Genomic DNA, 51,923 nt, shown 5'->3' with positions numbered 1-51,923 from the left:
CAGAATTGTTAACCCAATAAAAACAAACATAGAGCAGTTTTCCGAATTAAAAAATAAAATTGAAAATTCAGATTAAATAAATAAAAAAAATCATGTACAAATATATTTACTTTTTTATATAAAGTCCAAATAATTCACTTATTTTGGTTTTTTTTTGTAGCATAAAAAGACCGAAAAGCTATAGCAAAAAATAGTAAATTGATTTGCCTATTTTAAAATCTTAATTAATAGGCAATTTAATATTAAAAAAAAAAATAGGAAAAAAAGTTCTAAATCTTTAAAAAATGTATAGGTTGGGAATTATTAAATTCACGTCATTTTTAATTAAAAGTAATTTTTTTAAATTTTATTTAATTTAATTTAAAAAAAAATTAACTATTAACCCACTAAAAACTAACGCCGAAAAGCTCCTTACAGGGCATCTACGATTCGCATAACCCACTGCCTACACAGATGACGTTTGTTAACGAGGTTTCTAAATATTTACGGTTTTCATTTTAATCATAATATCTACATACATGGTCTTTCCGTTTTGTTGTTTATCCCAGTTACGTTGAAAAGGAGAAAACACGCTGTGCTGGCTGGTGACAAGACACCGCCGGTATCAGTCATCAGTCATCAACTCAAAATAATGACCATTATATCTCAGTCATATTCCAAGTACAAACGCTTAACAATGGTGGGCGAGGCGGGAGGGCTCTCTGGGTGTAGGCGAGAAGCTTTTATTTTTCAACAATTTGCAAGTGCAACAAATGGGTTTCAGCTTATAACAATTACACAAAAAAACAAGCTACAATTACGAGTAACAATTCTAGCAAAAATATACACTTTTAGTGAGTGAGAAACTTACATCGTTTTGGGGTTTTTTTTTTGTTCTGTGGGGGAGGGCTATTATTAGTAAATAGTGTATATATAGTTATACATATAGTTAGATATTCGAATGTCTTTCAAGCGCACACTGGGACGAGATTCACATAGTGTTGTGGGGTCCGGTTTCCCCCTTGGATTTCCCATTGCAAACATCACAATTGAAGGCTGAGTGTTGGTTGGGGGAGGGGACAAGAATACTATATATAAAATACGGAATAGGGAATATAGAATATAGAATGGGGGACCTGCTCTGCTCTGGAGAATGGTACGTTACGGCTTAAATTAACAATTTTTTTTTTTTGTCCAATTAGCGCCCTGGAATATCGATCTTGGGCCAAGCGCAAGCACAAACATTCATTCCAAGGCCAAAGCTGGGGGTACAGTTGGTTACAAAGAGGGAGAGGGTTGCTTTAAAAAGGGGTATTCAGGGTTGGAACGTTCCTATTCCCGTTCCCGTTCTCTTTAGTGGCCAGCCAAGCCCCGCTTAACCAGGGAAGTCACTGCCAGCAGCAGCGGCAGCAGCAGCATGCTGCTACCACGCAGTTTTTCCTGACCACTGGTCACCTGGTTCGATTTGACCGAAGCCTGCACTGGAGCTGCCACATCGGGGGCCTGTTGAACCTGCTGGGAGCCCGGCTGTACGGGTGCCATGGGCGCCAGGGGGGCTGGACCCTCGCCAGCTGGTGCCGCTGGTGGCGGCGGTGCCGGATAGCAGGCAATCTTCTCCACCTCCACCATTTTGGTGCTGTCATTGGGATCCGTTTCGTTGATCTTGGTGGGCACGCAAATGATGCCGCCCGCTGGTGGAGGAGCAGCTGCAGCCGCATCCGTTCCGGTTGTGTTTGAGGCCTCCGGATTGAAGGGAGCCATGGGTGCAGGGTGGGCCTCTTGTGTTCCGTTCATTGGTGGAGCTGGCGGAGCAGCAGGTGCTGCTCCAGGAGCCGCTGCCACTCCTGCTGCATTGATCACTGTAGTGCCATCGGTGGCATTCACCGGTACTCCATTGTTGATGATAATAATACGATCCTGGCCAGCTGCGGCGGGCGCTGCAGCGGCAGGTGAAGAACTGCTGCCACCGGAGGGTGTGAGAGCGTGGCCAAGCAGGGCGCCGCCCAAACCACCAGCCAGGAGGCCAGTTCCTATAAAGCAAAAATATTCAAATATTAAGTTTAGGGGGGAGAAATCAATAGAAATTTCCAGAAAAACTCACCGAAGCCCAGGCCGGAGGAGGACTGCTGCGGCGGCGCCGAGTAGTAGGTGGCGCCCGGTGGCAAAGCAGAGCCCGCCTGATAGTAGGTGGCACCCGGCGGTGGAGCAGCAGCGGCCGGATGATAGCCACCAGCCATGGGAACATGTCCAGCCGAGGGATAATAGGTAGCACCAGCGGGCAGGTTTGAGGGATAACCGCCTCCATGTCCGCCCGCTGCGGGATAGTACGTAGCACCGGCTGGTACACCCGAATACTGATTGCCATGATTCTGGGTGGCGGCACCATAACTTGGAGGAGCGGCGCCATAATTGGGAGCATGATAGGCAGGCGGCGCTTCGTGCATATTGGGTCTAGCACCGCCGACGGGATTGGATGCGGAGTAAGCAGGCGGCGGTCCCTGGGGGACATTCCAGCCCGGCTGCGGAGCCGAACCGGTGCCAGCTCCAGCTCCCGCTGCCGCTGGACGATTGGGTTGCGAGTTGTAGTTCGGATAGCTGAGCTTGGCGACATCGGCATGCGAATTGCCACCGGCGGCATGGCCGTTGGTGTTGTAGCTGGGCTGCGTCACATGGCCATAGTTGGAGGAGGAGGACCCCGACGAGGAGGAGGAGGTCTTGCGGTTGCCGTTGCCCTGGTTACGACGGGCATCCACAACATCGCCGCCATGCGTCAGCAGCAAGGCGAACACCGTCCAGGTGACGAAGGCAAGTCCCCGGCTTCTGCCACTGGTGGCCATCATCATCATCATGGGATCCTAAGGCCGTATATTACTCAGACTGGAATATGAAATATAAAAAGCGAACGCAAACAGCGCAAAAACGTTGAGCGTCAATCAGCGATCAAATCAACTGACGTGCATGCTAATTGCACAAACCCGTTTTGCGATGCGCGGCTTTTGTTGCTTTCGCTGCTGGTTCGGTTTTCGGTTTTAATTGTTGTTGCTGCTAGCCGTTAGCCCCGCGAGCGTTCGTTGCGTTTAAAAGTTTCGATCGTTAATATTTTTGCCAGTCGGGTTGATAATTTATCAAAATATCGAAATCGCGATTTTTATCTGATATTTGTTGATATTTTCTCCTTGGTCACTCTGAATTTCAAGGTAAAATGTCAAAACAAAGTTTTACATGCTTGGGGTCGAATTCTCATGTAGAATGTAAAATTTAAGTATCAAAATATCAGTATATTTTGCAGAGATATTTTAAATATCATCCTAAAAAATCCACACCTGATAATCGAACCACATGTGATATCGAATAATGTTGCAGCTAGAAACCCGGAGCCATAGCCGCCAGCTTCCGTCTGGCTCTTTTTTGAATTTAAAAACTTCCCACCTCAATTTAAAATACGGTTATTTTTTTGTATACACATTTATTGCAAGTTGGTTTGTTATATTGTAATTTACGTGTATGCCTCGCCACCTGTAACTACCACAACAATGTACGCATATTCCATTTTGCTTAGTTTATGTTTTATGTACGTGAAACGCTCTCTGGTTAAAAAATGTTGTCTGTGTGCGTGAGTGTGAGTGTGTAAATACGATCTGCTGGCAGTCCCACTCGCTCCACCGCCTGGACAGTTGCTTAGTTTTAACTAGATTTACTTAGTTAGAATGAGTTTCTGCCTTAGCGGAGTTTGTAATGCATTAAAAATTGATTCGATTTCGTTTTCGATTCGATTTACTCGCTATGCCTTCTTCTCGTTACTTTGCTAACAAAATGCACTCGTTATATGTGTGTGCGTGTGAGTGTGGCTGTGTGGGCTCGGACCGTGTGACCTTGTGGTTGTCTGAGTGTGTGTTTTGGAGATGTCCGCCCGCATTTATTCGTACTCATAACTTAATAACATTAATAATATTTGAAAAAAAAACATTTCTTGTATACATAAACCATTTTTTTTTGCTTTTAGTATCATTTGTCGTGATTACGCTTATTTTTTGGGTTTAGTTTTAAATTACTAACTACTTATATAATGTAATGTTAACTTGTTTTACTTGTTTTAATTTGTCCGTAAAGGTTTTGTTTTCTCATTCCACCTGTCCTTCTCTCCTCTTCCTTTCTCCTCATGTTCTCGACTCCTTCGGCCTCCCGCTTTCTGTCATTTAGGGTGTTTTTTTTTTTTTTTTTTTTGTTTTGTTTTAATTCTAACTGCAAAATTCTCTTTGCCAGTATTCGTTTTAGTTTGTTTTTCTTTTTTGTTAGTACTCGTATAATAAATCTGAACAATTTGTCTTAAAAAATATATACATATACGTAATAATTAACATTTCGCTATGTTCTCCGCCGTGCAATCCATCCGTAACTTGTGTATAAAATATTTTCATTTTCCACTACAAAAAATCACTCTTTTGCAAATAAAACTCAAAAAGTTCCTTTGTTTTCTTTCTTGATTTGCTGTTAACATTGTTTTTGTTGTTTGTTTGTTGTTGTTGTATTTGTTTCGTCCGTCTCATCCGTTGGGTCGTCGAGTGTGGGAGGCGTATAGTTTGGTAGTGGTAGTGTTAGCAGTGTTGTTGTAGTTGTAGTTGTGTTGCTGCTGTCCTGCTCGCTCGCCCGCTCTCTCCCGTTGCCGCTGCCGTTTTGAACGGAAACGGAAATCAGAAGAGTGGAAACAGAACAGAACAGACCGGAACCCATAACGCTTTAAATGAACAGAGATATGGCGTTAACGAAAAAAAAGTCTCAAAGAAGCGCGCACACACACACACATCGTGTGTGTGTATGTGTTTTGTTGTGTAAAATTGCATTTAGTTTTGCTTGTGTTTGTAGTTGGCACACCGACTTAAGATTGTTAGTTAAATTTCCTTTCCTTTTACAATTATACGCTTTGCTTTGGTTTTCGTTTTCATTATAATCTCGTTTTCGTATTCGTTTTCTGAGTATAGTAATCCTCGCTAAACACTTAGAAGACACACACACATAAACAAATGCCAACACAAACGGTTATATTCCTCTCCTCATCCTTCTCTACTATTCCTCCTACTCCTCCTACTCCTCCTACTTCTCCTCAACTCTCCCACCAACTCCAACACTCTGGTTTAGTTCTCATCATTATTTACTTTGGTTTTTGTTATGTAGTTTATGCGTTTAATTGTTTGTTTTAACCTTTGTACATATTTAATTCGATTTCGATTTCGAGTTTACTTTAGTTTCTGTGTGATTTAAGCACGTTTTGCTCGCCACAACAACAATGCAATGCACATTTATAAATATTCTGTTTTATCTCCCTTCCCAATTGAGGCGAGTGGTTTCTTTGTGTGCGTGCGTGTGATTCTCGAGAGAGGCTGTGCTGGGTGAGAGAGAGAGAGACAGAGAGAGAGAAAGTGAGTGTGTTTTGCATTAACCGTTAGGCCACATGCAAGAGAGTGTTCATTTATTTTGGCTTTTGGCTGGGGTTACGGGCGAAGGCGGTGCGGGGTGGCGCGCCCCCCCACCCACTCTCTCTCTCTCTATTTCTCTCTACGGCGAGCAGGCGGCAATGAAAGTGAGTGGAAACAAATGGAAAGCTGGCAAAAATAAACGCATCTCTAGCTAAGCGGGGAAAAAAGGAGCAACTAAAACGGAAGCCTCGAAGGTCGTGTGATTATCTCTCCTAGCGAGAAGAAAATGTATAGCTATAGTGTTCTTATTCTCCCTTCTGTTTACTTCTTTTGTTTTTAGTTGTTGTTAGTTTTTTAGATTTTAGTTTTTAATTATTAGTTTTTATTTAATTATTTTTTTATATATTTTTTTTATATGTTTTTTGTGTTGGCGGCACATAAGCAATTTCCTTATCAAAATCAGAAAAAATATAAGTACATACATACACACATGTATATTCATATGTAAATATTTTTGTTGTTGTTTTCCTTTCGTTTTTTTTCGTTTGTTCTTTAAATGTATATGTATATGTATGTATATGTAGGTGTATATGCAATAACATTTATATCGTCGTAATCATATAGCAAGGTAAATACATATAAATCTGTTAATGTGTATATTTTATAATGGGCGTGGCAGCCTGCGCGTCCCTCGTTTGGGTATGATTTTTTTTGTTTTTGTTTTGTTTTTTTTTCGTAAATATTACTATCCAAAAAAAGACAACAAACAAAACAACGATTACAAACAATCAAACGGATTACATACACATACAGCATCCTCCTGCTTTTCATTTCCGGTTGGGACTGATTATACTCTTCGTTTCGTTCCTCTTTTCTCCTCTCGCTTTTCCTTTTCTTGTTAACGTTTAACAGTTCAATCGCCAAAAGTGTAACGGTTGATCTCTCGCTTCTCTCTATCTCGATCCCTAGGCTCTCGCTCTCGATCTGCTTTAAAACTTATTTTATGAATTACTCGTACGGCGGCTGCTTGGGTTGTTCCTTTCTCCATTTTAAGTTAAGTTTAGGTGTTTACTGTTGTTACTGTTTTACATTTAGTTTAACTTTATACAATCTTTGGGTTTCATGGCTGCGGTTTCTCGTCGACGTTTTTCGTGTGAGGCGCTTTGGGTTCTCTCTCTATCTCTCTTTGTCGCTAACTCGCTCTCCTGCTAACTCGCTAACTTGCTAACTCGCCCTCTCGCTAACTCGCTATCTTGTATCCATTTCTCTTACTTTTCGAAAGCTTTCAGTTTACATTTTATTTGAAACGTTGATTTTGATTAGACGCACTCGTCCTAGGATGGGTCCTGCAGTTCGTTCCACTTCCACTTCACAGCACCGTCTCCATTTCGGCGATTTCCGTCTTGTACGACCTGCGATCCGGGAACGAGAACGTGAAACGGAAACGGAAACGGGTGCCCCCAGGCGTTAGTGGGCTTAATTCGGGATCTGGGCTCTATACTACTTAACACCAAGCAAGCTTCACGGTTATACAAGTACAATATATAGTATGTGTGTGCGTGTGCATATAGATAGGGTGGCAGAGTGGTGCAGTGGCTCACAGGACATGCGTTCTGGGCTATGCTAATTAGCCTGCCAGCCAATGAAAAATGTGACAAATTGTAATCAGCCGAGGCCGGGATGCGGGATGTGCTTTGGTGCGGGAGAAGAGGCAAATGTGTGTGCTTTAAGGAGGTGGGGGAGGGGAACCCCTAATGGGAACAGGAACAACATTAAAGAGGAGACTCGGTCGGGACGTGGCCAAGACCTGGGCATCATCAATCAATCAGAGTCCAACGGGGCGAACAGCACTCTAGGGTTCGCATGTAAATAAATTAGTGCCAAAAAGTAAATGCGAAAAGCGTATCATTGGGGGAGGGGGAGGATCCTTCCTTAGTTTTCTCTCTCACAACAAAGGGTTTTCCCGGGGTTTCCCCTTGGGTATCATTGCTGTCCCTCGTATCCATCATCATCCATTTATCAGTCAACTTTTCGGCTTCAGTTTCGGACGCGGCAAACTTTTTGAAGTGCTTTTCAGGTTTTTCCACGTGTGGGAAAACCTCCGAACAATATGAGGCGGCTGCCGGTTTTCCCCCTCTTCAACTTAATTTCCACAATTCCGAAACGCTGCAAAGTTTTACCTGCATGTGCTTTGGCCTTCACTTGTGGCCATCCATAATGATGAGCATATAGCGGAAGGTACATCTGGGCAGACATGCCTTTGTGGCCCCGGGGGGAGTGGGTTGGGGGAAAACAAGGAAATCGAACCTCGGGAATCCGTAACTCCATCGGAGCTTGGCACGCCATAATGCACACAAAAGGGGGGGCGTGGACACAAGTACGCAGAACGGACATTGGCAGGAACAAAGGACATGGGCATGCACACGGAGAAGGACAAGGCAGCCGCAGAGCAACCACAGAGCCTCAGTGCTCAGTCCCCCCCCCAAACAGGCGCCTCCCTTGGCTCGGGGTGTGTTTACTTGCCAGTAATTAATGCAAATGTCGCCAGGTGTGTGAGAGCCGGCTGGTAGCACCTTGATAAGCGCCAGGACGAGCACAAGGACAATGATAGGAAGGCCTTTAGAGTTTGAACTTTTAATTAATTAATAATTAATTAATTTATTTAATTTAATTTTCATTTTAATTACAAAATGATCGTAGCTCTGGGAAGTGGAGCTTGGAAAACAGAATTTTCCACAATCGATGTATCCGATTTTTTGAACCGTTTTTTCCTCATTGTTGAGGAAAATTTGAGGTGGAATTGCAAGGAATTGGGAAACTGCAGACAGGATGTTTCTACCTCTCTACCTCTGCCTCTGCCTCTCCTCCCTCTCTATCTCCCTCCAGCTAATCAGAATTAAGCCCATTCAAAAACCGTTTTAAAAAAACTAAGAGCCATTATATTTTCTGGCCCGGATTTATAATCCTAAAAGCCACAGGAATGGCAGGCGCCTGGCCAAAGGACGATGCATAGATAGAGGGAGGTGCACACGAGTGAGTGATTGACTAGGTGACCCGGCCAGAGGAGGGAGGTAGCCACCATCCACTACCGGTGATGGTGTAAGCGATAATGCGGATGCCGGCTGCTACTGGCTACCCTGATCTGTTAATTGCTGGTCAGAAGGGGGTGCAGAGAGCAAGTAGTCCTGTGTGTGTGTGGAGGGTCGTAAAGCGTTCCCACATCCGATTACCGGGGGCGAACCACACCCGGTCATCCAGAAGCCCCGAACCCATTGTAAGCAACGATATGCAAATGGAAGGACCTACGCACAAAGCTCCTCCCTGACTGAATGACAACAGGAACTGTCGGAAATTGTGCTATAACTAAGACTATAACCAGGGACTGTGTCCCTGTCGAATCAGGAACCGAGATAAAGTAATTTAATAAAGTCATTTCCATATATTTATATTAGGGCCGAGGCCCCGAAGGATGTGGCAGCAGCTGCCCGACATCATTAGCGTGGCCAGCAAGGACCTCCAACTACCGTGTAGCCGGGCAAAAAACAACACAGAAGGGAGGATGCAGGAGAAAGCTGGAAATGTTATTTCAAGCAATTGCTTAATTTAATTACGCAGGGAATATGTACAGGACTCGTGCAGGCGGAGGACAGGAGGGGGTAACAATTCCACAGCATGCACAAAGAAAACTTACCACCTGTATAGATCTTGGGCGCTGGCGGCGAGACTCAGGTTGCCCAGCAAAGGCGGCCGCTCCTTGAGATGATGATGGTTCAGCAGGTCCGAGGAGGAGGCCAGCCTGGAGAGAGACGAAAGACACATCCAAAAATTAATTGTGGCTTCCATGAAGCGACGATTGCCACTGAAAGACCCACCTCAATTGCGGCGCCTTGATCCCATGCTTGTCCATCACCTTTTCCAACTGCCGCACCCTCAGCCTTGACATGTCCAGCTCGTGCTTCACCTTCCACAAGTGCGTGTCGCAAATGGGATCGTTGCAGCGATGCTTCTTCAGGATCTCGGTGGCCTCGTACACCGCTCCGCGGAAGGTCAGCGACTTGCCCATCGACAGCGATATCAAAGCGCAACAATGGCCGCCATCCTTCTTGGCCAAACGCTTTCGTATGTACTTGAAGTAGACATGCTCCAGGAGGAGCAGCAGGGCCGCCAGCAGGATGCCCGCCATCAGCAGGAGGAAAGCGGAGAGGAACTGCTCTAGGGCCAAAGGATCCGAGGATTTGTGCTCCTGCTTCCCGGGTCGGCAAGTGCCCGTCATCCAGTAGCGACGGAGTCGCTCCAGATCCCCATTGGCCCGGAACTCGAGCAGGCGCTTGTTGAACATCTGCACGTACTTGGAGTTGCGGCTGAAGGCGAGTCCATAGCCTGGGGGGAGGAAGGAGAAAGGTGAGGCGAAAAAAAAGGGTTTTAGAGGTTGTTGTACAGTGGGGTTTTCAGTTTAAAACTTAAAAATCAGTGAAAGATACTTTTCCGACCCTATAAATCATATACATATATTCTTGATCAGCTTCAACAGCCCAATCGTTTAGCCTTGTTTGGGGCGAAAAAAAATATTTTAGCCATTTTTTCAGAATTTCATAAAAATTATCAGAATTTGACCAGTTTTGTTAACATAGTGAAAACTAACATAACTCCTCTTTCCGAATTAAAATTAAACTATGATTTTTTTAGACTTTGAAAAATATCTAAGCGTGTTTTACATAAAGTTTGATATAAAACTCAAGTCTAAAAAATAATAAACTTTATTGTTTTTCTTATTAAAATCCATTTTTTTTTGAGCTGATACCACACAGTGCGGCTCAAACTCTAGCCTGTTGTTGTCTTCCTGGGCTGTTCTGCTGGGCACCTTGAGGCTGGCACTGGCACACCTAAACCCCCAACCCCCCAAGTGTTTCTGTGCTGCCAAAAGTTTCATAATCTGCCGTTTGATAAGTTTTAAACTCGTTTTCATACAGTTCACACTTGGCCAAATGCTTTGTGAGTTTAATAATAACTTTTAATGACAAACTAAATTGTTTAAGGAACAAGGAAAAGGTTGTTTCTCAGAACCTACCGGTCATGGCATACCAGCTGCCGACGGTCATGAGGCGGCAGTCCTCGTCCTGGGCCACCAGATAATCCAGAACAGTGCCATCGTAGATGAAGGAGTCCAGATTGCCATTGAGCACGGCGGCCACTCCATCGGCCACACTGGTCTTGTTGTACCTGAGAGATGAGAGGAACAGGTGATGATGAAGAGAGTTTAAAGTACGGATTAGTGGCCACTACTCACTGTCGCATGTAGTTGTGCATGACATTGAAGTACTTGTGGATGGTGGAGTCCGTGTGGCTGTAGGGGATGGTGCCGAACTTGAAGGAGGGCTTGTGGGAGAAGGGATGCACCAGGCGGCTGTCATTGAGGCCGCTGAACTCGTGGAACTCCTCCCTGAAAGCAGGGTAAGAAGGGCTAAAGAGGAGCTACCAGGGTACGTTTTCCATCTCCCACCTGGTTATCATGAACGCGGCCAGGTTGGCAGTGTAGATGGCCAAAAAGACCACGGCAAAGAGGGCCCAAACGTTGGTCATAAACCGCGAGGTGAAGCCGCGCGGCGAGTCCACATGGACGGCGGCCTGGAAGAGGACGGCCCACACCAGCCAGTAGGTGCGGAACAGGGAGAACCGATACGGTGTGACGTTGGTGTTCTGGAGATACAGCTTCATGTCATAGCCACTGGGCGAAAGCCATTCGAACAGGAAGATCATAAAGGTGGCTGCCTGGATGGCCACAATGCCCACCTATAACCAGGATTATGGAGAGAGAGAACGGACTTACCCAGTGAGAGAACTCTGGTGGAGAGCAGAGAGAAAGAGCAAGAGCAACTTGACCCACTTACCAGCATCCAGGAGGCGGTATCAAAGGGCTCCAGGAAGGCGGTGGGTGAGATAATACCCGTCCTCTTGGCCACCACAATGGCTATGCCAGTCTCCATAAAGGGCTCTGAGAAATCCACAACCGCCTCGCGTTCCGTGTTAATCATCAGCGAGGTGAGCACCATGTCCGTTTTGCGATTAACCAAATCGGCGATCAGGCCGTTCCACTTGCCATTCTCGAGGGTACCCCATTTACCATCTTCGACCCGCACCAGCTCATAGGTGAAGCCCAGCTCCTCGGCGAACTTCTCCAGCAGATCGATGCAGAAGCCGCTGCAGCATTGGTAAAAGGACTCGTTGCGGTGTGCCTGGCCCACATCAATATCGGCGGCCATCTCATGGTCAGCGGCCACGCGGCACAACACGCCGCGATCCATCAGGCACTTGCCACTCACCGGATCCGCGGGCGACAGATTGATATAGGGTGCCTCTTCGAGGAATGTTATCTTCAAATGGAACTTTTCCGGCACGCCCTGGGGCGGGGCATGCGAGTTGCCGGGCCAGGCAATGTCGCGAATGTCCAGCTTTTGGGTCTCCCAAGATTTCCACACTCCAATCTGGGCCAGATTGGAGGAGGAGGATTATGGAGATTCGAGATTCGAATGGTGGTGTGAGTACAAAGCCGTGCAAGATCAGAGATTGTTGCATGAGGAGAGTGGAGAAAGGAGAGAGGAGAGTGGAGATTGTGAGCGATTTGGAGGAAGAGTGAGCAGAAGAAGAAAAGTAGAAGCATGCAGGGATAAGGCGGCGGAGTACTTACCTCCTCCCACACAAGATTCTTGTTGTTGGCACTCGGCCGGAGATTCATGATCTTGAGCTCAGCGGAGCGAAGATCCCCATCGGCCGTGAACTCTATGTTGGGCTTGTTCAGGTCACCCTCGATGGACACATTGCGCAAGTACTTAAAGAAGCTACAAAAAAAGACATTAAAAAAGGGAAAAGGAAAGAGCAGGCGTTCCAGGTTAGTTAATGAAACTCCTCCAAGAAGCTAAAACTACTCTCTTTCCCCTTCCTAAACTTACATTTCACCATTATCCCAGCGACCGCGACCCTCGTCCTCGCAGGACAACGACTGGGTGGTCAGGCGTCTATCCCTATTGGCCGGATCCGTCAGATAAGCCTCCACGCCATAGCTATAGATCTTGATGGCATTCGAAATCTCATTCATCAAGGCCGCACTCGAGGTGTCAAAGTGTACGCCCAGCATTCCCACCGGAAATTGAGAGTGGGCATCCTTCTTCTCGATCACCGACTGACTCACCACCCACACGTAGTTCTCCCCCGTTAGCTTCATCTCCTCGGCGGCTCTTAGGATGGTAATGGCCTCCGTCTGGGTGGCATAGAGCAGCATTACCCGCGCCTCGCTATTCACCAGCTCCATCAGATCGCTCGTCCGCGTGACCACTATCGAGTTGAGAATGGTGAACTTGAAGTGCTCCTGCATCTCGGCCACACGCTCTCGCACAGCCTGGACAAAGTCATCGTGACCCGCTATCTGGGAGGTGACCACCGAAAACTGATGCCACTTGTAGCGCTCCAAAATGCTCAACATGGCGGCGCTTTGGTGCTCAATGCTCGGCGCCAGCTGGAGCTGCAGCGTTGACTGGGATGCGCGACGTTCTAGCCCAGAGTTGTCGGCATTCCAGGAGATCACCGGTATGCCCAGGTAACCGGCCAGCTGGAGGAAGTACTGGGCAGAGGCGGTGCTATGGCCAAACTGTTCGTTGTTCATCATGTACAGGATGGCGGAGACATTGACGCGCAGGAATTCCTTGCACAAGGTGCTCAAGATGGCTACACAAGGAGAGGGGGAGGGGTAAAAGAAGGGTATTCAAAAATAATACATTTTCTTTTATATTATATTAATTATTTGTTAAAAATTAAATTAAAATAAATTAAAAATTAAAAAAGCGAAGAAAAAATGTAAAAAAGGACGAAAAAGTGCCGTTCGTTTTTGTTTATTTTTGTTTCTGTGGCTTAAGTGAAAATAGTGCCAGTGATGCGAGCATTATATAAATAATATTAAATAATATTAAGCTTGCTTAAATAATTTATACTTCAAGTTAAATCTGTCCTTGATTGGTTAAGGAAGCCAATTGAGAGAGAGATATAGGAGCATCTAGTATTTTAGGTTTCCTTTTATAATAATCTAACCCCTCCCTTAAATACCGTTTACTTTGACTTCATTTGCATGCCAAACCCTCTGACACCTCTCTCCTGGAAGTCAGAGACCCCCCAGAGGTACTGCTCCTGCTTCCACTCCATCCTACCATCGGATTGCCAACCCCCATTGGCCATCGTTAAGTCCCAATCTCAGCTCGTGCGTGTCTTGTGTACAGATGTGTGGCAATTAATGGCAGATTAGCCACCTTCCGAACTTATTTTACGATTTAGGTAAAACTCAGCCTCCTCTGGGAGTAGGAAAACCTTCACCGCGGAGCCCTACTCGCTAATTGACCTACTTCTGGTGGGTCCTCCTGGCAGGTAAATAATTCACGTGCAATTTCAGGGCAGGAGCAGGTGGTGCTGGGTGCAGTTGGATGTCATGACTACTGGCAATCGATGACAGCATTGTTCTCCCAGTGACCAGAAGATAATTTGGTAAGTTTTGCCTTGCTTGGAGATAGGGAATCGATGACAAGACATTGTCAAGTCAGAGGAACGTGCTGGGTGGGGCGGGGTGGTTCGTGCTGTCAATGCTTTGGCAAAATGTGAAATCTCATCAAAAAGTTTAATTAACTTTTTCATCACTTTACTTCTGCTCTCTGCATTCCACGGAGAGATGAGATGGAGGAGGAGCTAGAGCCAGGCTAGGGTCTTGGGTCCTGCTAATTTTCACCCCCTACTAACGCCTGCATTCAATTACCCATTTCCATTCCCATTTCCATGTCCTAGCCGCAGAGATCTATAGGCCCAGGAAGCACAAGCCTCCGGATGATGGATCGATGGATAACTCTATGGAGGATGGACGAAGCCCGATAGGAATGTGGGTGGGTTGGGGAAAGCAACCTTTTGTTCCCATTTAACCGAGGATAGAATCTCACTTAACGAAATTAGGACTCGTCTCTCTCTCTCTCCCTCTCTGAAAATTTAATTTAATTTTGGGAATGGAAACATTTTTGATTAGAAATTTAATTGCGTGCATTAAGCACAGTGTAATTGCATTATCAAGTGTCGGGGTGCCAGCTTCCTATCGTCCCTGGTATTGGGATTGGTACAAGGACTGGGATTAACCAACGTTCCGAAAAAGTGCGTAATGTGGCAGGTAATGTGAGAGAGAATTCATCAAGGTAGGGAAGGGTCTACGTTCCCAAAGGACTCCCGGAAGTGAGGAGGCAGCAGCTTCTCGGGCTTTTTGTAATGTGCAAATTGAATTTTGACACACAGGCCTGCCTTCCCCAGCTTCTGGCTGAGAATTTAACTGCCAAAAAGGACTAAAAGCAGGAAAAGCAGCTTGTTATTGTTGTGCCACTCAGGAGTAGCAAGTTCTTAGGGAAAGGGAGCAGGAGCCAGAGTCAGCTAACAGCTGTCAGCTGTGACTTGGCTCCGCCTTTGAGTTCTGAGTCCCGAGTCCTGAGCCTTGAGTCTTGAGTCCCTTCGCATTCGTCCTCGCTCCCTGACAGGCAGCAGCCTCAGCCGGAGCTTGCCTCTGTCAACTTATTATAACATCCATTAATTTCATTTAAGCATCATTCAATTGCCTTCGTTTTTATCGCAAGTTATCACAAGTTGCCAACAATGCAAGTGATAGAGTGCAGGGTGATGATGGAAGTCCACCTCTCCTTTGTGTGTCCTGGGGGGTTGCAAACTTTTTACATTACGCGCCAGGCAGGCAGGCAAGCGGAAAAAGCGCTGACTGGGTGGCAAGGGTAAGGGATAGGGTAAAGGGGAGAGGCAAGGAGCACTACTAGCACGACAGGAGATGGAGACACACGACACACACTCTGAGTGCAGGTCTGGAAAGCCCTTAGTAGGGGAGTCACTACCCACTAGAAGCATAAAGCACAATTAGGAGTCACAGCTGCTGTCCCAGCAACATTCGATAATTCACTGGATGCGGGCTAGGAGCAGAAACACCAGGACACCCGCATTGCACGGTCACAATCAATCGATTTGGAGGGAAAAGTTCGCACACAATTAAACATTTGCCACGATAATTCCGGCCGATTAAGCAATCCTCATGCTCTGGCTACTGCTCTGCCTGCTTCCTAATTGTAACATTGGATTCCCAACCATATACATCCTGTCCATCCATATCCATATCTCCCAAAAGGACAATGCCACCTGGCAAGTTTTGTTTTTGTGGGTCAAAGATTGAACGATTTACCAGTATAAAGCTCATGTATTTCTGTTAAACATAAACAGACGACTCGATCTAGCAAACTAAAGTTAATAAACATTCTCAAAAGATTAATTTCCCGAGCAGGATATAAGGGAAAGTCTGAAAATTCATAGAAAAATGTATTACAAATTAATATAGAAAATATAAAACTGAAAAAAAGTCGACTATTTTTGAGGCTGCCTTCCTTTGCATCCTTGGCATTCGCATGCCAAAGCTCAAAGCCCAAAAACACGCTCACACACGACGCACAGGATCTGACAGGGGCGTGGCAAATGCCAATAAAAAGGAAATGCCATGTGTATGCCCAGGATAGAAGCAAAAGCAAGGGGAGTAGGGAAATGCGAGAAAGGAGCTGGAACCGGGAGCAGAAAGCAGCGATACAGGAGCTGAGAACTAAAGGAAGCTAAGGAAGCTAAACTAAAACCCAAGGAGACTGGGCGCATATTTTATAACTTGACGTCACTGGGAACCCCACCCTAGCCCCCACCCACATCCACACAGAGTCCTGCTCTCCCACTTACATGAGAGCAGCCGAAATCCGCATGACGACAAAATGACAGGAGCTGGGTGGCAGAGGCAGAGTGGGTGTGGCCGGGACAACGACGACGCCCAAAAAACATCTTATCGAATATCAAAGTGTTGCCAGATGATTTTTCGCTGTCCCGGGTACCCTCCCCTCCCCTCCACCATGTGTGTCCTGGCCAAGGTAGTGGGAACTATGCCAGCTTAGCTGTCAGCACTTGAGGGGCTTCCTCCTTTCGGAGCTTCTCCTGCCGCGTTGTCAAAATTCCAACGCTGTTGTTAGCATCGAATTAAAACTGATTCATTCGAGCAGCGGAGGAAGGAAGGGTTGGGTTGGGTTGGGTTGAGGAGTGTCCTTCTCCTCAAGGACATCATGGCAACGTCACACAGCTTGCCAAGGAAGGTGAAACTTTGGTGCAAAGTGATGCGGCAAAGTAGTTCCTTCCCTCCAGCCACACCTCCGTGAGGGTTTCGGCTTTCAACCCGACAACCTGAGAGCCTTGAAGAGAAGCTTCCACAGCTCCTGCTCCTGAAAGTTTCCCTAGAATTGAACTCAACAGAAAGAGAGTGAGAGAGTGTGGCATAGAGAGTGCCCACAACCGCAACCACTTGGCCAGTTGGGGCCATTAGGCGTGGTTTTGTCTCCGTTTGTAACCGTCTCCATGTAGCGCTGGGTCCATCATTATCAACCAAGCGTGTATAATCAGGCAATTCAGCTTCCATTTTGTACCAGCCAGGATCCTCCTCCTCCGGAGTTCTCCTGCTCCTGCTTGTCAGCTCTGTCACCGCAGGCATGTGTGTGTGCGATGTCAACAGACTTAAGCGCAGTTCATAGTTTGTAACCCGAAACCGAAGCGACGACACTGCTCTCTTCTCCGGCAATTCCCAGATCAACCGCATATGGCCCCAAGGCAGCTCTGGTTCCTGCTTCTCCTCCTAGTCCCCGTGTCCCCTTGTCCCCTTGTCCCCTTGTCCCTTGTTCAAGGGCAAAAGTCTACCCACCCCCAGAGGCTGCATGTGGCACAAGGCAAAGGGACGAGAAAACTAAGCCTGAGGGCCATTCTTGACCTGGCAGTGACTCCAAGGCGGCGCCAATTAGTGGGCTTTGGACTTGGGTTTGATTTGGGCCAGGGACTAGGGGTTAGGTTAGGGTATCCTTAAAAAATGAAAACGAATCTGGTAGAAACACAGAATAAGCCTCACTTCGGGAGCAAGTAAGTCATCTTCCTCGGGGAGGGAGGCCAGAGTCCTGCTTTCAAGCCATTGTCCTGCCAGAGGCCAGCCTGGGCCTCCTTTTTCCTTTCATTTTTTTTTATATATATTTTTTTTTTGTTCTTTTTTCTTGGACAACCATTTGTTTGGGGCTTGTTCTCACACACACACACACACATATACAATGCCAGTGGCTACGCACGTCCGGCTGGGAGGGAAATTAAGGATGCAGAAGAAAGGACGAGTAGGCAGCGAGGAGCCTTCAGAGAATCAATTTACGGCCAATGGCAGCTGCGGCTGAATATTTGCACGTTGCCAATAAATAGGGACCAGCCAGGCAGAGTCTATGGGAGAGGAGAGAGAGGAAAGAAGGCTCCTAGAAGAGGTCAGGACAGAGGAGAAGAGGAGCCACTCCTCCTGCTTCTCTCAGCTGCACTATAACATCATTATGAGGCTACTGGACACACAGGAGGCGGGTGTAAAAAAAGCTTGCAGTTACCAACAGGAGAGGATGGGACGGAACAGGACAGGAACAGGCTTTAACAGCTTATTAATGCGAGATAGCGTCCGGTGGTGGCTGCAGCAGGAGCACCTGGTAGCCGCATGTAGACAAGGTGCAAACAAGGTTAACGCCAACGACAAGGACCACACCGGATGTTAATCGCGGGTTCAATGGCTAATAATAAAGGATGTGGGACATAGAGGCAATTCTTTTGCTGCTGCTGCTCCTCCTCCTGCTGCTGATGTTAATGGTGGTGACTTCGTTTGGGAGTTGGGATGACAAGAAAAATGACTTACGGCTGCCCAGGGATCCCAGTTGTCCGGCCACTGACAATGGAGTGATATATGGCTGATGTCCTTGGCTCTCGGCGAGTTCGATTCAAACTTAAAATGTCATTTAGCAAAGTGGCGGACGGGAGGGAGAGAAAGAGAGCTTGGGATCATTCAATCATTCATCCGCTCCTTGACAGTCTCTCTGCCTCCTCGCATTGCGTATACGCCACGTATGGCTCAAGTGGGCTCTCGGTATTCATATGTATATATATATATTACCAGCCAGGTTAGCAGAATAACTGCTACGGCTAATAACTGATAACTAACACCAAACCTGAACACTCAATTATCCTGCAATTAATGTAAATTAGACAGATGAGCAGATAGCAAAGGCAAGCTTTGGGTTCGGGGAAATCGGATAGTGGATAAAGGATAACATGAGCGTGACCATGTCCATGTCCATGTTCATGTCCATGTGTACATCATGGAGGGACAAGAGCAGGATAATAAGGGGGAACTCCAGTGCGGACAGGGCTGACAGCTTACCAGGGCCTCTGACAGATGACCATTAGCACATTCGTTTGCGAGTTTTTTTTACCTCGCACTCTCTTTATATTTATAAACATTTTTATTTAATAAAATTATATATATATATTCTATAATATATATTTAAAAAAATATGTTTTACAAAAGATATGTATTTTTATTTTTAATTAATTTTTTTTTTTTTTTTTTTAATTTTAAATGGTTAAATTATTTCGTTTAAATAATTGAGTTTAAAAGTTTATTTATTTATAATAGCAAGTACTTGCACTGCAAGATATAGTAAGGTCCCTGACATAAATATATTCCTGACCCCCTACTAAGTGTTATTACACGGCAATTATAGAACTCGCTTTGGGACCTGTATACCCTAAAAAACAATGGGCTTTAACCCTTGCTGATGGCTATGAAGACATTGACTTGGAGGGACTCAACTCTCGCCCCTCGTATTTGAGGTGATTGTCCGCCACTTTTACCCAACGCCAATTTCAGACCATTTTCCAACGCCGCAAATGAGCCAAACTCGATAATCAGGCCATCAAAGTTGATGGTTTTTAGGAGAAGAAAAGGGGCAAGTGGCGCACACGACCTCAGGACCTGCCAAGCCAAAGTCCTGCCTGCCTGCCTGAGTCCTGCCTCTGCCTGCCTCGGTAATCGTTTGTTGTGTCTGGGAGGTTAAAGTAATACAATTTCATATGAAATTACTTTGACACAAAATCATCAACTGCGAGAGGAGGGACTGGAGGATAAGGAGCCTGCTTGATTGTAAGGACGTTGGCTGTACTCCTCGTGAACAGATCAGAATGCAGACCGCAGAATCGAATTCAATTTCCATACCCCTGTGAATATTACACGACAAAAGAAGGGCAAACTATTGCAGCATGAATGGCCCCAGGATTGGCCAGGATCTCTTGCTTTCTCTCTCTCTGGTTCTAGTGGAAGAAATTCAAAGTTTATGGGGGGAGGGGAAAAATCAAGGCAAACACCAGCCCAGGCGCACTCATTGTTCGGCATTCGAAGAGAAATAACAATCGTCTGAACAACTGAACAGAAGTTCCCCCTAGTCCCCTATCCCTAGGCTCTATGTGTGTGGTATATATGTATATGGAAATCCATTATAAATTCCCCACAGACTGCCACTCGACAGAGACAGACAGACTTTGTTTGTTATGTGTTGTAATTTGCGTGCCTCACATCGCACACAGCCTCTTCTCTTCTCGCTCCTCAAGGTCCTGCCTCGTCCTGGCCATAATAAACATTTAAACATCATTGGAAATTCGTTTTTCGTTTGCTGTTTGCTTTATCAATTTAGCCAGCAAAAAGTGTGTGGAAATGCAACATAAAATTTCAATATGGCCCCCGGTTCAGGAGCAATCAGTCTTTGCTTTTGCAAAAATTCTGCTCCTTGCTCGCCCTTTTTATGGCTTTTTTTCGTCCTTTTTTTGCCCCAGCAAGTTTGTGCATGTTTGTGCGAAGAGAATGCAACCCTGGGCATCGTTTGAAATGCAATTTTGCACTTGTAAAACGCCATGGAGAATCAGGCAACATGAATTCGTGGAAAGGGGGTGTGGGAATGGGTACCTACAAATGGCTGAAATCACATTTGGACACTCGACAACCCTGGCTGGTGACTGTCGCTCAATCAGGGCTTAAAAGCGAGTGCTCTGAGTATGTATCTTGGCAACCCTGCCAGGCCGTTGACAACTCTGTCGTCGCTTAATTACAGTCCAGCCAGAATGGGACATTTATTTATGTCCGCCGCCTTCGCATTAAGCATTAAGCATTATTCCTTCGTTTTTCCCATTCTCATTTTCATTTTCATTTTCATTTTCGTTCTCATTCATGGCCGCCTTTATTGCGTCGTCGTGGGTGGTCCAAAGGGGGTTAAGCGCTTAAGTAGCTCAAAATGAACGGCCATTAAAGGTGCGTACGCAATTAAGAGAGCGGGAGCCGGGCAGGTGTCGCGAGTCGCGACCTCTTGACCATAGTGACCAAACAAGACCAACGAGAGTTCTCTACCAACGAGTTTCACCTATGGAATACCCGTACCCTGTAGTTGTAAGTATGTTAATTGCTTTTAATTCGAAAACGAAATAATTCACTACTTAAATATTTAAAATCTTCTTTATTTATTTATGTTATTAACGAGTAGGAACAAGCGATTAGTTTGTAGCAAGTAGGGATGAGCCACCGGCAATAACCTATTACTTATTACTGATTACTGATTGGAGATTACCGAATAGCCCTAGTATCCTTAGCTTTAAATTCAATAAATTGGTTTTAAAAATAAAAAGTGTAAGAAGCTAATTTAAAAGTAGCAAGTAGTGAGTTGCAAGTAGCGAGTAGCAAGTAGCGACTAGAGAGCAATGAGGAGCAAGTAGCGATTAGCTCTTAGCAAATAGAAAGACCATCACTCACCTGTCGGACTCGGCGTCAGCGACATCATATCAAAGTGGATATTCTTCTGCTCGAAGGAGTAGTCCTTGAGGAAGGTCAGCTTGGCACCGCGCGTCTTGGTGAGTCCGGTGACGGCATTATTAATGCTCCGCAGATACTCCCGTTTTCCGAAGTTCGTGTGCGGCGCTATGAGGCCAATGTTCAGTTGCTCTTTGTTGGCCGCAGCGCTTTTGCTCAGGCTGCCGCCACCATTGGTCAGCCGGAGGCCATGGCAGCTGTCCAGGATCAGGACACCGAGCAGGCCCAGCACAAGGAGCAGGGCATTGGCATTGAGCGTAAAGGGTGGCGGGGATTGGGGGGTGATGGAAACGGACGCGGAGGATCGTGTGTGGCTGTGGCTATTGCTATTGTGCTGTTGTTGTTGTTGCTGTTGGCTGCTGGCAGTGTTCCAAGTGATGTTCCCACTACTACTACTATGGTGGTATTGGTGGCTCCTCCTCTGCCCGGTACTGCTCCTCCGTCCGCATTTCAGCTTGACGCGACTGGGCATCATGGCTTGGTTCACGGCTCTCGGACTCTGACTCCTGCTCCTGCTCCTGCTCCTGCTTGCTCCTCCTAAAACCCTGCTGTCCTAGTGCATCTGCCTGGATGGATTATTATTGAGTGTGCGCTCTCCTTGGGTATCCTTCTGCCCTTGGTGCCGGCTCCACCTTCTGCTTCTCCCTCGCCAGGGGAATTATTGAGCTTGTATTGGTAGCTACTAAATTTAAACGTCGGGAAAAAGGCACAAAACGAGTCGTACTTGTTAGTGTTCAATGTACATACAACTGTGGGGGATACACACACACATACACACCTCACACACCTTACATCTCCTACACACCCCACTCAGTCACAGCTACTCGTGCGGCAGCGGCAACATCTGCATTGGCAACACTCGTCGTTGACGTTTTCCGCCATTTCCGTTTCCGCTACTAATTTGTTATGGCCGGAACACCATGGAACTGTGCAAGGACTACACCTCCTCCCACACCTGCCACCCTACAGGGAAGTGTATGTGCTGGCGCACTTCCTTTTGTTACTAAATGAATGGGGAGAAGGCTTTTCTCTTTCTCAAATTTACAAAATTTTTAAAAGAAAAAGCATATTAAATTGGAGGAATATGCAGACGGAAGAACTGTAGGGTCTATAAATCTTGTAAAGAAATCAAGATGTAAAGCAACGAGTAGCGGGTAATAAAAATCTAGAAGCCTTGAGCATAAAAAACTAGGAAAGACAGAAAGTAATGATATATTGCTGCTGTATCGATTTTTATACCCTTAAAGGGTATTCTAGTTTCAGTCAGAAGCTTGAAAAGCAGTGTAGGAGTCACTTCCGACCCTATAAAGCATATATATTCTTGATCAGCTTTGAAAGCCGAAGAGTTTTAGTCATGTCCGGAGGGAAACATTTTTTTTAGTTATTTTTTTAAAATTTGATAAGGGGTTAGTTACATCGTTAAAATTATTAAAATAAACTTAAATTTAAAATGCAGATTTTTTAACCCTATAAAAACGAATACAGAATTGTTTTCCGCATTGAAATTCAGGCATTTTCTAGTCTAGTTGTGAATAATTTGAAAATCGACCTCTGTTCCAGTTATAAACTTCAAGGGTATATAGGCTTCGGCTTCCCCTAAATAGCCTAGGGTATTTCTGTGTACCCCAAAATCCTGCGATTCGAATTCGGGATTCAATTTGAGCGCCACGCCGCCTGGCATTCTACATAAATTAAATGCGACATTGGTCCGCATAATCGCAGCTCCACACACACTCACTCACACAGCCACACACTCGTACTGGCAGCGGAAGGGTGTGCGCCTGCTGGCACACCCCGCAGGGAATGCGGTAATTGCTTGTGAAATTTTCACTTTGAATTTTGAATGTTTTTCGTCGGCAACAGCAGTAAAAACAGAGCCATTGAGAGCGAGCCGAGAGCGGGCGGAAACAGAAATCAGAAATCAGGAATTGGAAGCAGGACTAGGAGGGCATCGGGTATCAGGCCCAGGATATCCAGGGTGTGGCTGGAAGCAGATAGCCGACCTCCACTCCAAGCTCTCTACGCTTTTACATGCTGCCCCTCCTCCTCCCAGCCTCTTCCACCCAGCTCCTCCTTCCAGCTCCTTTATGATAGTCATCATCATTAATATCCGCACATATTGCGGCTGCTGGTAGTTTTCCTGTATCTCATCCTGTTTTTCCCCGGCATTGTTTGGTTGCCTTAGATGTGGCGACACCAAAAGAAATTAGGTGTATTTTTTGAAAAGCTAAGAAACTTAAAAAGCACAAAAGGCTAAAAGCAAATAATTTAAGAAGTCCTAAGTAAGAGCCGGTATAACTCTGGGTTTTTTTTTAATATTTTATAAATCGATGTAGCTTTTGCTTTCGATAAATTAGTCGATCAGTTTAATTTATGAAATCTATAAAACTTGCTCTCTCCCAAACTCGCTTTTCTCCTGGTGTATGGAGGCTATAGCTCTGGCTTTGGTTTTGGCTTTGGCTTTGGCTTTGGGCGTCGCCTGCTGCGGCCTCGTGTCATCATCGAATATACACAACACCCCAACCCCCACCCCCCTTCTAGAGATGGGGGGGGAGGTCCTGGGCTCCTGCGTCAGCAAAGTTGCTCTTGCTTTTGCTTTTGAGACTTCATGTTTTGTGCTTTCTCGCGCAGTTCGTGGCTCCGCAGAAAGCAGAAGCTGCTTTTTTGGGCTTATAATTTGTCGGTTGTCTGGCGACCCAATCTAGGACCCCTCTACCCTCTCAACTTCATCCACCTCTTCCCATCCCTTGGCAGCCTCCCCCTGGTCTTTGGCTTAAACTGTGTTTTGACACTTAACTGCCGCCTGTCGGCCTGTCAATAAGCATGGCAGAGCCAGCGAAGGAGTGATTACTCGTCCGTAGGAGAAAGGAGCCAAAGGCAGAGGACCTCCTGTATCCAGGAGATACAGATACCGAGTGGGAGCTAAGGCCGGAATGCTGCTGCTGCTGCTGCTGCTGCTGCTGCTCCTGCTCACATGCAATGGCCGCCAAAGACGCCGAAGGTCATGGGCTCGGGCTGGGTCTGGGTCTGGGACTAGGGCTGCTCCTGTGCTTCTTTCTCGGCTTCGTGTGCGTGTGCTTAGCCGTAAAATGTCTGCTGTGTGTGTGTGTGCTTGTGTCTACATGTGTTTCGTCCTTTTCGGGTACATGACATGGCCGGCAATAAATTGTATCTTGTATGAGAAATAACAGAGAAGAAACCAAAAAAAAAACAGCAGCCTGGGGGGGAACGGGGAGAGTTACATCGTCATTCATCGGACGTGTAATGAATTCACGGCGTATTAAACTTTTGATTGAAAATGTTTGCTGTTGTTGTTGTGGGCCTACAATGGCATTATCATCATCTCTGGTCTCCTCCTCCTATCCCAGCTCCTACTCCTGCTTCTGCTTTTGCTTGTCCTGGTGTGTTTATGACTTTTGCCGGACATCCTTGGGCTCAAGTTGTATTTACTTGGCTTTTACTTTTATTTCGGTTTTAGAGATGGTAGAAAATATCGATATATGGCTACAGAAGTCGATATATAAGTCGATGTTTAGGAGATAAATCGATATTACATTTGATATATACTATCTAAACTGATGGGAAATAATATTAATAATATATATTTCTCTGATATTTTTCATTATAATCGATAGTTTACTCTTAAATATTTCATTTTTTTTGTATTTATAAAAATGTATAAAAAAAAGTTTACGACTTTTTCAACAAGATATGAAGAGTGATATTCTTAAGGACTTATAATATCAGATCCCCTTGCTATATGCCCATCCAAAACAGTGACAGACACCAGGCACAGCCTCTCCCATTTCGCTTCAACCTCCTTTACGAGCATCCTGGCAAACCCCTTCTTTTTGACAGTTATTTACTTTTTTTTCCTTCTTCTTCTGCTACTCCTTCGCTCTCTGACCACGCCCACCAAATGCAATCTATTTATTTATTTGTTTGAGCTTCCACTTGGTCCTTTTTGTCGTGCTTTATCGGGGGAACTCAAAGGCTCCTTGTTTGGTTAGCTTTTTTGGAGGGATGCCAGGGAACGCTGTCTAATTTGACAGTGCGTCGACCGCCATCAGAGCCCAGCCCCAGTGCTGGTGTCTCGTCCTGGCTACAAACGCGACATTTCCCAGCCATTTCCCAACCATTTCCCTCATACACCGCCTTCCTTTTGGGGCGTGAAAAATTGCCGCGTGTTATCTCTGTGACACTGATGGCATTTTCTCTGCCCCTCTCTCTTTCTCTCTCTCATCCTGGTCCTGGGTTCTGGCTGGCACCTAATTCATTAGATCAGACTCGCTGCACCCGCAGCAGCCGCGAAAGCGTCCTGTTTACGGCGTGTTGTGCCGCCAAAACAACAGACAAACAAAAGTTTGCTTTGCTGCCCAAAAGTTTGGACGAATGCAAATCCCCCGAAACACACGCCGGGACACCCGACAAGGCTGCAAGAGGAACAGGACGACCGGAGGACTCGCAACAGGATTTGCAACAAGCAAGGAAGCAGCCGCAACTACAGCAGCGCCGACTGCCTCTGCTGCAGTTTGTCACTCCCACCGTGGGCAAATTGGTGGACATTTTTTTTATAAAATTGGTATAATTTTTATGTTAAATATTATTTATAATATTATAATTAAATAATATGATTTATAATATTATAAAAGATATATTTCTAATATTATAAAGTCAAGTATTATTTTTATTTTTCTAGATTTCTTGATAAAAATGTTGAAAAAAGAAATAATTTTAAACAAATTTTAATTTTTCAATTAACTAATTTATAATTTCTTAATTTCCTGTATTTTTAAATATACAATTTATTCATTTATATTTAATAATATTTACTTTTTTAATATTCATATTTTAATTATTAATAATTTCCTACGTTTTGCCCATGGTGCACTGGCCAAAAAAAAGTGTATGTTGCTTTTTGTGTTTTAGCCAAAAGTTCTAGGTCCTGGCTGAGTTGTTTCCAGCTTGTTGTGTTCTTAATTGTGGGTTTTTGTGTTGCTGTGGTGTTTTCTTCTGGGTTGTTGTTGTATTATTTGTGTTATGTTGTTGTTTTTCTTATAGTTTTGTTGTTGCAGTGTTTTGTTGTTGTACTGTTGTTTTGTTTGTTGTGTTTAATGGTTGGTTTGTGTGTTGTTGGTTTTTATGCTTTTGTTGTAGTATTGTGTTGTTGTTTGTTAATTAACCCTTTTTGAATATTTGGAAACTTGTGGTTGTAGTTTCAGGACAAAAAACAAACATAAAAAAGTTATTTCTATATTTTTAAACTTTTCCAGAAGGTGTAAAAACTTATAAAGTTGTATTGGAAATAAGCTAAAAGTCTTATCTGTTGTTGAATGTAATATATGTTGTTGAATTTTGTTGATGCTGTGATTTAATTAATTGAAAAAATACAAGATTCAAGCATGTATCAGGAGAGTCTTTTCATAAATTTTAAATGATTTTAAAATCTTTTGAAAGAATCTATGTTTCTGAGATAGATACTAAATATAAACTTTGAGTTGTGGTTCTATTTTCCACACAAATACCATATTTTGTAGCTATTCTAGCCTAAAATAGGTCTTGACATGGGCTTGGGGGGAAAACTGGAGTCGGAAGAGAAGGCTTTCATGCCTGCCGAGCTTCCAAGGCTGCCTTGCTTTTGCCTCGAATTAGTGTAAATTTCATAATAGTAAAAATCTCAAACTTGGGGGCGGGGATGAGGCGTCGATTATGTCGGCGGGGGTATGGACGAGAGGGCTGGCCTCTTAATTAAAATGTGTCGCAGGGGCCGTGGTTGCCGAGGGAGTGGAAACGAGGGGCCTTTGTTTTGCTTTCGCGCTGCTTTCCTTCGGCACTTTTCATGCACTTTTGCCATTGTTTTCGTTGTTGTTGTTGTTGTTGTTGTTGCTGGTTGGGTATTGGCCCACACACACACACACATCCTCCTCACACTCACACACACACACTTGAACAAAAACAAAATAAAGAGCAACAGCAAATGGCAGCAGCACTTCTCCCTCACATTTCCTTTCGTTGATGTTTTCTTTATATTTTAAGGCACTTTTACTGATTATTTTCACACACACACACTCGTTGGTTTTTCTCTCGGTGTATTTAGTTTTTCTTCTCTAGGTTATTCCCTGTTTTTTTCTCTTCTTTTTTCTCTCTGTGGCTGCTACTTAGCGAGCAAAGTTTTGACGCTGACGCTGAAACATGAAACAAGTCCACACCCAAAAATGCAAAGACACGACACACAGGGCCACCAATACAGCGATACGGGACGATGACGACGCAGCCTCCTCACACGGACACACACACACTCATACACAGACGAGACACACACACACAAACACACATTTATACACGCCCAAAAAAAAGGGAACAAAAAGAAAGCCACGAACAAAAAGTTCATCTACTTTTTCGCCATCATTCCACTGGCTCTGGCTCTCTCCCCCGCCCGCTCTCTTGCTTTCCCGCTCTATGACCGTGCTATCCTGCGGTGTCCTTTTTTGTGTTTTTATTTTTGTATTTGTCGCATTACGATATTTCCACTGCTATTTGCCATTGATGTTGCCGCTGCCACACTGCTGTGCTTCATTGTTATAAAACAAAGCTCGAGGCAGGTCTCTGGCTTACGTTTACATCCACATTTGGCTAGAACTTGCGGGAGGTTGGAGGAGCTTGGTCAGTCAGTCTGTCGGTCGGTCGGTCGGTCGGTCGGTCAGTCGGTCAGTCCGGCGATCGATCCTGTCCTCGCACGTTCCACGCTTCGCGTCCGCAGTACCGCCAGTGGCCAGTCCAAGCCGAGCTTAGGCTCTACTTGAAGTGCAGCCGATCGGCTTGGTTCGGTCCTTTCGGTTTCAGTTCGTTTCGGTTCGGAGCGGAGTGGAGCGCGCGTTCTGCGGACTGAATGCGACGAGCCACCGAATGGCACTGAAGCCTCCCAAAGCCCGGGAAGAGGCACAGCCACAGCCATGGTCCAGGCTCAGCGGCCGAGCAGGAGCACGAAAGCAGCAGCCGACGAGATTACGACACACGCACACGTCCTGCGGAGGGTGGCTGGAGAGCATTGTCAATGTCACACAGAGCCAGTGGGGAGAGAAAGAGATAGGGGGGAACGAAGCGGAGGGACTCGACTTGGATTCGGTTTCGGTTTCGTTTCCCTTCGGCTTTCGCTTTGACGCAACGCTTGTAACACGCCCTCCTTCTGCGTATACGTAATATTACGCTCTTTCGCTGAGAGAAAGAGAGAGCTCTCTTGCTCTCTCGCTGTCTGGCCGCTGCCTGCCAAACCCAAGCGGCAGGGTTGCCACCTGGTCGGGTGTCGCCTCAAGTAGGAATTCCCAACCAGTTCTGTTAGTTTAAAATGACTGCAAAAGTGAAAAAAAACAAACTTAAAATATTTTATTAAATATTTTTCTTTATTTCATTTATTTTTCTATTTAAAATGATTGTAAAAAATAATAATTATCTGCAGAATAACAAAAAAGGAAGCGTACTTAGGATACAAAGAATGGGTTACCTTTTTTTTCTAGTGGACAAGGCTGATGGAAAATATATACCATGTATATATATGTATATATATATAAAGGATATCTTTAAGATGCTAGAAATGTTTTCTTCACTCTATTACAAACTAGGATTTTAATACAATAAATAAATTAATAAATACTATAATAAAAAATAAATAAATGCCATAAAAAATATTAAATAAATATTTTGCTGGGAAATTGAGTTGAGAATTATAATTTGAAGTTTTTCCCGTCTGGCAAGGCTCCAAAAGTCTCGCCTTTGGGCTTCTGCGTCTGCGTTGCTCTCCAAAAGAAATAAAAAACGTGGAACTGGAGGCGGCATCAGCCGCTGGTCCCGCTACTGCTCCCGTTTCTCCTGCGGCTGCTGGGCCTCGCCTCGACCTCGACGGTGCTCCAGTGCTCCAGTGCTTGACTGTGGCGAGGAAAACCACGTGTTGATTTGTTTTGATTGTGCGCACTTAGTCGCACGTTCAGCGGTCTGGCTTCAGCTTCAGCTACAGCTTCTGCCACGGCCGCCGCTCCTGCCCAAACTGACTGCTCCTCTGCCTGGCTGCCCGCTGTCTCTGGCTTTGGCTTTCGGCATTCGGCTTTGGCTTTGGCTTTGGCCCTGCAACTTCTCTAATTGAATCCTTTGCGTCTTGCTCCCTGCGCAGCCAGGCGGCAGCAATGGAGGAGCATATTCCTAGACCGCCGCGTCCAACCACCGTGGTCGAAAAATGCCGCTATTAGATTATCACGCCCTTTACTCTGTTGTGGGCGTATTTTGGATACCCCAAAATTATTTAAAATGATTTTCAAAGGAGCTAAGCTTTTAAAGGGAAATTTTTAATGAAAAATTGAGCAATTTCTGGGCCTATGCGGCGTATACTTAATATTTCACTAATAACTCTGCTATGATGTGGTTGCTTTACGGTGCGTATGCGTAATATGCCTGAACCACTGTGACCTGGCTGGCTTTTCCTGCTCATCGTGTGGCCTCGTCCTCGGTCTCGGTCTTGGTCTGAGTTTCGAGTTTAGGTTTTCGGGTTTTCAGCTTCCAAAAGCCAAAGCCAAAGGCAAAGCCAAAGCAGCGGGTAAACGCTTTGTGGCACAGGCACACCCCGTAGCAGCCAGCCAGCATCCCTCGTTGCCTTTTGCCTAACTTGCCAAATTAATAAATTGCCTGTAAAAACGCACAGGCACAGGCAGAGGCTTTTGGCCTAGACTTCCCGCAGAAGATGGCAACGTGTATTCCTTGATTAGATTTGAATGAGTGTGAGTGCCGGCAGTGGGCCTATGATAGATAGATTGGAAACCCGCTGCCATGGCTCCTGTTTCTTATCCGGTTTCGGGTGATGCTTTTGCTCCTGCTTCCGCTGCTGCTCCTCAACCTCCTCCTGCTCCTGCTCCTGTTCCTGCTCCTGCTTTTGCTGCTGCCTCTGCCTCTAAACCTCCTCCTTCTCCTCCTCCTGCTCCTCCTGCTCCTCCTAAGCTTCCTCCCACTCCCGTTTCGGTTTCGGTTTCCTGCCAGTGCTCCTCCCTTCCTCCTTGGGTCCTCCCTGTGTCTGGTAAGTTCGGGGCCTTTGATGGATGCGATTGCGAATCGTTCGCATTGAAAACTCGATTAATTACGCCAGCCGATGATTTCGGGTGGAGACAGGCCTGTGTCCTTGGCAGTCCTGGTGCTCGCCTTTCTCCTCCTCCTCCTCCTCCTCCTCCTCCTCTGCTGCCTTTGACTTCTTATAATTTCGTTTGCATTATAGACCCAGCATAGTGTGTCCTGTGTCTGTGTGTATTTAGTACAATTTTGTTTGCTCAACGCTGATTTTGAGCTGTGTTTCAGCTGAAGGGTTTTCCCCAACAGGAGCAGGAGAGTATGGGAGAGGGAGGTGAGGTAGGCTCCAAGCATTTAAAAGACATTTGTGCCCAGAGTGTGGCTGTGGCTGGACACTGTGCTGACCACGTTTAAAGTAATTTTTCGCATCATTGGACCAGGCTCAAGTGCTGGCCGGTACGTGCGTCAATTAGGCCGGATACGGAAGAGAGGATGGGCCATCCGCCCCCCGCCCCTCCTCCAAACATACTCCTCTGGCTACTCATTTGCATAAATTCCCACGCTGCGCCACAAAATGTAGCATTCCGAGTGCAGAGCAAACAGCAAGCGGCAACCCGGCATCCGTCGGCAGGCGGCAGGCAGGATGACCAATTGCATCCGAGTCCGAACGCGACCCAAATCCGCAATTAGATCACGCCCAGCCACGCCTCCAGCGCCCACACACACACAGACAGTGCAAACAACAAAACAAATCCAAAGCGAAACAAATGCGAACCTTAATGACATTTTATTTTCGCCCGGAATTGGATTGGCATTGTGTCCTGGTACTGGCACTGAATGGAGAGCGACAGAGAAGGAGAGCCTCCAGAGCCTAGCCTGTCCCCTTGATTAGGAAGCAATATGTAGCGACAATTGGGGGTTTCCCCTGCTCCGGTTTCCGCAACAAAATGAGCCCGAAACCCACACCAGACACTTGGTGGTTTACGTTTATTATCTCTCGTAGAATGGACGCGGGGGATTATGACCTGGGAGAGTATTAGTTCCGTTAAATAGCTCAAACTACTGTGACATATATTTTAGGAACTGGGAAATTTTTGGGGAGCCTTTTGAGAATTGGTTAGGTTTTCAAATCAATGGAAAAAGTTGCTATAGAAAGAGGAGTTTTGTGAGGTTTTTCAGAGAGGTAAGGGAATTTTCATTTGGTTTTTGAAGAGGCTTTTGATGCACATTTTATTTATTTTATATATATTTTAATTTAAGATTTTTATTTAATTTCTTAGAGTATTTTTGTATTCATTTTCAATGAGTTTTTGATGCAATTTTTGGAGGGGTTCTTAGGCATATTTTAAAAGGGTTTTTTGCAGTTAAAAACTGGCAGCTTAAGGGTTTTTGTCTTCCATTTTCATGAAGTTTTTGTAGGGGTTTTTGATGCTTTTTTAAGGGTTTTTTATTCAGTTTCTTAAAACATTTTTGTATTTTTTTGAAGGGGTTTTGATTCATTTTTGGAAGGGGTTTTTAGGCATATTTCTTCAAAATTTTGGAAAGGCATTTTATGCAGTTTTTAAGGCAAGTTAAGGGGTTTTTTTAAGTAAAGCTCTTGGTATTTTATGACTTTATTTTTTTTTCAGGTTTTCGAGAGAATTTTTTATTCCGTTTTTGAAGATGTTTTTAGGGTAAGTTTTTATGAAATTTATTTCGGGGTTTTGATAAAGTGTTCAAGGGATTTTTTGGGAGATTTTTTAAGAAAGATTTTATGCACCTTTGAAAGTTTTCTTTTTGGGCAGGTTTTGGAAATTTGTAAGGGGATTTTTAAATTAGATTTCGAAGCCTTTTTTAAGGTCGTTTTTAAAAGGGTTTTTTGAAGGGTTTTTAAGTTTAACTACTAACTAAAAAAAGGTACAAATCACCTGCTAATTGCATTTTCAAGCCCTTTAATATCCTAGTTTTCAAAACTAAACAATCTTGCCCAAGCTTTGGCTTATTTCTATAACTAATAAAGCATCGAAAACAGACCTGACTAGCATTAATCTTTGTTTATGTCCCAGAAGGGTTTTTTAATCACAAGCTCAGACTCTACTCCAAGCCACTGAGTGCGTGTGTCAACCGAGTTGATGTGATGTGTTGTCTTTGCCGTAAATGAGTGGGGACAGAGGGAAAACGAAAACGAAAACGATTACTTCACACGTCATTCGATTTGACATTCGATTTTGATGGCATCTGTCGCCGACAACAACACCAGCATCAGCTTCAACCATGGGAGCATCATCAACGACACACATCGCGGGCGGCGTGGGCGTATGCGCGATATTACCATACGATATTGAATAGGCGCAGCTATTAATTGCTTGTGATGGCTGAGAGGCAACATAGTCAAGGGGCTGGGAAACGGGGACAGCGTGACAGAGTGACAACATCATTTATGTGTAGTTTACACTTCTCCTCCAGTGCTCGCCATGTTCAATCCGCGCAAACTTGGCACCGACATGACAGACTTCGTCGAGTTTTGCGCCCTGGCATCCCCGGGTTCGTCCTGCCTCCGTCCGTCTTTGTATTTAAATTAAGTACGTGCCCGGGGCGAGTGCACAAATAGCGAAAATAGTTGCCTGCCATCACCAACATTTCCGGATTTGAGTCGGCTTAATCAGCCGTGGCGGGGTACAGGAGCAGCAGGAGGTACAGGAGGTGGTACAGGTGGAGGTGGACGACCTACCAAGGGGATGGAAGCAGTCACCTGGCAGTGACACGCCTCCCTGCAGCTGCCATGCAACTTGTGACTTGCCTGTGACAGCTGCATTGAAGGCTTCACAAAGAGATAGCAAAGAAGCACAGGACAGGACACAGTCAGTCAGGGAGGGGGAAAACAAGGGAAAGAAAGGGAAAGCAAAGTTCTGAGTCCGAGTGCGTGTCCTGGGATGGCACAAAGAGCATTGACTGGCACACGTCCCTGTCCTTTGAGACACTTTCCTTTTGCTGCTGGCTCTGATTTTTCAGCCTCTGACCAAGGCCAAACCCTGTCTGTCGTCCCTGTCCCCCAGCAGCTGCGCAGGTTATCCCATCATCATCATCATCATCATCGTTAGCCCCCTGTCCGGGGCCTCATTAGGTTTGATTCGATTGTGTTGACAGCAGACATCCTTCCGCTCAGAGCAGAGCTTCCTGCCTGTCTTCCATCTCTCTGGCTAATCTCTAGCCAGCGGCGGAGCTGCGTCATCCAGCCAGCCCACACACACGGGCCAATTAGGCCCAAGTTGAAGCCAAAAACAAGATTCGCTTGTTAGTTTTTGTTGCTCTTTTTATTCGAGAAAGCGCCCATGACATCAGCTTCGTGTTACTCCACACGGTTCGGTACGGTCCGGTCCGCCTCTGCCTCAGACGGCCTTGACTTTGGCCCTCTCCAGCTGCGACTTTACTGCAAGGCAAGGCCAGGATAGTCTTGAGTTGGTGCGGGGTTTAATAAAACGAGACTCACCTGTGATCAGAGCATCGGCATCCACGGCGGCGGCCTGGGAGACACCCACCAGAGTGGGGGCACCCTCCTCCTCCTGCTGCTGCTGCTGCTTGTCTGCCCGCTGGAGCACCTGTTTGCGTAGCTTGCGCAGGTAGGCGGCCTTGTACTCCTCGCTGGGCTTGCCGCCGGCGCCGTAGCTTACCTCCAGCACGGTCAGCGGGATCACTGTGGAGGAGACGGCCACCAGGTCTAAAAAAAAGTGAGCTTAAAATGAATATCTCTAAACCAGATGCTAAGGTAGTCACCCACCAGCCTCGTATTTTTCCTCCGGATTCAGTTTGTAGACCATGGGAGAGACGCTGGCACAGGCCAGCAGGAGTAGTAGGGCTACAGGGAGAATGTCCATGGCGATCGTCTGCACTGTCCAAGAGCCGAGCAGCAACTAGCAGGCAGATATGTGGATCTAAGCCAAGCTACATTCAAATTCAAACTTGGCGCTGGGTTTTGCAGCGCTTGGCTTTTGTTTCCCAACAAAAGCATATCGATAGGACTTATCGGTTCGCCGCGTTGCCAGAGTTTTCGGTGTCATCATTCTGGGCAACCAGAAGTTGTAGTATCAGATGTGGTTTGAATATTAAATAGTTCGAATACCAAAATTATCGATTATTCGACTATTCGATATTTCATATCGATATGTTGTATCGATATGCCGATATTCAGATTTTTTCACATCCCTAGTCACACTAAATTGCTCTTTTCGACAAAAAAAAATATTACTTGGTGGCCGGGGCTGAGTTTTTCTTTATTTTCTGTGAAATATTTGTGGCAGCAGTGAAACGTGAACGGTGCAGCAGCACAGGCAGTGGAAGTGGCACCTACGCGTCAGCAGAGGCAGAGAAGCAGAGCAGAAGCGACGGCGGCAGAGCAGCAGCGACAGTGACCGAGGCAGAGGCAGAGGCAGAGGACAGACAACAAAAACGCAACAAAGACGCGAACGCAGAAGAGCATGAAGCGCTGAAGGCTGAACTGGGCTTCAAACGGAATCGAAACCAGAAGCTGTTAGCGAAACCCAGTCCGCCAGAGGATCTGGCAGGGGAGCAGCAGCAGCAGGTGCAGCTAGAAGGGCAGAGGAGCAGTGGCGAGGGAGCAGCAGAGGCAGAGGCAGCAGCAGCAACGGCAGCAGAGGATCTGCAAGGTGCAGGGAAAACGCCTAAGAACTGGACTCTTCAAGCAGCAGCCCCAACATGAGCACCGTGTTCATCAACTCGCGGAAGAGCCCCAATGTGCTAAAGAAGCAGGGCACCGACCAGTGGGTCAAGCTGAACGTGGGCGGCACCTACTTCCTTACCACCAAGACGACGCTGTCCCGTGACCCAAATTCCTTTCTATCCCGCCTGATTCAGGAGGACAGCGATTTGAATTCGGATCGGGTGAGTCTTTGCCAGCTCTCTTTACCCCATGTCCTGTCACCTCCCTCTTTCCTTTTGCCTGGAGTTGGCCCCCGGAGTGACCCCATGCAGGTCAGCCTTTTTCTGGGCCAGAGAGCGCCAGCCAAAGAGAGAGAGAGAGAGAGAGCCAGAGCGTGTCCCACATTAACTGCAGCAGCAGCAGCAGCAGTGCCCTGATTCCGTCGAGTCCTTGGGGCCGCCGAGTTGGGGGGGCGTTGGGCGATGGCCAGAAGGTCACGCTACCAAAATAATCATCATGACACTAATCACAAGCAAACATTTTCTGCCATAAATCTGAAACCGCGCCAGCGGAATTCCAGAGGCTAATAATTCCATTTTTGTGTAAACAACTCGGCCCCCCACCCAATGCTCCTCCGCCACCCCCGCAGAATAGTTTTCAATAAAAAGTTTTTGCACTTTTGGTTCTGCTTTTGCTTCTCCTCCACCTCCTCCTCCTCCTCTTGCTATTGATTAAATTCTGAGCTCGGGCTGCTGCTGCTGCTCCACGCACGCCCACCAATTAAGGCAGCTCCAACCCCGACCACATAAACAGCCACCTTCAGCCGATTACCTTTGCCTAAATGGGCGCTTAAATTGTTGGCAGACCGAATACCAGCCAGGCAGGGGCAGCAGTCATTCGTGTCATTCATTGGAGGGGTGTAGAATAGCTCTAGCTGTGGAGGAAGCTGTTGTTTTTGTTCCAACTGATGGACAGCCAGACAGCCGGGTGCCCACGTAAACAATTGCATGTGCAGCGACCGCCTGGTGACACTCGGCATTACTCAAGAGTGACACATTGCCAATAGTTTGCGGGCGGCTTGCGCGGATACGCAGTGACTGAGTGACTAATTCCTTTGATTTTCTGTATTCCTTACAGGACGAGACTGGCGCCTATCTGATCGACCGGGATCCCAAATACTTTGCGCCCGTTCTGAATTATCTGCGCCATGGCAAGCTCGTTTTGGACGGCGTCTCCGAGGAGGGTGTGCTGGAGGAGGCCGAGTTCTACAATGTGACACAGCTGATAGCTCTGCTCAAGGAGTGCATCCATCACAGGGATCAGGTAAGGATACCATCTAAAGCTTTTAGAAACGGATGACTATAGCTTCTTGCTCTCCTTGCAGCGACCACACGCGGACAAGAAGCGAGTCTATCGCGTGCTGCAGTGCCGCGAACAGGAACTGACCCAGGTGAGTGGATGTAACTACCCCAGTTTCAGCTTAATCTCATCTTTTTACGCCTCTTTAGATGATCTCAACGCTCTCGGATGGCTGGCGTTTCGAGCAGCTGATCAGCATGCAGTACAGCAATTACGGTCCCTTTGAAAACAATGAGTTCCTCTGCGTGGTCTCCAAGGAATGCGGCACAACGGCCGGCCGTGAGCTAGAGCTCAACGATCGGGCCAAGGTCCTGCAGCAAAAGGGATCGCGAATGTAAGCAAATCCCAAAAATAGGCCGCTTTACTAGCAACGCACAAAAAATGCTTGGACATAGAGACTTATTTATAGGGTCTAGATATAGACAATATAATATAGAATTTGCAGATTAGAAGAAGTTTAAGCTTAAGTTCGTTTCTTGTGTGTGCCACTGACTCTATCTCCCTTTCTTTCAACCCTGTGCTCTCATTCCCCCGTCTCCCTCTCTCTGTTTAATTGCAGTCTTGGAATTTAAGCAAAATCCCTGACAAAATATGAGAACGAGAACTAACCATCATCAAGAAAGAAACCACAAACCACAAAACCTATAAACCCAACTCAGCCCCAAATAAAAAATAAACACCAATTGGAAGAGCAGCCAAGGAAACTAGCCACAGTCACAGCATCAGCACAGCAGCAGCAGCAGCAGCAGCAGCAGGAGCACCCATTACACCTTCACATACTGGATACACACCACACACGAGATCAGTTCAGGCTCAAGGCATCATCAGGTATCCTGGGGGGAGACCATCGACACGCTTCAATTTGCATTCGAGACTAAGTTAACAGCTATTCACTGCGATTCTCTCTTTCGTATGCGTGTGTAGAGTGTAGTGTGTGTAGAGTTTGTTGAGTGTGCGGTGTGTGCGTGCGGATCTGAGTGCTTGCATGTGTTCAACCCAAGAGAGAGGTGTTAGAACCAACTGGAACCAAGCTAGGAAACCAGGCCCTGCTTCGTCAGCTTCTGAGCTTCGCTTTCGGGGTTTCCTTCGGCGATCCTCCGCCGGAGAGGGAGCTCAGCTGCTTGGGGCGTACAATAAGCTAGCGGACATATATATATATATATATACACCGTAAACGGAAAGTGTTTTTGTAGGCTTAGTCTTAGTAGTTTTTAACGCGCTTACAATAAACATAAACTAGACGCAATGCCCTTGGTTTAAGCTGCATTTACACATGTCCGAGATAGGGTCCCAGCCCCCTGCCCATCCCCATCCCCTGCTAATTGTAGTATGTGCGTGCCTGTATGTGTGTGTGTGTGTGTGCGTGTTGTGTAGGCCCGGTTTTTAACCTACCTTGAGCTTTATTTAAGATTTAAAAGCAAAAGCAAAAACAGAAGCAAAACCAAAAGGATATATCAACATTAATGAAGAAAAGAATTAAGAGAAAAACAAATTGAATCACGACTGAATTTATGTGAACTTGCACACTCAAAAAAAAAAAGAAGTATAGTGTTGAGCGAATTACCTAACCGGCGACGTTTTTGTACAGACACAAACAACACTGGCTTGATATATATGGATACGAGATATGTTAAGTACATGAATGTATATAATTTTAAATAGATACTAATTTATACACGAAAGAAAACGATAACGAACACGAAAACGGGGTAACCAGAACGTCGCCACCTACTCGTACTCGTACTCCCGGTACCCATTTTGTAACCATTTTGACTTATTTTACGTGCGATTATATAGATTATATACATACTATATATAAACTTATATGCTTACAAGGATTGTTGTTTCGGTAAATAGGAGGCGATGAGCAGGAGAACCTTTACACTAGCAAGTAGAAGCGCAGCGACCGAGTATTAGCAATACAAAACAGAAGGAAAAACAAGAGAAATGCAAGAGAAAATAGAAGAAAGCAGGAGAAAATATAAGAAAGCAAGAGAAAATAAAGGAAAAGCTAGTTAATATATATACTGAAACCGAAACCCTAATCAACACAAGATTCAGATAACGCTAAGCTCCTTTTAACTGTAACCGTAACTGTAACCTTACACCCTAACCCCCAACAAGGATGTACTCACACCCACGTCTATACACACACACACACACACACAAACACACACACATCTCTCTACACACCAGCCCCACACCAAGCCACCACCCTCCCGCAGACAAGGAGGATCGCATCCTCGCCGACGATCGATACCCACACAACAAACCATAAAAATATAAATATGTATGAATAAAAATGGAACCCTTTTCTAAAAAACACTCGAACGCTGTTTTACTTTAGCAAAAGCTGGGAAAGTTTGCCAAAGGAAATCTATTTTCAGCTCTGCAAGCTTTTAGTAGCTTAAAAGAAGGATAAGGTAGCAAGGACAATGCTCTGAGCAAAGCTCTACAAAAGGTAAATGGTTGTAAAAGGATAACTTAAAGCCCTAAAAAGATCTAGCTTTCAAAAGTATATTTATTTTTTGTTTTCTTTAAATTAATAATTATTTTTAATATCTTTTTAAACACTCTTACTCTATATATTATCATGTAAAGTAATATTTTGGTTTTTTATATTTTCTATTTGATAAAAAACAAAAGTATTATAAAAATAATGTAACAGCCGAATTTGAATGCAAATTTTAAAAAACGTTAAATGCCGCCAACTAATGTGGTTGAAGACTGCGCTTAAATAGGTTCGAAACTACGATTAGATCGAAATTGGATTAGTTCTTAGCTGGTCAAAAATGCATGAAATTCAAATCGGAAAGCTGTTCTGAGTTGCCTTTTGTAAGCTTGACCAAATGCTTACTCAGTTTTGCTTAAATACGTACCTATAATTACAAAAAAGGTCTAATAGTTTAATTTAATTTTACATAGCTTTATTTATTATATTTACAGCACTCCAATAGCGAAAACGAGAGCGTGCACAGCGATCCGCGAAGCACAAGTTCATCCTAGTCATCCTCAAGCGGATGTCAGTGATCGGATCTTGGTTCCGGGTTAGTTGAAGCCCAGCAGGCGTAGAGTATTGGAATATATATATATATATATATATATATATATATATATATATATATATATATACATATATATATATATTAATATATTATATTTATAATATAAATACATTTAAATGTGTAAATGTAATTGATGGAACATACAAATTTGAATCAATAAAAAAAGGGAAATCAATGTGGAATTGTGTGGTTTAAGCGGCATTTATTAGGGATTGTTTGGAGAAAAAGCTGTTGAAAGCCAAATATATTTTTTTCTGATTTTTAAAAAAAATTTTTTAATTTTTAAAATTTTTAAAATGTTTTTCTGAATTTTTGTAATTTTTTTTCTGAATTTTTAACATTTTTTTTAGATTTTTAAATATTTTAAATTTTTAAACTGCCAAATTTGAATTTGAATATAACTGCCAAATTTGAATTTGAATTTAACGACGATCAGTTTCAGTGTGCCCAGGTGCAGTTGTAAAACAACACCTAAATTTGGATTCAAACGGTTTGAGTCTCTGCTAACTTGCACCGACTCCTAAATGGTTTGAAACTTGAACTTTTTATAACAGTTTATACCAGTTTTCAGTTGCTTGCTGCTGATTTCTGTTCGCCTGTTACCCCAATTTGGGAAACGAGCAATTTGCATGGAAATGTTTGGAAATTTGGATGGGCTGCTGTATGGATGTTGTTGTAGAAAGGTTGTTGTTGCCATCAAGCTGTTGTTGTCGGCAACAAATAGCTATAAATGCATAAAATAATACATAACAGTTTATACCAATTATTATTTTTGCCCAAAAGTTTTTATAACAGTTTATACCAGTTTTCAGTTGCTTGCTGCTGGTTTCTGTTCGCCTGTTACCCCAATTTGGAAAGCGGCCAAATTGAATGAAACATTTTGCTCACTTGCATCAGTGATGCTCATCTGCATCAGTGATGCTCATCTGGCTATTTATCAATATTGGAGGGCAATAAAATCGGGCTTAATGACAGTGATGCTCATCTGCATCAGTGATGCTCATCTGCATCAGTGATGCTCATCTGCATCAGTGATGCTCGTCTAGCTATTTTTTTGCATTATTGGTAGAAAATTATATCTCACTAGCTGCCAGTGATGCCCATTTAGCTATTTTGCATTATTGGGACAAAATAGCATCGCACTAACTGCCAGTGATGCTCATCTAGCTATTTTGCATTATTGGGACAATTTGGAAAGCGGCCAAATTGAATGAAACATTTTGCTCACTCGCATCAGTGATGCTCATCTGCATCAGTGATGCTCATCTGCATCAGTGATGCTCAGAGATTCATTGCCTCCCAATATTGCAATATACCTAGATGAGCATCACTGGCAGTTAGTGAGATTCAATTTGGTCCCAATAATGCAACACACATGAGCATCACTGACAGTTACATGCTATTTTGTCCCAATAATGCAACATGAGCCAAATGAGCATTACTGGCATTAAATGAGCTTTAATTGCTTGCGAATCAGTGATGCTCATCTAGCTATTTTGCATTATTGGTAGAAAATGGCATCTCAGTAACTACCAGTGATGCTCATCTAGCTATATTGCAATATTGGCATCTCACAAACTGTGTATTGTGAATCTCATTGCCCCCTAATTCGGAATCTTCTAGGCCCTGGACTCTTCCAGTAATGTATCCATCCAAATATTATTATACCCTTGCAGGGTATTATAATTTCAGTCAGAAGTTTGCAACGCAGTGAAGGAGACGTTTCCGACCCTATAAAGTATATATATTCTTGATCAGCATCAACAGCCGAGTCGATCTAGCCATGTCCGTCTGTCCGTCCGTCTGTCCGTCCGTCCGTCTGTCCGTTTCTACGCAAACTAGTCCCTCAGTTTTAAAGCTATCTGAATGAAACTTTGTATATAGTCTTCTATACACTCTCACTGCTATATATGTCGGAACGGGCCGGACGACTGTATCATATACCTCCCATACAAATGTTCGATAAATGTTTAGAAAAAAAATTATAACTTGGCTGTTTTTCAATATTTTTGCATCATTTTTAAGATATAGCCATTTTATATTATTCCAGAATTTTGGTAAAAATTTTATGAAAATCGGACGACTATATCTTATAGCTGCCATAGGAACGATCGGAAAATGAATAGGAAAAAAATTATAACTTCGTTGTTTTTCAACATATTCTTATCTACTTTTAGAAATGAGCTTCTTTTATTATTTCAGAATTTTGGTAAAAAATTTATGAAAATCGGAGAACTACATCATATAGCTGCCATATAAACGATCGGTAAATGTGGAGAAAATGTAAAGCTGGGAATGTAAAACTGTAACTGTCAAACTGTAAACATAATAAGTATAGGTACAATGCAATGAAACTCTGTTTTGTGAGTGTTTTCAGCATTTAAATTTATAATATAAACATCAAAACCAATCTGCAAGGGTATACAAACTTCGGTGTGCCGAAGTTAGCTTCCTTTCTTGTTACCAATTCAGGCAGATTACCCATCTTCCCCCAGAAAAATACTTATTTCTTTAATAAATATTATATATTTTATTTTCGTACATTTTCTTGGACTTAACGTAAATAATTTCCTAGATTTTCTTAAGCTATTTATTAGGTAAGTTATCCGCTAATAACTGATTCAACTCGGCTTCATCTCCAGGACCACCTGGGCACCAGGTCATGCTGCGCGGTAGGTATTGATTAGAAGCCGCGACATTGCGAATTTATGCAAAATACGAGCGTGGCCTTATGCGATATTCATAGACGAAGGCGTGGCAACTAACCTTCAAGGTTTCCCGGTCCTTATCACGACTGCGCAGCCAAGGAGGAGCAAGTAACGCGCTTTTATAGATTCCGCCGGCGCAGGCAGGCCATGCACGCATATATCGATATATGGACGCATTAAAATTTAACGGCAATGGCAGGGCATCCCCCTCAACCCTGCACTAAAGCGGAGCCGCAGCCAGGACACGTGCGCATTTATGTTTATTCTAAACAAAGGAATAAAAACTTTGTCGCCGCGCACATGAGACCGCCGACTCCACTCCGCGGATGGAAACTTTTATTTTTTTGGCCGCAGTCGCGGAATAGGGACATTAGTGCGTTGCTGGCCTTCTTTCAGCCTCCATGTCCAAGGGATCACTGGGGGAAAAGCTGTATAGGATTTAACAGCCAGGACCTGCAAAGAAGAAAAATGCGGTTTTAGATAGAATAATGGAAAGGTTATATCAATAGGAAATTGTATAAGGAAATCAAAGCATAAACTATAAAACTAAACATAAACATAAACTATATATAAAGACAATATTAAAAGCATCGATAAATTTGATACATCAAAATATAAATTATAAAATATATATGTAAATTTAAGAAAAGTGACATTTAAAAATATCATAACTTGGACAAAAAGGCATTAAATTCAATTCGGAAAGCAGAGTTATGTTAGTTTTTACTAGGGTAACAAATCTGCATACTGCATAACAAATTCAAAATTTGGTCAAATTTTGATAAAATTTGGAAAAAATGGCTAAAAAATTGTTTCGTTCGCCTGTTGATGCTGATCAAGAATATATATGATTTATAGGGTCAGAAATAAATCCTTCACTACTTTTCAAGCTTCCGACTGAAATTATATGTATATTCGATATTATTATTATTATTCCTGGTCTATATGCAATATAATAAATATAATAACAATCAATAATTACTACAGAATCAAAGTAACAATTAATAATTAAATAAAACCTTAAGCTATCAGAAAAATGATAAAGATAAAGGACACAAACAATGAAAAATAATAAAATAAATAATACAAAATATCCTCCTAGCTTGCACTAAGGCCCTTTATGTAAGCATTCGTTTTGTAAACTTTACTAATTTAAATTATTTGAATTCAGCTTTCTTTTCCCATATTTTTCCTGCTATCCCTTCTCGCAAATTACCTTCAAAGGCATACATATTTTCCCTCTGTGTCCCCTGTTTTTCCTGCCCGCTGCTCTCTCGACCAGAAGCTGGCCTCGGGGAGAGCTCGTAAAGGAGCACAGCGCGAGCCTAAGCGAAATTTCATTGGTTTTTATGGCTTTCACTTTTTCCTGGCCTCGGCTCAGCTCGTCTTGAGACTGCCTCCTGCTCGAAGTACGACTCCAACTCCGGGCCCAACTCCTGCTCAAACTCCCTGGCCGTGTCTGGAGCAGCTCTCAACGACATTGACAGTGGCTGGTGACGCGGAGGCTGCGGCATCGCCATCTTTGCATGGCCACTGGCACCCATCCTCTTCCCCCCCTCCTTTGTGTGGGGGCAGACGTGTCGCCTCGCGTACGTCCTTCAACCCATTCAGCAGGCAGTAGCAGCAGCAGCAGCACCCCCAAGTTCCCTTTTGAATAGTGCAGGAAAGTGCATACTCCAGAGCTCCAGGAGCCACCACCGTTTCACTTTCGTTGCAGCATCGCTGCCGCTGCCGCCGCCGTCGCCGCCCCCCTGCTTTTACACCTGCCCAGGGTCTCGCTGGTGGTGGCTGCTGCTGCTGACTGTCTGGTGGTGCAACTAAAGCCACGGCCAGCCGAGGATTCTATGTCAACATCCATGACAGGAGTCTCGGCCTCCTCCGGGGGTGGAATCTCCGCCAGGAAAAAGGGTTAGAAACCGTCTCGCTTCGCTTTCGTTTTGTCTCGTGCCCGTCTAGTGCATCTAACTGTGCAATTCCGCCTCCTCCTGGTATTCCTCCTTCTACTGCTCCTCCTGCTCCCCCACAGAGGCCTTTGTGCGCCTCAAGTGCATGTCGTCAGCGTCGACGACGCCGTGTTAAGTGCTCCCAAACAAAGCAGCCTCCCATCCACCCTCCTCCTCATCCTCCTCCTTCTCCTCTTCCTGGCTGGGATGGGGCACTAGCTTTAGGTGGAGGAGCAGTAGCCGGAGTGGGGTGTACGTGACGCGTGATTTCTGTGCAATTTAACCCCATTTTCAGCAGGAGGAACGAACAGCTGCAGCGGCAAAAAGCAGAGGCGGACCCTTGCACTGATGACGCACACTTCCTGCGAAAGAAAAAAAACCCAAACCCAAACTCCAACCTTATGAGCAACCCCCAAAAAAAGTCAGCCAGCCTCCGGGATTGTGTAAACCCCTTAAAAAAAAAAAAAAAAAAAAAACCTCTAGTCCCCCCCTTATTTCTCTTACCTTTTTCGACGCCTCTCCAAGGCGCCGCTGGCAAATTGGGCAGCCGGATTAGGAGGTGCCTCTTCACACATCGGTCGTCTGTCTGTCTTTTAATTGCGATTCCGGAGAGCAAACGGTGTGCTTTGGATTGGCTTCTGGTTAGTAGCTACTGTTTCCTGGCTCCTGGTTTTAGGGAAATCCATCCATAGGAGGGATCATTCAGCTGGCCTTAAAAGAAGAATAGGAAAAAGAGTGGGGGAGAGAGATTAGAAAGTTGCCTAAGAGATCATAAAAGTAACAGGAAAATAAATACGAAAAATATTCATACTATTACTAAATTTTACAACGTTATTGTATTTGTTTTTAAGAAATTTTATAGCCACATTTCGGCTGTTGTAAGCCCCACTTATCAATAAACAAAATAATACCGATTTCTAAAAGAATTGTTAATATCCTTAACCAGGATTCTTCATCAGTAAACGGTGAACGAAATGGTAAAGAATAAATTTTTACTAAGCCAAAGTCTTTTTCTTTGTTTTTAATACCCTTGCAGCAGAGTTTTATGGTTTTAGTTGCTGAAGGAGTCATTTCTGACCCCATAAATCATATATATTCTTGATCAGCATCAACAGGCGAGTCTTTCTAGCCATGCCTGGTGAAAAAAAAAATTGTATCCATTTTTCTCAAAATTTGATAAGGGGTTACATCATTAAAATTGTAAAAAATTGGCAAAAAATTGAATTTCCTGAAATTATAAATGAAGTATGCAGATTTATTAGGCTTATAAAAACTAATTTAGAAGAGCTTTTTGAATTGAATTTAATGCATTTTTGGCAGAGTTATGACATTTTTTATGTGCGATTTTGTTTTTAAATTTGATAAATATGAAACACAGCACAGGAAAGCTTTCTGAATTAAAATCAATGAATTTTTGAATTATGGATTTTTTAAACTCAACTTTAATGCTTTCTCAGCTATTAAAATTTTATAAATTATATCAAAATCGATTTAAAGTCACTAAAAAAGGAATATTTATTTATAAACTATTTGAATACATTTGTTGGCCAAAAAGCTAATTTTTTACGAAAGTTATGGATTTTCCAAATGAAAAGGGTTTTTAGCAAACTCGAGGTCTTGATTCTATATAAATATTTTGAGAGTTTACTATAAATGTATTCCCAGATCACACACAGACTATTATATATAAGGGATTTTTAATTGGCTTTTTTGTTTACCTTTAAAATCTAAATCGAAATAATATTTTAAAAGTATTAAAATAAATTCAAAACAAATATTTAAAGAAAATTGCGTCCTAAGTTCCCTTTGGAATTAATAAAATGTTTTAAATTATATATTATATAAACATATATATTATATAATAAAAATCTTAAGAAAATAACATAATAATAATAATATTTAAAGAAAATAATTCCTTAAAAATCAAGTTTCTCTTTCTAAGGTTTAATATTTCGTAAGGATTTCTGCTGCACTTTCAGTTATCTGTTAAAAAAAAATGTATAAAAACAGTAATAGAAACAGAAACAGGACTAGGACTAAGTAAACGAGTAAAGTATTTATTTTATAAAGTGAAAAGGAAATAAAAACAAAGACAGGCTCCTATATGCCCAAGTAATTTGTATGGGAATGGGAATGGACAGGACATGGGCATCCCTGCCTGGCTGCCTGGAAAGACAAGCTAATGAATGTCGAAATACGTAAACAACTTCAGATGCAAGCCAAGGCAACTTCAGGGTTGACACACAACACAACACACACCACACACACTGGCGGTGTGAGGTCAAGCTGCAGCAGGAAAGGAAAAGTTTGAGACGCTATTGAGGCACAGTCTCCCCCCAGGAGGTGAGGTAGCCTGGCCTGGGTAGCCTGTCTAGGAGGGCGGTTTGTCTCAGGGAAAGTGAAATGCAGAGCAGGGAGCAGCAGTAGCAGCAGCAGCAGCAGCAGGTTTGGGAGCCGTCTTTTGTGTCCTCCAGTTCATCCTTTTGTGCTCTTCCTGGTACCTTGCCTGCACTTGTGCACATGTGTCGCCGTTGCCTCCTGCTACTCCTGCTCCTCCTCTTAGCTGGTTTGGGTGGCTTAGGGGGTGGCAGCCTGCCACGAACTGCACTTGAACTACACCAACTTAGGGGGGGTTATGCCACCAAGGTGGGTGTGTGTGTGTGTGTGTGTGTGCTGTGTGTGCGGCACGTGTTCGTGTGCGTTGCCTTTAAGGGATGCAGCAGCTCTGGATAGTCGTCAGGATGCAGCAGTGTCGTTAGGGGTTTCTTTGACGCTCTAAACTTGTCAGTGTGGGTTTGTGTGTGAGTGTGTGTGTCATCTCTGAAAACCCATTCCCGATGAATGGATTCAGTGGATTCCCTGGATTCCCTGGCTTCCCTGCTTAGGCAAACCTCCCGCAGCGACTGGCCGCGGGCGGTGTGCAAAGGATGGTTGCAGCAGGGCTCTATTTGCATATTCATATTCATATATCTATATCTATATCTATATCCATACATGTGTATTTGTGTGTGTATTTGTATGTGTATAGCTATGTATTTATGTATTTTATTTGCGTTGTGTAATGAGGGGACTGTACCCCCCATACCCACCTGCTAAATGCATGCGTATTCATGTTCCTTTTCCCTTTTTTTTTTTTGGGGAGTTTTCATTAGAAACTTTTTTTGCCAACCTCATGGTCTGTGTAAAAAACAAAAAAGGGTTCGCCTGCTGCTTTAGCCCCACTCTTTAAGCCTTTCCCCCCAACCATTTCCTCTTACTAGGTACAGTCCCGCACGTAATAGTATGTAAAGTGGCGCGCGCGACCAACGGGGCGAATGAGAGATAAACCCTGACGTCGATTTAGATATTTTAGACATGCGTGGGCACCCGCGAGAGGTGGTCTGTCGCTGACATGTTCATGTGTCCAAGCTGACCCTTACCCCGATCCCCCGGACCCTTCACTACCCTCTCTGATGCCGCGTAACCCGGGACAACTAAGCACGCTTAATTAGAAAGTAGCTGCGGTCGCAGGAGTAGGAGTTTGCCTTCGCGTCCGCTCATTTTTCAAACTGACCCTTTGCCTCCTCTGTTTTTTGTTTTTTTGGGTTGAAAATTTCTGCTCATTACATGACTTGCCCCGGGATTGGGTTCCAGTTGGGGGGTGGCTGCACACACACACATCACATACATACATATATATAGTATGGTATGCTATATGTATATGAATATTCGCATGTTGAATTAATCACTTGGGCTTTGTTTTTGGTGCTTTTTTTACTCCGCGATGCTTGCCTAGTGCCAACCCTGCCGCCTGGTGGCACTCTCTAGGCATATATTTTGGCGACCCATCTCCGACTCTAGACCTGGTCGTGGACCTCCCCCCATCTCATTACTATATGGCCATGGCAGATCGATAAAAAGTTCGACCACCACCGCAATCGTCGACATGTGTGAAATGCGCACATTAAATAAAAAACGCGCCCCACAAAAAAAAAAAAATAAATAAATAAAAGAGTTAAAATTAAAGGGTTGCCACCTGCACCCATCAACCTGATATATCCTGATATATATTCCCCTTCCATACAGCCTGATATATCCTGATTCTCCTGCCCCGCAAGCATCGTCGTCGTTTTAGATAAGGTGACTAGCGGCAATTGTTTGTTTGGGGAATTTGAAGGCACAAGTTTATAGCGGTAAATGTGGGGGGTTGCCAGATGGCTTGGGGAATGGGTATGGTCAGCGAAAAACGGGGTTGATTCCCGCTTTTGTGTAGACTGTACTTTTTATGTTTTTGACTATAAACTATGCCCAGAAAACCAGCAAAACAAAAACCCCAAAGCGCAAATGCCATCAGTTTTTGGTACAAAGTCCGGAAAAACGCTTTTAATCATCGGAGGAAGCTCCAGGCTGTGAGAGAGAGAGAGAGAGAGAGAGAGGGAACATGAAAGGCACAGACTAAAATCAAAGACACATCCTTGCATCAAAGTTGGGTTTTTAATATCCAGGCGCTGCAGTTGCATCCGAAATGCAGTTGGAACTGGAACTGGAACGGGGACTGAGGAAAGGGAGGCGTCGCTTTGAGATTGTCGCCGCCGCCTGTCAGCCCAGCCACACGAGCTGCAAAGCGTCTAACATGATTTTAATTACGGCAACAAAGCCTGGCCAAGTGGAGCACTTGCCTTCGCCTTGAGCTCTCTCCCTCATCCTCCTTTACTTTTATTCCTTTCCTTTTTTTTCGACACATTTAGATTGGGCTTTTTCGAGGCAAACTGCCACCTGTGTAGGTTCCCCCAACAAGTTGGTAAATAAATTATAAATTTAAATAATATTTCTCTGAAAAAAACGTAAGCTTTAGGACATTTTCCATTGGCCTAATAATAAAACACAAAGTTTTCATAAGCTTAATAAATCTGAAAAATTAATTTAAGATTTAACAAAATTTGGAATTTCTTTTGATAATAAACAAATATAATTAATTTAAAATTAAAAAACTATTTACATTTTTAAGATTTTTGTTTGAAAAAAATGGGAAACATTATTTTTGGGACAAATCAAAGTCTAAAAATAAAAATAACTCTGTTAAAAAAACATTAATTTTAATTCGGAAAGCGGTGTTATGTTAGTTTTTACTAGGTAAACAAATCTGCTTACTTAATTTAACGTCTAAAATTTGGCCAAAATTTGATAATTTTAATGATGTAACCCCTTATCAAATTTGGCAAAAATGGCTGAAAAATTGTTTTCCTTCAAACATGGCTAGAAAGATTCGCCTGTTGATGCTGATCAAGAATATATGTATATGGTTTATGGGGTCGGAAATAACTCCTTCACTAACTAAAATCATAAAACCCTTAAGAAGACTCGAAATATTTAAAAAATTGTAAATGGATATTTATCCATATATTTATATGATAATTTTTGATTAAAAGTTAAAAAATATCATAACCTCAGCATCAAATTCAATTTCTAAAGCATTCAGAATTTTAAGTTTTAAAAAATCAACATTTGTGGAGAGCGGTTCTTTTGTGTTTTTAACGGTTCCACAGGCAACCGTTTATGTATATACGAATTTTATGTACTCTCAATGAAACGGAAGCCCATTTTTTTGACTCTTAAAAATAATAATACGTCTTCTTTTGGCTATTATATGATTTTTAAGAATATATTTTGGGAAAATATTATGGAAAAAATTAATAATATATAACGAGATTGAGATCCCTTATTATATTATTAATATTTTTTTCAATAATTTATGCCCTTCCACACACTTCCCCTTAAAACTTTCTGACAAAATATAACACCAACTAGCAGATCTTTTTATCCTACGATTCTATTCCTAGCCAGGCAACGATTGATTCCATACCAGATCCCATAATCATAATCCTGATTAAAAGAAATCCTCCTCAATGCCTATCCTCATTTGCATCCCAGGATTCTGATACATTTTCGAGTCTAAAGTCTGAGGTCCAATGTCCATGTCGATGTGTCGCTGCCGCTGATGCTGTTGTTGCTGTTGCTGTTGCTGTTGCTGTTGTTGTGGTGCTCCCAATCCCGGCCCAAAGCTGTGGCAAAGGAGCACGGGGAGAAGCAAGAGGAGGAGGTGGAGGCGGTGGTGGTAGATGGGTTTCGGATTGGGATTGGGACTGACGCGGTTCTGGGTGGGTTGAGAGCCTGGTGTCGCACGTAATGCGGGCGCAGGCTTCGTTTTATTTTTGAACATTTTTCGGCCGCCAAAAAAGTAAACGAAAAACTGTGCGCTGCAGGAAAAACACAAAAAAATAAAAGAAAAAAGTAATAAAAAAAAGAGGGAAAAGGGAAAACACACACACGCACTCAGAGTGGAGTACATACGAGGTCCAGGCATCATAGTTGTGTGTGTGTGTGTGTATATAGGCTCGTGTGTGTGTGCGTGAGGAGGAGCAGGAGCTGTCGAAAAATAAATCGAAAAGGCAACACGTCATTGGTGGCATGTGCATAATCAAGCTCGTCGGTGGGTTCCTGGTTCCTGGTACGTGGTCCCTGCTCCCGGGCTCCCTGCTCCCATGTCCTGTGTTCCCTGCTCCTGATCCTGGTCCGCTGGTCATCGCTCTTGGTCGATAGGCGTAGGCATAGGCTTGCGCGTTGCAAGTTGCAGTTGGTTGCAATTCTGGCCGAAAAGTGCGTGGCAAATGAGCAAAAAAAAGGCCACGCCCGCCATTGCCTCTTCCTCTTGCTCTTAACCCTTTTTTTTTTTGGGAGAATGTGTGTGTGTGTCTTGTTTTATATTTTTTTTTTGTGGCGATTTTCCCTCTATTTTTTTTTGCTTGCTTTTCTCTTGTGTTGTTTTTTTTTCGCTTGCTTTTTTTTTGTTGATTATATTTCCTGCACAATTTTAATGGATTTTTTCGTGTGTATGAGGGAGGGGTATGTGTGTGTGTGTGTGTTTTACTTCATGAGCTGCTGCTGCTGCTGTTGTTGTTGTTGATGGCTCTGCCTCTCTCTGCTCTGTTCTGCTCCGCTCATCGTGATGAGCATTTTTTTGTGTTCCAAGCAGATAATTACATTTAAATAAAATAAAAATTTCATGTGCCCCACCCACGCACTCACAGCTCCCCCCTCCCCCCCGAGAGAGTCCTGTCCAGGTCCATGTCCAGTCCTGGAGCTCCTCGCCAAAAAGGGTTTGAGGTGTGGCGGTGAGGTGGGGGGGGGGCCCACTTTTTGTTGGCATGTTGTTTTATAATTCATTTCTCCGCGTTGTTTGACTTACTCCGCGCCATGGAGGTGCCATGTCCTGGCTACTGCTGCTATTGCTACCGAGTCGTGGTCACTGTTACCCAGTCTCCCAGGTCCCTGATCCCTGCTACCTGCTACCTGATTCCTGCTCCCTGTGCTGCTTGCTCACCCACTCTCCTGAGAGGCAATGTTGTCACTGGGCCGCAAATTGCGCCGCATGCCGCTGTATGCTCTTAGGCCAGAGGAGCAGGAGCAGGAGGAGGAGCAGGGGTCCTTGGAGGAGTCCTTGCTGGCCTGTGGCCCTTGGAGTGGTCCAATAGACAAGTCATTCGCCTCGCTTTTTGTTTGGCAAGACCAACTGCAGTCAAACCGTGTGGTATTTTGTATTAATGCTAATTGCAGGTGCTTCACCTGCTTCCTCCTCCTCCTGTTCCTCCTCCTCCTGTTCCTCCTCCTCCTCCTCCTCTTCTTGCTTCTAAAAGTGTTGCAGTAATCCCTGGCTTCAGGTGAACAGGTAAACACAAGGACAACGAAACAGGAAGCCGCTGAAAATTGAATTGTTGTCGAATTTTTGTTAAAGGCGCCGAGAAAAAGCGACGATTGCAACCTTCCAGTGGCAGTGGCCTTGCTCGGAGGGGGTGTGGGTGTGTGGCTGTGGGGTGTGTGTTTGGGGTACGCTTCGGCTGTGTGTGTCTGCCGCAATAAGAAGGCAAAGAGTGCCTCTCTGTCTGTCTGTCTCAGGGCCATCATCAGGCAGGGGTAGCTCCAACTCCATCTCCATTTCCATCTC

The 51,923-nt window shown here is 44.3% G+C and overlaps 4 protein-coding genes across 5 annotated transcripts; 1 reads left to right on the top strand and 3 right to left on the bottom strand.

Moving 5' to 3' along the window:
- Positions 1-698: 698 nt before the first annotated feature.
- LOC108079460 (homeobox protein unc-4 homolog) lies at positions 699-3,101 on the bottom strand. The gene is made up of 3 exons (XM_017173799.3): positions 2,955-3,101; positions 2,081-2,856; positions 699-2,009 (listed from the first exon to the last, which is right to left on the bottom strand). The coding sequence occupies exons 2-3, from the start codon at positions 2,826-2,828 to the stop codon at positions 1,333-1,335; spliced, it is 1,425 nt and encodes a 474-aa protein (XP_017029288.1). The 5' UTR covers positions 2,829-2,856; positions 2,955-3,101; the 3' UTR covers positions 699-1,332.
- Positions 3,102-6,162: 3,061 nt separating this feature from the next.
- Nmdar2 (NMDA receptor 2) lies at positions 6,163-28,077 on the bottom strand. 2 transcript variants are annotated; one of them, XM_017173652.3, is made up of 11 exons: positions 27,802-28,077; positions 21,130-21,868; positions 12,341-13,112; positions 12,079-12,229; positions 11,282-11,875; positions 10,894-11,183; positions 10,681-10,833; positions 10,462-10,613; positions 9,266-9,773; positions 9,088-9,189; positions 6,163-6,805 (listed from the first exon to the last, which is right to left on the bottom strand). In XM_017173652.3, the coding sequence occupies exons 2-11, from the start codon at positions 21,659-21,661 to the stop codon at positions 6,763-6,765; spliced, it is 3,297 nt and encodes a 1,098-aa protein (XP_017029141.2). In that variant the 5' UTR covers positions 21,662-21,868; positions 27,802-28,077; the 3' UTR covers positions 6,163-6,762. The 2 variants fall into 2 exon arrangements, with proteins under 2 accessions (XP_017029141.2, XP_070144722.1); XM_070288621.1 differs by having other exon boundaries at positions 21,130-21,865.
- A 5,443-nt stretch (positions 28,078-33,520) lies between these two features.
- Positions 33,521-34,102, bottom strand: LOC108079366 (uncharacterized). The gene is made up of 3 exons (XM_017173674.3): positions 33,989-34,102; positions 33,701-33,928; positions 33,521-33,640 (listed from the first exon to the last, which is right to left on the bottom strand). The coding sequence occupies exons 1-3, from the start codon at positions 34,083-34,085 to the stop codon at positions 33,600-33,602; spliced, it is 366 nt and encodes a 121-aa protein (XP_017029163.1). The 5' UTR covers positions 34,086-34,102; the 3' UTR covers positions 33,521-33,599.
- A 315-nt stretch (positions 34,103-34,417) lies between these two features.
- Positions 34,418-38,551, top strand: inc (BTB/POZ domain-containing protein inc). The gene is made up of 5 exons (XM_017173769.3): positions 34,418-35,109; positions 36,005-36,190; positions 36,252-36,317; positions 36,376-36,560; positions 36,786-38,551. Exons 1-5 carry the CDS (start codon positions 34,924-34,926, stop codon positions 36,796-36,798), a joined length of 636 nt encoding a protein of 211 aa, XP_017029258.1. The 5' UTR covers positions 34,418-34,923; the 3' UTR covers positions 36,799-38,551.
- Positions 38,552-51,923: the final 13,372 nt, after the last annotated feature.

This window comes from Drosophila kikkawai, chromosome X (genome assembly GCF_030179895.1).
Source record: "Drosophila kikkawai strain 14028-0561.14 chromosome X, DkikHiC1v2, whole genome shotgun sequence".
Lineage (NCBI taxonomy): Eukaryota > Metazoa > Arthropoda > Insecta > Diptera > Drosophilidae > Drosophila > Drosophila kikkawai.
Note: the sequence above shows the minus strand (reverse complement) of the source record. Positions and strands in the feature narration are given on the sequence as shown.

Excerpts from the sequence above, each read along its gene's own strand:
- Nmdar2 (XM_017173652.3), bottom strand. The coding sequence starts at position 21,661 with ATGATGCCCAGTCGCGTCAAGCTGAAATGCGGACGGAGGAGCAGTACC. Across the intron at positions 11,184-11,281 it reads ATACCGCCTCCTGGATGCTG|GTGGGCATTGTGGCCATCCA; the intron begins GTAAGTGGGTCA and ends TCCTGGTTATAG. Across the intron at positions 9,190-9,265 it reads ATCAAGGCGCCGCAATTGAG|GCTGGCCTCCTCCTCGGACC; the intron begins GTGGGTCTTTCA and ends GTCTCTCTCCAG.
- LOC108079460 (XM_017173799.3), bottom strand. The coding sequence starts at position 2,828 with ATGATGATGATGATGGCCACCAGTGGCAGAAGCCGGGGACTTGCCTTC. Across the intron at positions 2,010-2,080 it reads CTCCTCCGGCCTGGGCTTCG|GAACTGGCCTCCTGGCTGGT; the intron begins GTGAGTTTTTCT and ends TTTGCTTTATAG.
- inc (XM_017173769.3), top strand. The coding sequence starts at position 34,924 with ATGAGCACCGTGTTCATCAACTCGCGGAAGAGCCCCAATGTGCTAAAG. Across the intron at positions 35,110-36,004 it reads GCGATTTGAATTCGGATCGG|GACGAGACTGGCGCCTATCT; the intron begins GTGAGTCTTTGC and ends TATTCCTTACAG. Across the intron at positions 36,191-36,251 it reads GCATCCATCACAGGGATCAG|CGACCACACGCGGACAAGAA; the intron begins GTAAGGATACCA and ends CTCTCCTTGCAG.
- LOC108079366 (XM_017173674.3), bottom strand. The coding sequence starts at position 34,085 with ATGGACATTCTCCCTGTAGCCCTACTACTCCTGCTGGCCTGTGCCAGC. Across the intron at positions 33,929-33,988 it reads GGAGGAAAAATACGAGGCTG|ACCTGGTGGCCGTCTCCTCC; the intron begins GTGGGTGACTAC and ends ACTTTTTTTTAG. Across the intron at positions 33,641-33,700 it reads TGCCGATGCTCTGATCACAG|TAAAGTCGCAGCTGGAGAGG; the intron begins GTGAGTCTCGTT and ends CTTGCCTTGCAG.